Below are 69,739 nucleotides of genomic sequence, written 5' to 3'. Positions count from 1 at the left end.
GGATACTGGCTCGCCTTCCCAGCGGAACTAGCAGTTGGAGAAAAGGAGAGCAGCCATCGCCTTACGGCGATGGCCTCTCAGAGCCTGGGAAAACGTATCGTCAGGAGAAAACGTTTTCCCGAGGAGGGTTACGAACTCATACTGTAGGTAAGTGTCTGCCGCCACTGTGAACGTCGTCTGGGTGGGGCTGATCGACACCTGACAGGAGAGAGCCGATACCGCTCCGACTCATTCCAGTCCTCGTCGAGGTCGAAACCTCAGGAGGACCGAAGGGTATTTAAATACGGTGTCCGAAGACACGTAGAAACGCCTCTGTCGCAGTAGAGGAGGTGAAGTAGCTTGTTTCGACCGGCCAGAACTGAGAGAGCCTTCTTGTCCGGAGACGAGAGACTACCTGGTTCAACACAGTCGGCAAGCTCCGATCGCGGCAGACCCACCGTCGATTTGGGTTCCCTCTCGGGCCCCAAAACGACTCGAGCCGAGACGTGGCTCTGCTGGTGGAAGCGGCGATCCTTCCCCGAGGTCATTGTGCTGACGAATCAGCGCCGTAACCTCGGCAAAGTTCCTCTGGATCTCGGAAGTCACAGCATCTTGCAGAGTGGGACCGTTAAGCCCTTCGAACAAGAGCATATTCCGAGAACCTTCCTCCTAAGAAGGGGGAACAGCGACAGCCCTCTCGGTCTTCCCCATCACTTGCGCATACGTCCTGGCCGGTCCAGAACCGTGCCTGGCACGTAGGGCGTCGTGGTGGGATCATGAGGGGCGCACCCCTCACGATCACTCCTCAATACCTCGCTCCTCCCGGTGTAACCCGAGGAGGTTGAAGGTACGGAAAGGCAGACCTGACGCTCCCTCTTTGCTCGCTGGCAGAACCAGCAGGCTTGGAGGGCTGCAGGCGATCGTCACCCGCGGTGGCGATCGAGCTGCAGGCCTGGTCGAACCGTCTCGCTGTGGAGAACGGCTGGACTGAGCACAGCGGCCCCGATCTCGAGTGTCAGAAGAGCTGGTGCTGGTTGCCGTACCCGGTCGCTTTCTGTGAGAGCGACGGTCAGGCGACCTGCAGGCTCCACTGTCACAGTGAGACCGGTGCTTGTCCTCACGGCACGTCACGTCGCTGGTTCCAGCCGTGGCTGGCACCGGCGAACGTGAGGACCTCTTCCCAGCCTCAGCCCGTGGTCGGTCGTGGACCGTCACGTCCCCGGGGTAGCCAGCTGTTCGCCGCGAGAGTGAGAGCTGGTCTGGTGAGAGTCGCATGAGCGGCTGTCACCAGTCTTCCGCCCCGTGCCGTGAACCTGACGCTGAGCGACTCAGAGGTCTGGTTCCTGCTGCACGGTCGCTGGTAGACGACCGTACACTCGGTACCATCCCGCGAACGAGAGGCCGAGACGGACCCTGATGCAGTGGCAGAACCCACTGACACCAGGCGAGGAAGTACCGGTGTTAGCCGGTACCCCTCTGGTCCCCGTAGTCTTCTTCCTTGCGGAAGAAGAGACGGGCCCCGCTCCCGAAGGAGCAGGAGGACCAGCGGAAGGAACCCTCCCGTCCCACCGAGGTGAGACGGGTCCCGAGAAGCTCCCGAGGGAGACTTCTTAGGAGGGAGGAGGCAACCTTCTTCTTCCTCGGCTGTGAAGCCTTAGAAGTCGAAGGGGAAGAGGCGGCAGCCGACGACGATGAAGAAGATGAAGACGACGACGACGACCACCTTCCTCCTCTTCTTCGTCAGCTTCCTCAGGACAGACGTAAGATCTGCTATCCAGGGCGGAGCCGGGGCTGCTGTAGCCGAAGCCACAGGGCCCGGACGCACCTGTACAGACAGACCAAAGTCTGGGGTAGTACCACCACGAACAGGGACGACATCAGCAGGTATGGGCATCTCAGGAACAGCAGGACAGCAGCACAGCACGGTAGACAGCCGCAGCAACGGCAGGGACAGCCAGCGCAGCAACGGCAGGGACAGGCCACAGGCACAGCGCAGCAACTGGGCATGGACAGGTCAGCCCAGAATCGGCAGGTACGGCAGGCAGCACCGGAAAACACAGGAAGTGGAGCAGCAGCCAGCAACATCCTGGTACTGGCGGCAGGTCCAGGGGCGAGCTCTAGGGCAGCGGAAGTGTGGGTCGCTGCAGCGCGGCAACCACGAGCGGCGGCGGCTCTTCGGTACGGCGAACGGCACTTCACAGCGGCTGTAGGCAAGACTGTTACCACGTGAGGCGAGTACACCAGGTGAGGAGGGACGTCGTCACTGGTTGCGTGGTCACCACTCCATGGGTGACCGCAGTAGGCCCAGACATAGAACCGCAGCCCCTGGACACTAGCACGCCCTGCAAATGGAAGGACGCCCATACCTCACCAAGGTCCACCCTCGTGCAGTAGCACCTGCGGAAATAACAGTAGTAGCGATTAGTAGGGGGGGAAGTCCCCTCGCGCGGGGGGGCGAGCCCTCTCCGAACGAGTGGAAGACCCCTAATACAATTGTACATCGGGCACCGATAACCTCCCCCCCCCCCAAGGGGAAGGGCCATCTGTGGGAGCTGAGCGGGGGGGGGGGGGGGTGGGGGGGGGGGGGGGTCTCGTTTCCCCACCCACGCACAGTACCCATGTATCCAACAACAATATAGAGCCCGAGAGCAATCGTGCCATCGCCCGAATGCAAGGGCATAAGGATCAATTCCCTGACTGAGCGGAACTTGAACACATAAATATTGATGCAATCAAAAATAAGGAATAAAATGAAAATGCATCTTGCATACGATTCACACACAATGAATAAGGGCTCGGATCGAGCGCATTTGCTCCCTAGGTACCGAGCGCAAGGGTGAAAGGATCAATTCCTTACCTTTATGGATCAAGGTTTCTGGAAACCTTGATCCATAATGAATTGATGCAATCAAAAAATATATGAAAATGAAAAGACTACTGCGCTTGCGATTTCACTTCATACAAATAAAAAGGGAAGGATCAATTCCCGGGAATCGCGGAAAACATTGATCCCAGTAAACAATGCAAACTCAATAAAAAATGAAAATGAAAAAGAACTGCACTTGCGATTTCACTTCATTCAAAATAAAAAGGGGGAAGGAATCAATTTCCGGGTAAGCTCGGAAACTGATCCAAAATGAGTATTGCTACAATCAAAATAATATATATGAAAAATGAAAAAGAATACTGTACTTGCGATTCCACTTCCATACTAAATAAGTTTCCGTGCCGAGCGCATTCGTTCGGCAACGGGCATACAGGTCAAAAAAATATAAATGAAAAGAGCACTTACTTACGATTTTCATCTACACATTTCCAACCCAATATACGCTCGGAGCGAGTGCTCCCGCCCTCGGCACCGAGCATACACAATACGAGGATCATTTTTGGAAGGGAAAATGAATTTCCCGCACTTACGCCCTCAGTCCCGGCACTCGGGTAATCGGAGGGCGTGGTGACACCAAGATCCTTTAATTCACAATTGAATTCATGAAATGATGTACTTACAATTCAGTTTCACTAGATAATTAGAAAAGAAAAACACAATCATGCGAAAGCAAACGACGATGAAGCGGGCAGAGAGCGATGATACACGTCCACACGCCAGCAGGCCGAAAGCAAAAGTGATTTGTTTACCTCCCAGTCGCGCGCGCGCGCCTGTCGGACAAGCAGTTAACTACCGAACCCCTTGTTCGAAAGCTTACGACCTATCCAGCTGCCGCTAGTACCTTCCTATTGTAAAAGGACCGAAGGTTTGTATGCCGTGTCGGAACACTAGGAAATCTGCTATCTGAGTCAGAGGTACTGGAAGAGAAAACTTCTGGTTCCTGCACCACCGGCGAAAGACGTCCCACTTCGACTGGTAGACTTTAAGGGTCGAAGGTCTTCTAGCTGAGGCGATAGCCTTAGCAGCTTTTGTCGAAAACCCCTTTGCTCTGACAAGACTTTTGACAGTCGAAAGCCAGTCAGATTGAGAGCGGGAGGTTTCTGTGATACCTGTCGAAGTGGGGTTGTTTGAGCAAATCTTGTCTTTGTGGAAGTGCTCTTGGAAAGGTCCACCAACCATTCCAGTACCTCTGTGAACCAATCTTGGGCGGGCCAGAACGGAGCTACTAGCGTCATTCGTTGTCATCTCTGAGATAGCAAATTTCTCGAGGGTTTGTCCCGGGTACTATTTGAAGGGGGGAAAGGCGTAGACGTCTAGACCTGTCCAATCTAGGAGAAACGCATCCACTGATACTGCTCCTGGGTCTGAGATCGGGGAGCAGTAAAGTTCAATTCTTGCGTTCTTTGCTGTTGCAAAGAGATCGATGTGAGGTCTGCCCCATCTTCTCCACAGGTCTTGGCATACCTCTGAGTGGAGGGTCCACTCGGAAGGCAGGAGTTGATTCTTCCTGCTCAGGAGATCGCCCTGACGTTCCTTTCTCCCTGTACGAATCTGGTGAGAAGACTGATCTTCCTTGTTTGAGCCACCAGCAGAAGATCCCTTGCTGTTTCGTACAGGGAGAAGGAGTGCGTCCCCCCCTGTTTTTTGATGTACGCCAAGGCTGTTGTGTTGTCCGAATTGACCTGCACTACTGCATTTCGGACGTGGGGGCTCGAAGGCTTTCAATGCCATCCAGACTGCCATCAACTTTTTCTTGTTGATGTGCCAGGACACCTGATCCCCCTTCCAGGTGCTTGACACTTCTCTTGTCCCGAGCGTCGCTCCCCAACCTGCTTCCGATGCGTCGGAAAACAACACATGGCTGGGGTTCGGGCATGTAAAGAGACTTCCTTCCACAAAACGAAGTGGGTTGTTCCACCACCGAAGGTCTCTCTTGATTCCCTTGAGATCTTGAAGGAGAACTCCAGATCTAGGAGAGACGCCTCCAGTTCTGGTATAGGAAGAAACTGTAAAGGCCTGAGATGCAACCTTCCTAGAGAAACGAATTGCTCCAACGAGGAGAGTGTACCCCAGCAGACTCATCCACTCCCTCGCTGTGCATGCATCTTTCTTTAGGAAGGTCTTTATTTTCTCGTAGCAACGAGCTATCCTCTCTGGCGACGGAAAAGCCCGAAAAGCCAGAGAAGTTATCCGAATCCCCAGATAGATCCGCTCTTGACTGGGGATTAATTGAGACTTCTGGAAGTTCACCAGAAGTCCCAGAGAACTTGCCAATGTAAGGGTCTTTTGAAGGTCCTCCAGACATCTTTCTTGAGACTCCTGCTATTTTGTTAAAGAAAGTAATTCATTCTATCGCAAAGCCACTTGCAATATTATTAAGACAAAGTGTAGATACAGGCAAGATTTATGATGAGCACAAATTAGCATATATTACCCCTACTTTCAAAAGTGGATCAAGACTAGAGGCAAGTAATTATAGGCCTGTGAGTCTAACATCACATATTATGAAAGTGTATGAAAGGGTAATGAAGAAAAATATTATGAAACATTTAATAAAAATAATTTGTTTAATAAAGGACAACATGGTTTCGTACCCGGAAAAAGTACACAAACCCAACTGTTAGTCCACCGTGAGAACATATTCAAAAATATGAAAAGCGGAAATGAAACAGATGTGGTGGTTATTTAGACTTTGCAAAAGCTTTTGATAAAGTAGACCATAATATATTAGCGAAGAAAATTAGAAAACACAATATCGTGGATAAAGTAGGAAGATGGTTAAAAGAATTTTTACACAACAGAAAACAGATAGTTATTGCAAACGACGAGAAATCGGATGAAGTCAAGGTAATATCCGGTGTGCCGTAAGGTACGGTGTTAGCTGCAATACTGTTTGTTATTATGATTGAAGACATAGACAATAATGTGAAGGATTCGGTAGTGAGTAGTTTCGCAGATGACACAAGAATAAGTAGAGAAATTACTTGTGATGAAGATAGGAACGCTCTACAAAGAGACCTTAACAAAGTATATGATTGGGCAGAGGTAAATAGGATGGTATTTAACTCTGATAAATTTGAATCAATAAATTATGGAGACAGAGAAAGAAAGCTATATGCATATAAGGGACCTAATAATGAGACCATCACAAATAAGGAAGCAGTTAAAGACCTTGGTGTGATGATGAATAGGAACATGTTATGCAATGATCAAATAGCAACTCTGTTGGCAAAATGTAAAGCAAAAATGGGAATGTTGTTACGGCACTTCAAAACAAGAAAAGCTGAACACATGATTATGCTTTATAAAACATATGTTCGTAGTCCACTTGAATATTGCAATATGATATGGTACCCACACTATCAAAAGGATATTGCCACAAATAGAGAGTGTACAAGGTCCTTTACAGCTAGAATAGAAGAAGTTAAGGACCTAGACTACTGGGAAAGAATACAATTCTTAAAATTATATAGTCTAGAAAGGAGAAGAGAACGCTACATGATAATTCAGGCATGGAAACAGATAGAAGGAATAGCAGAAAATATCATGGAACTAAAATATCAGAAAGAGCAAGCAGAGTAGATTAATAGTGCCCAAAAACTATACCAGGAAAAATAAGGAAAGCACACAGGACATTAATCCACTACGCACCAGCATCGATAATGCAGCGTCTATTCAATGCGTTGCCAGCTCATCTGAGGAATATATCAGGATGAGCGTAGATGTGTTTTAAGAATAAGCTCGACAATATCTAAACTGCATCCCAGGACCATCCAAGATTGGAAGATGCAAAATATACCGGAAGATGTACTAGCAACTCTCTGGTAGACATTAGAGGTGCCTCACACTGAGGGACCTGGGGCAACCCGAACAAGATGTAAGGTCTGTAAGGTAAGCCAGTCATCGAGATAAAGCGACACCCTCACTCCCTCCAAATGTAGCCACTGCGCCACGTTTTTTCATTTAACCCCCGTGAAAACTTTGAGTGCAGTCGATAGGGCCTAAGCAAAAGCCTTGAATTGGAAGATGTTTCCTCCCATCATGAATCGTAGATACTTCGTGAAGAAGGATGGATCGGCACATGAAGTACGTCCTGAAGGTCTAGAGACACCATCCAGTCCCCTGGACGAAGAGCCGCTAACACTGAGGAAGTTGTCTCCATGGCGAACTTCCTCTTTTCCACAAAGACGTTCAGGGCGCTTACATCCAACACCGGTCTCCATCCTCCTGAGTTCTTCCGGAACTAGGAATAGTCTGTTGTAAAAGCCCTGCAGAGCGGGGATCTTTCACTAGTTCTATAGCCTCCTTCTCTAGCATGAGATCTACTGCTAGAGAAAGGGCTTGATTCATGATGGGGTCTCCTTGTACTTGGCTACCAACTCCCTCGGAGTTGTCGTCAATGGTGGTCTTGACGAGAAGGGAATGAGGTATCCTTTGCTGACAATCGATAGGGACCAATTGTCTGCCCCTTTGTGGGCCCAGACGTCGGCAAATTTTCAGTAGTCTGGCACCCACTGATGTCTGGAGTCCTTGATTGCTATTTCTTCCCTCTGACTGACCTAGAGAAGTTTTACCTCTCTTAAAAGGTCTAGTCCCTCTGGTTGCAGAACCTCTGACAGCGGGTCCTCCTCGAAAGGGCTCCTGTCTCGAGGATCTCTTTCTTGGCCTTGGGTTGGAAGACAGAGCGAGGTTTCCTGCGCCTGGGCTAACATGTTGAGTAGCCTTAGCTGAAAGGGCACTCGAGACATCTTGAATAATCTTCTTGGGGAACAGAAGAGGAGAGAGTTGAGCCATACATAAGCGAGTCCCTTTGCGCATGTGAAACTGCCTTCGTGAGAAACGAACAGTAGACAGACCGTTTCTTAATAACTCCAGCTCCAAACAGTGAGGAGACTTCACTCGATCCCCGTCTCTCACTGCTTTATCCATGCAAGTGATGACGCAGTTAAGATCTTCAGGAGACAGAGAATCTGGGGTCTGGGTCTTATTAGCCAGAACACCTAAAGACCAATCAAGGAAGTTGAAAACTTCCAGGACCTCGGAACATTCCCTCAGTAGGTGGTCAAGTTCGTTCATTCCCCACGTAGTCTTGGGGCGGACAAGAGGCAGAACGACGAGCAGAATCCACCAATGAAGAGAAGTCCGAGTCCGCAGACGAAGGGAGAGTGAGGCCTAAAAGGTTCTGCCCGATTCGTAACAGAATCCCAATTCTGCCAGTCAGTTTAGACGGAGGGAAAGAAAAAACCGTCTTCCCTTTCTCTTAGGAAAGGAGCCATTCCCCAAAACCTCTAAGCGCCTTCTTCATGGAAACAGTAGGTTTCATCCTTACACAAGACGAAACCTTCGAACGTCTTCGAAGTGGAGAATAACGAAGAGGAGAAGGAGGAGCCACAGGAGAAAGGATATCTCCAAACTCTTGCAGGAGTAACTCTGTCAGCCTCTTATAGGAGGAAAAAGAGGAGTCTTTTGGTCCTTCTTCTTGCTGAGGGGTCCTGTTCTTCCTGAGCTGAAGAGCCCTCATGATCCTTAGAGGCGCGACTATTCTTAAAAGAGTCTCTAGAGGAAGTAAGACGTATATGTCTTGGAGACAATTGCTTCAGAAATGTGTCTACTTGCAACATCCTTCTTGTCTGGAGGAGTGCGTTTCCCAGATTCTTGAGCCTAACAGGAGTAAGCGGCTGTCAGGCGCAGAGCGCCTGTTTGAAGAAGAACTTCTATCAGGCTCTTGGCGCCTATCCAAAGGAGAGCGGCTTACCAGGGCGAACAAAGCGCCTGCCATACGAGAAGCGCCTACCAGGCTCTTGGCGCCTGAACCGAGGCGAGAGGTATCTCTGGCGACGAGCGCCTACTAGGTGAGCGCCTACAAGGGGAGAAGCGCCTGCTAGGATCTCGGCGCCTGACTCGAGGAGAGTGAAAGTCAGGAGAAGAGCGCCTGCCAGGAGAAACGCGCCTAACAAGCTCTTGACGCCTGTCCAGCGAAGTGCGCCTGTCCGATTTGGAGGGCGCTTGTCAACGGAGAGTGGAGGCGAGACGAGGAGCGGCTACGAGCGAGTAGCGCCTACTAGGCTCTTGGCGCCTGTCAAGGGGAGCGATCCTGTCTCGAGAAGGGCGTCTGTAGGGTGAAGATCTCCTACGCGCAGTTTGCTCCTTGTCCGAAGGAGAAACCTGTCTGTCAGGCGAATGGCGCTTAGACGCAGATGTGATCTTGTGCGAAGCAGAAAGTCTCCTGCGAGAATCCGAACGCACAGGTGAGCGCGCCGCTACCGTCGAATAGCGAGAGTCAGGAGAGGGGTGAGCCTGGACTTCTTTACAGGAAGCGAGACGTCCTTCCTACGACGAGAAGACACGCAAAGAGAGCCAGCCAGAGCCGAAATCTGCGCCTGAAGGTTAGCCAACCCTTGCAGGAGAATTCACAAACTCGGTGAAAGGTTACGAGGCTCGATCTCCGCTCGGGAACGATACTCCTGAGATCTCTTACGCTTCTTCGCTTCCACCTCAGGCTCTTCCGAAAAAACTTCAGGGCTGGAAGGGCGGGCGCAGGGAGCGTTCCAGGCTCTCTTCGAAGGGCGCGAGGCTTGGGAAGAGCTCCATCCTCGTTTAGGAGAAGGCGAAGGCGAAGATGAGAAGCATTGGCGCAATATTTCCTCTCTTGGATCGGAGTCCAAGGGTAGCCTGGGAACGATCAACGATGGAGCTACCGAGGGGACGCCTGACCGTTGGGGATGCTCCCTAACCTTGCCTGCGGTTTCGACTTTTCCTCCCCTCCACTGGGACTGGGAGTCTGGAAGAGGTCTAGGCCTGGAAGCATTAGGGAGCCGATCAGACGCACCCTCCACTGCACCTGGGTTCCACTGCAGCAAATCACTATTGGAATCACATCTTACCATTCTAATTGTTTGACTTTTCCTCTCCATACTGCGAATGGTGGCTTTCATGGAGGCCACTTCCGAAGGCGCATCTTCGGCTTCGGTGCAGGGAGCAGGAGCTGAAACTGACAAAGGAGCTACTTCTAAATAGGATTATCTATATCCAACTCGCTAATACGAGATCTACTACTACTCCTAGAAGAAGCTTTCCTAACTTTATCCTTTTCAAGCTTCCTCAAGTAGGAAAAGGACAAAGACTTCCATTCATCCTCATTCAGGCTTTTCACATTCATTACAAGGATTATTAAATAGGGTGCATTTCAATTCCCTTCTACACTTCAAAAGACATACCGTGGTGAGGGTCTAACCGACCGCAGCTATTTCGGTAGCCTCACCTTACACTCAGTCATACAACAAACTCTAAACATAGCAGTTTTCTTAGTATCAACATCAGACATCATGAATCCAAGAAAAATCCAAAGAAAAGTCCAATAACTGTCACAGAATCGCGAATGCCAGGCCAAAAGATCGGGTACTTCACCAAAAGTCCGTAGAAACAATCCAGGGCGAAAACGAGAAAAGAATCCAACTGTCAAGAGGTACCGACAACAGGTGTGGTCGACACCGACGACAGAAAAAATCTGGCAAGAAAGGTATGTTGGTTCTTACACCGCTTCCCAGCGGCGGGTAAGGGTAGATCAACTGACCTACCTGTCGCGTTAGCCGCGAGTTTTGAATTCTGTCGGTTTAGTGACGTCAGAGACGTAAGCTAAGTATGTCTGACAGGAAAGTTCATGTACACAAAGTAGTTTTATCCTTACACAAGACGAAACCTCGACGTCTTCGAAGTGGAGAATAACGTAGAGGAGGAGGAGGAGCCACAGAGAAAGGATATCTCCAAACTCTTGCAGGAGCAACTCTGTCAGCCTCTTATAGGAGGGGAAAACAGGAGCGGAAGTCTTTTGGTCCTTCTTCTTCTGAGGGGTCCTGTTCTTCCTGAGCTGAAGAGCCCTCATGATCCTTAGAGGCGCGACTATTCTTAAAGAGTCTCTAGAGGAAGTAAGACGTATACGTCTTGGAGACAAAGCTTCAGAAATGTTTCGCCTTGCAAGACTTGCAAACATCCCTTCTTGTCTGAGGGGTGCGTTTTCCAGATTCTTGGAGCCTAACAGGAGTAAGGCGGCTGTCAGGCGCAGAGCGCCTGTTTGAAGAAGAACTTCTATCAGGCTCTTGGCGCCTATCCAAAGGAGAGCGGCTACCAGGCGAACAGCGCCTGCCATACGAGAAGCGCCTACCAGGCTCTTGGCGCCTGAACCGAGGCGAGAGGATCTCTGGCGACAAGCGCCCTATAGTGAGCGCCTACTAGGTGAGCGCCTACAAGGGGAGAAGCGCCTGCAAGGATCTTCGGCGCCTGACTCGAGGAGAGTGAAAGTCAGGAGAAGAGCGCCTGCCAGGAGAAACGCGCCTAACAAGCTCTTGACGCCTGTCCAGCGAAGAGCGCCTGTCCGATTTAGGGCGCTTGTCAACAGGAGAGTGGAGGCGAGACGAGGAGCGGCTACGAGGCGAGGAGCGGCTCCAGGCGAGTAGCCGCCTACTAGGCTCTTGACGCCTGTCAAGGGGGGGAGCGATCCTGTCCTCGAGAAGAGCGTCTGTAGGGTGAAGATCTCCTACGCGCAGTTTGCTCCTTGTCCGAAGGAGAAACCTGTCTGTCAGGCGAATGGCGCTTGGACGCAGATGGGATCTTGTCCGAAGCAGAAAGTCTCCTGCGAGAATCCGAACGCACAGGTGAGCGCTAGCGCTTCCGTCGAATAGCGAGAGTCAGGAGAGGGGAGCCTGGACTTCTTACAGGAAGCGAGACGCCCTTCCTACGACGATACGACACGGCAAAAAGAGGAGCCAGCCAGAGCCGAAATCTGCGCCTGAAGGTTAGCCAACACCCTTGCAGGAGAATTCACAAACTCGTGAACAGGTGACGAGGCTCGATCTCCGCTCGGGGAACGATACTCCTGAGATCTCTTACGCTTCTTCGCTTCCACCTCAGGCTCTTCCGAAAAAACTTCAGGGCTGGAAGGGCGGACGCAGGGAGCGTTCCAGGCTCTCTTCGAAGGGCGCGAGGCTTCCGAAGAGCTCCATCCTCGTTTAGGAGAAGGCGAAGCGAAGATGAGAAGCATTGGCGGCAATATTTCTCTCTTGGAGCGATCCAAGGTAGCCTGGGAACGATCAACAGGAGCTACCGAGGGGACGCCTGACCGTTGGGGATGCTCCCTAACCTTCCTGCGGCTTTCGACTTTCCTCCTCCACTGGGACTGGGAGTCGGAAGAGAGGTCTAGGCCTGGAAGCATTAGGGAGCCGATCAGACGCACCCTCCACTGCAATGGGTTCACTGCACAATCACTCTTGAATCACTCTTACCTTCTAATTGTCTTGATTTTCCTCTCCATACTGCGAATGTGTCTTTCATGGAGGCCACTTCCGAAGGCGCATCTTCGGCTTCGGTGCAGGGAGCAAGAGCTGAAACTGACAAAGGAGCTACTTCTAAAATAGGATTATCTATATCCAACTCGCTAATACGAGATCTACTACTGCTCCTAGAAGAAGCTTTCCTAACTTTATCCTTTTCAAGCTTCCTCAAGTAGGAAGACAAAGACTTCCATTCATCCTCATTCAGCTTTTCACATTCATTACAAGGATTATTAAACGGTGCATTCATTCCCTCTACACTTCAAACATACCGTGTGAGGGTCTACCGCAGCTTTCGGTAGCCTCACCTTACCATCAGTCATCAACAAACTCTAAACATAGCAGTTTTCTTAGTATCAATATCAGACATCATGAATCCAAGAAAAATCCAAAGAAAAGTCCAATAACTGTCCACAAATCGCGAATGCCAGGCCAAAAGATCGGGTACTTCACCAAAAGTCCGTAGAAACAATCCAGGGCGAATACGAGAAAAGAATCCAACTGTCAAGAGGTACCGACAACAGGTGTGGTCGACACCGACGACAGAAAAAATCTGGCAAGAAAGGTATGTTGGTTCTTACACCCTCCGCTTCCAGCGGCGGGGTAAGGTAGATCACCTGACCTACCTGTCGCGTTAGCCGCAAGTTTTGAATTCTGTCGTGACGTCAGAGACGTAAGCTAAGTATATGTCTGACAGGAAAGTTCATGTACAAAAATGATATTGTTATGATACAATAAAGTTTGTTCATACTTACCTGGCAGATATATATATAGTTGTATTTTCTGAAGTCCGACAGAATTTTAAAAACTTCCGACACACGCAGTGGTCGGTCAGGTGGTTAGTACCCATTCCCGCCGCTGGGGAGGCGGGTATCAGGAACCATTCCCATTTTTCTATTCATAATTTTTATTTCCACTGTCCCCTGAGGGGAGGTGGGTGGGTACTTTGATTATATATATCGCCAGGTAAGTATGAACAAACTTTATTGTATCATAACAATATCTTTTGTTCATGAAACTTACCTGTCAGATATATATATAGCTGAATCCCACCTTTGGAGGTGGGAAGGGACAGAATAGAAGGATTTTGGGAAACAAATGCATGCAGATGATTTACATCTTGGTTCCACCTGTTAGCATAGCTGACTTCGTGATTACTGTCACCCAAGTCTGCTTCTGCTTTACTAGAGTTGCCAGCGAGGTAGAGACCTATAAAGCTGGTGCACTCCAGATGATCTGTCAACGGGGACGTGACCACAATGTGACTAGACCATATGACCATACCATGAGGGCTAAGAAGTAAAATAAATATATATATATAAATATATATATCACCACCATGACCAACCTAGCAAAGTTAAGGTGTGTTAACTAAGGCTTAAGAGTTAAGCAGTCCGCCGTTGTCGGCGACTCAACAAATAAATTAAGAGCTCTTCCTAACCATTTTCTACAGGATAGGATGAGTGGTACTTCTTGCCCCAAGATTGTGTCTGCAGACACGTATGGCCCTAGCGAGCAGCAGATCTCATATGCCATCTTCACATCTCGCAGGGAGTGTGAAGTGAACACAGAGTTGCTTCGCTAAAACATGGTACTCAGGATGTTGCTGAGTGCCATGCTCTGTTGAAATGCTTCCGAGGCCCGCCCTCACCTCGTGAGCATTCAGATAAAAAGATTTCAATTCTTTGTGCAACACAACAATGAAGGAGCATTTTTGAAAAGATCTCCTTAACACTAAAGCCAGGGTGTTCTTCGATATGGGCAAGTCTGGTCTATTTCGGAACACTGCAGATTGCCCGAATGACTTCAACTTTCTTGAGTTTTATGTAGATAAAACTTAAGAGACCCGACAGAGCACAGGACTCTCTCTGGCTCCTGCCCACGAACTAGTGCCATCCCTGCTTCCAAGCTCCTGGGCCTCCCAAGGACAAGACGGGTTTCCATTCTTAGGCCACAACGGAAGGCTTAGAGAGCACACCGCCTTGTGTTCTTCTAAAGCCAAAAAACTTGTGACGATGGCTTAAAATTTCAACTAACCCTCTTTGTCGTATCTAGGGTGGTTAGAAGAAGGCCTTCCTGATCACATGCAAGAAGTTAACAGGTAGGAGAGGTTCGAATGCTTTGACATCAAGAACTTCAGACTACGTCTAAGTTCCATATTGAAAGCTTCGATCTGGACATGCACAGTCAGTACGTCTGTACTAAAGTCAGGTTGAACCTCGGACCAGTTGACCAGGTCAGACGAATCAAGGACAGCAAGGCTGTACCCTGAAGACCATAAGGCACTATTCTGCGCTGAAGGATGAGTGTCTGGACTGCCTGGGCGATTCAATCTAAGCAAACCTTGGGGTGTATCACGCAATCCCACGTCGTCAGCGAATCAACTCTGAACTCGAGCCTTCTGGTGCGTGCGGAGAAAGAGCGAGGAGCAAAAAGGCGATTCAGTCCCGAAGGAAGAATGCCTGACAGTCCAACCTGGTCTCAGTTACACGATCATCGGGGTGTATAAACGCAACCGACTTCGTCAACAAGAAACTCAGGGCTACTATATGTCGCCTGATCTCGCACGAGTGTCTGACTCCGAGAAAACAGATGAGACAAAAAGTAGATGGTGAGCGAGTTTCGAGATTCCACAGAACTCAAAAATCGTGAAGGTCTTTGTTGTTTGACAGATGCAAATCTCTGAGCCCAAAGGCCGTCAACAACATATTTGCGTATTCTTTAATAGTTGTGACTGCCAGCTTATCCCATTCTTCAGACGGAAATGGAAGACGGTAATCTTATTCCTGTCAACATCTCGATAGTCTGAACGTAGTCAGACTCAGAGCGGAGAGGTTATAGGTACCTTTCGAGTTAGAGTAGACCGACTCTCTCGGAAAAGGTCCTTGGAAAGTGAACTAGGAAGTATGTGACCTCTGTGAATCCAGGATCCTGAAAGCCAACATGGGGGGATCAGCGTCATTGTCGCTCCCTGTGACGTCATAAATCCTCTTACTACATTTCCTAAGCGATTGAAAAAGGGGAAAAAGAGACTAAACATCCATCCCCGTTCATATCATAGGATGGCGTTTAATGGTACCGATCCGGATCGAGAATAAGGGAGCAGAGAAGAAGAAGCCTCTTCGTCCTCAACATATCGAAGAGAAGAATGAAAGGGCGTCCCTAAAGTCTACACAACTCTCAACTTACTTCTAAAGAAAGATTCCACTCGGAAGATGTGAGAGAGCTGTGGAATATCAGAGTTGATCTGGACCACTGGTTCCCAAAAACTCGTTTCGAGGACTGGAGGGACTACCGAATCGCTTTTACTTCTTTCAGATTAAGATCCAGGACATCTGAAACCCTATCCAAGATGTCCGGCACCTTCTTCTATCACCGGTCAGGTATAGACGCACTGAGAGATGTTCAGAAAATCATTCCTAGATCTTGAATAATATTTCAGTTTCCCGGTAGGAAAAAACTGTGGTCTGAATTGCAGTCTATTCGGGAAACAAACTTCTTCAGGAAGGAAATGGTCCCCAGCTAGCTCATCCATTCCCTCCCCGAGTATGCTTACTTCCCTAATAAGGCTGCGCTTTGCCTAAGCAGGAGAGCATATAAAAGTGCAATGTTGCGGTAGACTCGTAGTTCCATACCGTGCGGTAACGAGCACCGAAAGGATTAAGAGATAACTCTGTTGAACATAGTAAGGCAAACGAATGCAACGTTTATTCATTTACGTAAGAAATCCCCTCAATCTTAGGCTAAAGTCCGTGATTGTAGGACAGAGATACAGTTAGTCAGTCAATCCCGCAGGAGAGACGTAACCGTCAGCACAGAGATACGGTTAGTCAGTCAATCCCGCAGGAGAGAGAGACGTAACCTACAGCGCATGACAGCGCACTATCTGTTACTGGCTCGGTTGGACTGGAGGACACACACAGCGTGACAGCAGCAGCCAGCAGCTTACGAACGCCGTCTCTTAACTTTATGTCTGGGTTGCCAGCTACCCTATTCTACGAAGAAATAGGTCCGTTATTTTTTGAGCAGAAAGACTCTCAAGCTGGTATATTTAAGCGAAACAGAAAACGCTAAATATATAGATGCGTTTGTGTTGTCAGAACACTACCATACAACGGTAAAAGATAAATCGGAAACTCCTGGAAGGCTGCAGGGAGTAACGATTAAATGTCCTTAAAATAGACAATAGACCTCCGGTTGCCATCCGAAGAGGTAACTACAGCAAGCGTATATGACTTGAACCAACCAGAAGTAAAATAACGCAAGGCAAAATATGAAATTATATCACAATAAAGTTTGTTCATACTTACCTGGCAGACATATATATAGCTGAATTCGGAAATACAGCTACATACATATCTGACAGGCAAGTTTCATGAACAAAACTTAAGAGAATCGAAGCAGTCAGCTCAAGATTCTTATGTATTGGACATAAGCGTTCATTGACGTAGTCTACAAGTCTATTTCTTGTACGAGTCTGCGAATGACGAATGAGAGCTCTTCCGAATCTTGTCAATAAGAGCTTATTCGCTTACGCAATATCAAGTTAATGAGATGTTTGTCAAAGAGAACTAACCCATTTACGGGACAAAGAGATATTTTGTCAATGAGGGGATACCCATTTACTTGACAAAACGATAGTATATTGTCAATGGGGGAAAGTCACTGAATTGACAAAACGTAATCCAGGAAGTCGAGCATTTAATTTTTCTGATTCCCGTCTCAAACGAGGAAGGGGCAAGAATCCTGTTAAGAGACTGGGCTTACGGCAGGTAGAACGACGATGTTCAATTCGGCAGCGTAGTCCCGACTAGAAACTAACAAAATCTATCATCTGAAAAACCCTTTCAGATGGGCTAAAAAGCTTGCAAAATTATCCTGGGAAGAGGAAGAAACTCTCCAACCAGCTTCCTCTCCCGTATCACAACTAATGCCTGCTAAAGCTTAAAATTTATTGGCAGTATGGCAAAGGAAGTCCTGTCTTGCGCTTTCCTGAAGAGCGTCCTTTTGATGAGTGCCTTTGCAAGAATCCTACTGAACGTTGCCGAGAGTCCTGACGTGCAGGACATCGAGCCTTTATAACCCGTAACTGCCTTATCGCAAAGTCTTGACTGCGGTAGTGGCAACTTAAATTTATTGGCAGAATGGCAAAGCTTGCGGTAGAGCAAACGAGATCTTCCCTTGAGCTTTCCTTAACTCCATCCACCTATGCGAAAAGCAATATTAATTGACAGAGACCTCTTGAATTCACGAAACCCGATGTCTTGCTGGGTTTCGAAGAAGAAGTTGTCTGTTCACTTTAAGCTTCCTCCGAAGCACCGAAGGTAGAGGTAAAAATTCTTTAGGCCCAAATCTGAAACAAGAGCTTGAAGAGTTCAACAGAAACGTTCAGCCAGGCGACACACCTGGCGTGCGCTGGTGCACGCTCGGCGTCCACTGGCGCGCGCTCGGCGTCCACTGGAGCGCGCTCGCGTCCACTGAGCGCGCTCGGCGTCCACTGGCGCGCGCGCTCGGCGTCCACGCGCGCGCGCTCGGCGTCCACTGGGGCGCGCTCGGCGTCCACTTGTGCGCGCTTGGCGTGCACCCTGCGCGCGCCTGGCTTGGGCGTCCGCTCTCAAAAGCTTCCTGCTACTACGACTTCTTTTACGTATTCTCGGTGGAAAGACGGACACGAGTTCAGGCGACGTTCGCCTTCTTACTTCTCACTGAAACGCATAACGAGAGAGAGAGAGGACGTGAAGCGTCCTCTTCTATAAAGCTTCTATTTAGAGGGCGCGAGTCCTTCCGAAAGCTCCAACCCCTGCACGGGAAGGACGCTTCGGCGGACGAGAAGCAATCTTTCAGGATTCGTGCACGCGCGCACGCACTTTGGCAGTCTGGGGATTTTCATCAGAAACTGCCGAAGGCACGCCAGATCGGTGGGGGTTCCTTGTAACCCTCCTTAGGCTTTCGACATGCTCCCTCCCCGGGTCCTGGGAGTCAAGCAGAGGTCCCGGCCTAGAGGCGAAACGAGGCCGATCTGACGCACCCTCCACTACACAAGGGGTATCACTGCACTTCTGCACTTCACTTTTACTCTCTAAAGCAAGCACTTTCGATTCTAAGTTACGAATCGAAAGAGTATCAGAGAAAGGGCAATTCCTCTACAGACACTGCTTAGGGCCCGAAGGCAACACTGCAGGGTTAGGAGTAACAATTACAGAAGTAGCACTTCACAGCAATGAAGGAGAGCGAGCACCTCTCGTAGACATATTCATAGCCCGTAGGCCATACTACAGGGTTAGGCAAAATAAAGTCTACAGGAAGGTTAGCAGGTTCACTACCCTGACTTTTGTAACTGATTAATTGCGTACATACGAATCATACGTCTTCCTTACGGAATTAGACATGTTTACTGATTAATTGCGTACATACGAATCATACGTCTTCCTTACGGAATAGACAAAGTCTCACACTCCTTACATGACAAATCTCAACAAAGAAGCAAGACCCATACCCCTCTTACATACCAAGTGCGGATCTACCGAAGCTTTCGGTAGCCACACCCTATCTTTGCAGACAACTTCGTCTGAAACTAGCCTAACTAGATTCAGATATTTTATGCAAAAATGAATCAAATTCAAATCAATTTAAGATAGCGTATGCCTAGCCACAAATCCCACAAATCCAAGTAAATAAATCAAAAGACAATTAGGATACTTAGCGGCAATGATGTTTCCAAAATCCTAAGACGGAGGTACTGAAAACAGGTGTTTTCAGCACCGGCGACAGAAAAATTATGAATAGAAAATGGGAATGGTTCCTGATACCCGCCTCCCAGCGGCGGGAATGGGTACTAACCACCTGACCGACCACTGCGTGTGTCGGAAGTTTTTAAAATTCTATCGGACTTCAGAAAATACAGCTATATATATATCTGACAGGTAAGTTTCATGAACAAAATATAAATTTTCATAATAACATTTATTATTTGGATACTTACCTACTGTTAAATTTTTTATCTACTTTAACAGTAGGTAAGATTCATCTTAAATAATATAAATTTTCATAATAAAATTTATTATTTGGATACTTACCTACTGTTAAAGTAGATACAAAATTTAACAGTAAGTAAGATTCATCTCAAATAAAATGATTTAAAGTAATAAGGATACTCCTCTCACATCCAAGGGCACCGCCTTCCGAAGTGAGAGATCCCTCAAACACCAACACAACACGCCCCCTCTTCTACCTTTGTCTGATAGTAAGTGAAAGGATGAAGGAGAAGAGAAATTACCATAAAAAACAAAACAAAGGACAAACCTCTGAAGTTCCCCTCTGTAATTCCCAAGTGTAAGCGTAAATTTCTGATGAATACATGTCTCATTACAGGATCAATATCACTATGTTAAATACATGTCTCATCCTCACGTTACATACATATCTCATCCTCACGTTAAAGGGTGAAAGAATGTAAATAATAAAGATGTTGGCATACCTTTGCTTCCGACTCTTAACACAAAGTAGAAAGGCAGCTATAAAGGTTATCACAAAAAGTGGGTTTGTATATTAATTGAACAGATTGAATTTAATATTGATATCAAACACTGTATAGACAGTATTTATTTAAAAACAAAACTAAACCAGAAAGATTCCACCGGGAAAATGATCAACGACCAGTCAGCAAGAGCTCACAAACACACGTCTTCATCGAAAGACGGCCGAAGGCAAAGTGGAGTGTTTACATCCGGGCAGGCTGGCCTACCCACCTACCACACGGCAGTTACTGCCTAACCACCTTGTTCAAGAATTTAACGGCCGTGATTCCAGCTATGCCGAAAGTAATTCCTTATGTAAAGGACCGAGGGTTTGTATATCATGTGGGAACAAATCTGTTTGTTAATCAAACTACTCAAAAAATTCATTAGAATACATTATGAAAGCAAAGGAAATGAGAGCATTAGCTTATTTCAAGACAAACAATTTTTTTGCTGGACATACAGGAGACTATGCTAAAAATTATTTACATATGACACACATTATTAATCTACATACAAATTTTATACATTTATTATGGAACCACTTTATCCACAAGGTCATCTCTTATATGTTCCTCTTAGTGCTAACTGATCAAAGTGGAAACAAAACCCTAAGCATCTCACCTCAGTGTTCAGAATATGACGTCCTCCATCCACAATGATGCCTGAGTTCTTCTCCACCTGCTTGGGATCCTTATCAAGAGCTAGCAACCCATCCCTGCCTAGCTTTGGGAAGCTCAAGCCACCCGATGCGGTGCGAGTGTGAGTCTTCTTGCGGCTGTGTTCCTCGGACAACTTCCTGGGCAGGCTGCCCGTGCTCGTGTTGAACGTCTCACTCTTACTCATCTTTGGTTTCAAGGTCTGGCTGGAAGATTCCAGAATGAAGGGATCAGAGTCCGGAGAGAGATCGTGCAGCTCCCCGTCGGCAACCTCACTGCTGCTGAAATGTCTGGACAGCTGTCCTACTTTGTCACTGACAGTCCTCACACCTGTAGCTACTAAGCTCGCTGCACTGTTAGCTGCACTCGCGACATTTTCTTTGATCAGCTCAGTTGCACTGTCTATGTGGTATTTGTTGTTCACTCTTTCATCAGCAAGGAGCTCACCCTGTTCTATGCTCGTTGCAGTCATCCAAGACAACTGCCTCGAGATGAACTGACGAGCAGCGTCGGCATTGATGAACAAACTGGAGGTCCCACTGGAACTCAGCTTCCTATCGCTCACCTCTTTCCCAATTTCCGTCTCGTCGTTACAGTCTACCACCTCAAAGTCACTGCCCTCACTCTGTTTATGAACCCGATTCATTTCCTTCAACTCGATACCCGTTCGTTGTTCCACTGGGGTGTTTAGCGTCGTCCGTCACAAGACACTTCGCCAGACGTTGGATCCAGCTCATCCGGGGCATAATCCGAGGACTCCCCATCCTCATGGAAAACACTGTTTCGAGACGACCGGCTGGGAGCAGGAGAGAGGAGGTCAGATCTCCCATCGGTAAAGGCATCTTTTCGAACGAGCAACCCCAAAGGACACTTATCAAACTCATCTATGTCTTCAAACAGGACCCGGTCGCCGGTTTCCTGCCGGCACTGTTCGCAAGAGCGCACGTAAGAGTCAAAGTCCGGTAGGTGGTCAGATTCGAGGGAAGGGTCGTGATGGACAGGCGGTAAGGCTTCTACTAAGGCTACTGTGAAATAAGCTCCAGCTTCAACCTGCATCACCCTCCTTCCTTTGAAAAAGTCGACTCTAGCCGGGTTTGTTATTTCGTTCTCGATTTTGTTTGTAAAGAGACCTGAACAAGGAAAGAAAAACACTCTCATATTGTATACTCAAATTACAAGGCTTGCCCTTAATAACAAAGCCATCATTTGGATTTTCTCACAATAAAATTATCACTGAAAGAGCATAAGAAAAATCATGTCTTAAACCAATTAGTTTACTAATCCAGCTATAGGGACATAAATCTAACCAATGACTCAATTTCCAACACCTGCTAATAAATTGTCTAGCTAATGAAACATCTGCAAAATCACAATTTTTGAAAGTAAACTGTATTTTTCCTAACTGTACAAACCTGAGGTCCTTTACATAAGGAATTACTATTCAGCGCCAGCTGGACCGGTCGTAAGATTTACTAACAAGGTAGTTCGGCAGTAACTGCTTGTCCTATGGAGGAGTTATGGAGTTCCATTTGACAACGTCTGTTGAGAGAGAGAGAGAGAGAGAGAGAGAGAGAGAGAGAGAGAGAGAGAGAGAGAGAGAGAGAGAGGGTGTAATTGCTGTATGGATAGTTAACAACTGAATTGGCTGTTGATGAGTTCTGAGTTGTCTGCTGGTGCTGTTAGAGATCAGAGTTCTGTGTTTTGAGTGAGTTTTTAGTGAGTCTTTGGTGAGACCTGGTGATGATCAGTAGTGTTAGCAGCAGTCTGTTGAAGGCATTGATAGTCAGATAAGTTGTGTGTTTTTGTTTGTTGTTTACTATGAGATTCAGGGCCTCTGTAACACGGTTTTTTCGCAATAACTTTTTATCTATGCATTTCATAAATATAACGCTTATTCAGAATACATATTATATCAACACATAAATTTTGAGTGTATTCTGCACTACGTAGGTTGAATAAATTTAGTACTTATAATGTAAAAGTGACCTTTTTTGAAGACGGGCCAACTTACTCAGAGAAAAGGTTTCGAACGCACTCGTTACGTAACTTATGACAGCATTTCTTCCCTCTTTCTCGATGGATGATTGGCTATACGTAACGAAGGCTAAACCTCTAGCAACAATGACATAAAAATCTAAATACAAGCAAAGCAGTGCACCTTTATGAACTCTGGAACCTCTCCACTGATAATTGTCATAATGAACAAACCAACAAAATATGTTAATACAAAAAACACTTCGATTATTAGTCTAACTCCCAAAATAAGTTTCCAAAGAAATTACAGTCTACTTTATAGGTCACAATCAGATTGACAAGATGTAGGGAATAGTTGGTAATTATCAAAAACATAGTAGACAAGCTTGATTTGATAACTGCTATATCCAATGTCAAGCAATTTTTATTTATTGGCTATCTACCTATTTACTGAAAAAAAATAGCCGGTACCGTATATTGGCTTTAAACCTTCACCAATAATTATCGTCAGAATGGTGACTTCATGAGGCTCCACCCACTTTCGCCTCGTTATAATTCAGGATAACACTGAAGGCTACCATGGGCATTGTTGGATTAGAAAATTTAACTTCTGGCTATAAAAACTAATTTCTCGAGTAGTTGTAAGAAGTGCTAAATGATCCTCAAGGATCCCAGCAGTTGGCCTAAACGTTTAATTCATGTATATTACTGCTATACTGTTGCGGCACTACTGCTACAGTAGTATTACTATGCTAGCACTGATACCCCACCCACATCTATGTATCGTTCCGCCATTCATAAAGTCTTTGGGTTTCAGAGCCGATGGAATTTCTGTCTGGTGGATGGGCAGGGCAACATTTAGTCAAAAGGTGTTTGTTTACCTTGCTTACGTAATGAATGTTTTTCGACTCTTGGCTCGCAATCATTGGCCATGGCGTCGGCTAGATCATTTTTACTCTATAAAAATCAAAACTATCAGGTTTAGGTTATTGATAATGCTGACAAAATTTGTGTGTGGTTGTAAAATATACATATGTCAACTTTCAGCTAAATCTGATGCTTTGACAAGGAGCAAAGTCCAAAAAACCGTGTTACAGAGACCCTGAATCTCATAGTAGTTGTTTTGTTAAGTTTGATGTTGTTTGCTTTGGAGTTGTTGTGCCTGTGCTATTGGATTTGTTGTGCTTTTGGGTTCCTGAGAGTTGTATGTGAGTTGTTATGGTTGAGGTTTGTTGTTGGTGTTGTTAGTGGGTGTGTGGGTTGCCTTTTAGTGTTATTGTTTTTTGTGTTGGGGATTGTTTGTGCAGTGGTCTTGTGCTGTGTTGTTGAGTTGTGGGGTTGTGGTCCTTGGGTGTTGTGTTGTTGAGTTGTGTTCCCTGGTTGTTGTTGTTGTTGTGTTGTGGTTCTTGGTTTTTGTCGTGTAGTTGGTGGTCTCAGTGACCTTGACCAGCGGACAGCACAGGATAGCCTGGAGTATCTGGAGTTGGGTAAGCACATGTGTTTTGAGAGTTTCTTGTTTTTGGGTTTGTGTTTTTTTTCTGTGTTGGTATAGGTCAATTGTCCTGCGTGAATTGACTGTAGGTGGGTTTGGCAGCTGGAGTGATTAGGTTTATGTGGGGGGGGGGGATTTGCCACTTGCTTTTAAGCTTATCCTGCCACAGTCTGATGGTCAGGAGTCCCCCCCGACTGGAGGTAAACACACCACTTTGCTTTAGGCCCAGGAACAGAGTGAGGGGTGGTAAGAGGTGGGACTATATGTAAAGGACCTCAGGTTTGTATAGTTAGAAAAAACACAACTTACTTTCAGAAATTGTGATTTGTTCTAAGATGTTATACAAACTATCGGTCCTTTACATAAGGAAGACTCACCTATTAATGGGAGGAATCCGAGTCTTCTGAACAGACTGGTGTTCACCCAACCTGGGTTCCGTCCCTGGTCGTAAAAGCAGAGGGAGGGAACCTAGCCTCTATCCAACTGATCGGAGTGTGCACTGCAAGATCAGTGGTCAGACCTCTGGACCAATTCTAAGAGGGAGGCAAGCGTACCTCTTATGAATAGCAAGCATGAACTAGGTCCTGAGTAAGAAGCCAAATAAGTATTGGGTTTGTTTCTTACTGGTGTCCGCTTCCCCCCTTGCTAGGGAAGGGATGGATAAACGCTTCTATCCCTCGGTTAGGTAGCTTACCTGCATCGTCGTCCTGTCCAGCATTGTGACGACCGCTACCCTCTACCCGCAGGGATAGGGAAGAAAAGAGGAGGAAGAGGAGCCAGTCACTCTCTCATTCACTTTCTATTCATGTGGTATCACAAGGACGAGATGCTACCTTGTCCTGTAAAGGAGCTGGGTAAGCTACAAAACTTGTTGAGCAGCCACCACAGGTCCCAAGGAAAGGTGTCAAAGGACCTGTGGGCAATATCCCAAAGGCAGGAGGTGAAGGTGGTCTGGTTGGACCACACCCCTGCCTTCAGCAGTGCAACAGACAAGTTCTTGCGGAATGCATGGGTTGGACCAATAAATCTGACTTCGTGGGCTCTTAGACAAAAGGTACGGGTGTTGGCACTCCTGTCTGAGTCGTACGCTTTCCTGATTACCTCACGAAGCCAGAAAGAAACAGTGTTCTTGGACATTTCTTCTTGGTCACCCCAGTGCTAGCGAAGAGGTTTTGACACTCAGGCCTGAGGTGTCGAGTTTTCTTCAGGTAGCGCCGTAGCACCTTCACAGGACAAGCAGCATCATATCAGTGAAGTCTTCTAGGGAGGGGATCGTGAAGGACTTGAACCTGGCATCAGGGACAGAAGGGTTCTGAGTCTTCGCAATGAAATCCGGGACGACATCGAGCGTAACCGATCCCCATCCCCTCGAGTGTTTAACATCGAAGGAAGACCGTGAATTTCTCCTACTCTCTTCACTGATGCCAGGGCCAGCAGAAAGACGGTCTTGAGGGTCAGAACCCTGTCTGACGACTCCCGGAGAGGTTCGCAGAGACAGAGGAGCTTCTCTTGGCGAAGAAAGATGAGGAGATCCACTACCTGCTGAAGAGTGGCTCTGAGCGTGTAGAGACCCCGTCTACGACACCAACCACAGAAGACGGACCACTTTCCCTGGTATACTGCTGCAGAGGTCTGTCTGAGGTATCCAGCCACCTCTGTTGCTGCTCGGCGAGAAAACCTCTCGCTCGCAGAGATGGTGGATAAACCCCAGCCATGAAGACACAGGGAATGAACTGCCTGGTGGCTCCGTTCTACATGCGGTTGACACAGCAGGTTGTGTCATGGGGGAATCTCTCGCGGTGCTTCCGAGAGAAGAGCCAGCCGGTCCAGAAACCAAATGGCCTGAGCCACCAGAATCATCCAAAAATTGCTGGTGACAATCACCTTGTGAATCAGGCAGAACGGGGGAAAGGCGTAGAGTACGAGGTTGTCCCACGGGTATTGGAACATGTCCTCTGCAGCTGCCCATGGGTCCGGCAAAACTGAGGAGAAAACCTGAAGTTTTCTGTTGTGACGGGTGGCGCACAGATCCACTACTGGACGCCCCCACAAGTCAAAGAGCCTTTCTGCCTCGTCTGGGTGAAGAGACTTTTCAGTCCCAATCACCTGATTCTGGCAGCTGAGCTTCTCTGCCACTACATTCTTCTTGCCTGGAATGTGTCTGGCTGACAGCTCTACCGAGTGAGCTACGGCCCACTCGTGTACCTGCATCGTCAACTGGTGTAACGGGAGGGACACTAGGCCCCCACTGTCTGTTGACGTATGCCACTACTGTGGTGTTGACGCTCATCAATACCACTGAGTGTCCCATCAGTCATTCCTAGAACTCTTGGAGCGCAAGAAATGCAGCCTTGAGTTCCAGGAAGTTGATACGAAGGTGCCTGTTGTGATGGTTCCACACTCCTGCAACCAGCAACTCTTCCAGGTGTGCCCCGCAACCCTCGGTCGACACGTCTGAGAACAGAAGCATCTACAGAGGGAGAGTGCGCAGGGGCACTCCTATTAAGAGGTTCCTGTCATCTAGGCACCAGGCCAGGTCTGCCCTTACTTACTCCACAAGAGGAACCAGGAAGGATGTGGATCCCATGCCTGTGGACAGCACTCCTTTAGTCTCCACTGAAGAGACCGCAGCCGAAGACGCCCATGAAGGACTATCTTCTCTGTGACGACAGGTGACCGATCACGACTTGCCATTGCTGCGCTGACTGTTCCTGTCGTGACAGGAACATTCTGGCTGCCTCCCTAAACCTGCTGATTCGCAAGTCTGCAGGGAAGACTCATGCCCAGGTACTCTATCCTCTGCTTGGGTTCGAGATCTGACTTCTCGACATTTACCACGATCCCCAGATCGCGGCTTAAGTCGAGGAGTCGATGGGATCTCTGTTCTGTAGCAACTGCGAGCAGGAGCTCACCAGGACCAGCCAATCATCGAGATACCTCTTCAGATGTATCTCAACTGAATGGGCCAAGGCCCAAGCTGACACCAGAGTGAACACTCGCGTGAACACCTGTGGGCGGTTGAGAGACCAAAACAAAGGGCCCTGAATTGGTACACAGTCCCGTTGAGGATAAAGCGGAGGTACTTCCTGGACAACTGGTGGACGGGTATTTGAAATACGCATCCTTCAGGTCCACCGAAAGCAGGAAATCGTTCTCCCTGATGGAATCTAGCACTGAGCGTGCTGCTTCCATCGTGAACTGAGTCTGGCAAATGAAACGGTTCAAGGGAGAGAGATCTATCACCAGTCTCCAGCTCCCCTTAGACTTCTCCACCAGGAAAAGTTGGCTGTAGAAACCTGGTGACTGATCTCACGCGATCTCCACAGCTCCTTGCTCAGCATGGTCTTAATTCTTGTGTCAGTGTTACGTCCCTAGCAGAAACGGGGTAGTACGTCTGAAGGTGGACTGGGCAGCAGGTGAGGGGGAACGCTGTCCCTAGCGTTTCCCTCTCTTCCCCTTCCACTTAACTCCAATCCCATGAGAGAAGGAGGCTTGAGAGGAGGGCTGACGCTCACTTCTCGAGCGAAAGAGGAAGGCTGGGTCTTACCTCGCGCTACCCTCAATGGTGCTGACGTCTTAGGAGCGGAGGAAGCGCTAGCCAACTCCAAGGCTTGGCCACAGTTGAACAAGTGTCCAGAAGTCTTCGTAACTGCCTGATGTACTAAGCGGTCACTGTTCTCAGCTTTCCGTTTTTCCACTGCAGCGCCCACCATCTCTCTGGGGAAGAGAGAGGAGGAACCCAGCAACGGTCCATTGTGTAGACCCAGCGTCACCTCTCGACCGGCCGCTCTAGTTATGCGAGTCAGGACTGAGTCTCGTCTCCTCAGAGCCAGTTTGGCCCACAGGTTGGCCATCTGGTGGGCGAGGTAGGAGATGGCCCTACCTCCAGACTGGCAGAGTCTCCTGAATACCGAGTCTTCCTCAGGAACGATAGGTCCCGAGGATGCTGAGACTCTGGACACTGTGAGGGACCACTGATCCAGCCAGGAGACGGCCTGGAAAGCTGCCATGGCAGTGGATTCCAAGGCCAATGCCTCTTGCTCTGAGAACCAGAGGTTCTCAAACAGCAGGGGAAGAAGAGGCACTCCCGGAGTTAGATGAGCTATCTCTGGATCAACCTGCTTGGTCGGCAACGGGTCTACCGAAGGCACTAGCAATGCCGCTGCCGAGGCAGAGGAGGGGGAAGCCGCATGTCCAACCTGCTGGACCTGAGTGAGTCCTCCTGTCCGGAGACGAGGGCGTTCACCTGGTGCAACACACCGTCGGCCAAGGAAGACCGGGGTAGTCCCACTGTCGCTCTGGGTTCCTTCTTAGGACCCCAGAACGACTCCAACCTCGATGGAGGGTCAGAGGGAGCAACCACAGATCCTTCCCTGAGGTTGTTGTGCTGACAAATCAGCGCAATGAAATCTGCAAGGACCTCTGTATCTTGGGGGTGATTGCATCCCGATACAATGAACCGTAAGGTCCATCCAGGCCAATCATCTCCCAAGACACTCTTCCTTCAGGAGGAAAAACCTCGCCAGACCCCTTGTGGTCTCCTCTAACCATTTGAGTGTACAATCTGCTTGGTCCAAGAACCGAGCCAGGCTTGTAGACTATCATGGCCGGACCGTAAGGACCGCACTCCTTACGGTCACTCCTGTTCACCTCGCTCCTCCCAGTGTAGCCCGAGGAGGTTGAAGGAACAGGTGAGGGAGACTTGATGCTCCTGCCCTGCCTACCAGCAGAACTGGCAGGCTGGGAGGACTGCAGGCGATCGTCAACCCACGGTGGCGATTGAGCTGCAGGTCTGGACCAGCGGACTCCATGTGGAGAAGTGCTGGACCGAGGATGGTAACGTTGGTCTCTTGCGTCAGGGGAGCTACTAGTAGTCATGCAAGCCGTCCGGTCCCAGTGGGAGCTACGGTCATGTGACTGGTAGTGTCCACTAACGTGGTGAGAGCAAGCACTATCCTCACAACGCGCCACAGTACCAGAAGCAGCCGATGCTGGTCCTGGTGACCAGGGGGACCTCTTCCCAGCCTTGACACGTGAAAGGTCTGGTGGGACTGTCACGTCAACCCTCGGAACCAGGGGATCACTGCGAGAGCGATCGCCCATCTGGCGAGTCACCTGAGCGACTCTTACCAACCTTCTGCTCCATGCCTGGATCCTGACGGTGAGCATGCCCAGTCATCTGGTTCCTGGCTGCACGATCACCAGTAGGTGACCGTACACTCAGTGATGCTCATGAGCGAGTGACCGAGACGGATCCCGGTCCGGATGTGGAACCTCTGGAGCCGGGAGCAGAGGTACCAGCCGTCACCAAGCGTACGGCCACCTACCGGTGATCGTGCAGGTGCTGTGGTGAATCAGCCCCTGAATACTCGGAGTGCCCGTAAGACTCAGAGATCGCCACACCTGCTGAAGACCTCCACCCGTGCAGGCAGACATACCTGAGGAAGCAACGGTTGGCTAAGGGGGGGGGGGGGGGGGGGGGGGGTTCCGGGGGGGGGGGGGGGATTCCTGTTCACTTAAGAGGGGGAATGATCCCACCCTGAGCGGACCGAAGCCCCGAGAACAACTCCAAGTCGGGGTGTCGCCCTCCTTCCTCTGCACTCGACAAATCTAGCGAAGAGGCGGAGAGGGACACATCCCCCGAAGGGGAGAGGGCCATACGCGGGAGCTGACAAGGAGGGAGAAAAGAAGATGGCGTGTTGGTCACCAGAGGTGTCAAGGGAGAGCTTTCCGACGACACCTTGGAGGCTCTTCTGTACAACTCCCACTGCTTCTCTAACCAAGAGACACAAACATCACAAGTTAATGACCGAGAGCATTCACGCCCTTGGCATCAAGTACATAAAGGATGAGGTCCACGGCATCGCTAGACCTGAAAGCTCCACACTTACCGCCTCCCACTCCAGGGCACATTCTCCAGTTAGATGGGGGGCGAGGGGGCTTCTCCGATTCTTGGAACTGCATGTTACAATCAGCGATGCACTTCCACAAATAACAAACAAAAATAATAAGAGAGTACTTACAATCTCTTCCACACTAAGTATTCTAAGAGAAACAGGTTGAAAGGTAATCCTAAGCTTTGATAATGTCACGACAGAGGCAGGCAGAGGGGCAAGCCCACGTCTTCACCCGACAGCAGTCGAAAGCAAAGCAATAAGTTTACCTCCAGTCGGGCGGGACTCCCGACCATCGGCCAACAGTTACTGCCGAACTACCTTGTTAGAAAATCTTACGACCAGTCCAGCTGGCGCTGAATAGTAATTCCTTATGTGAAGGACCGATGGCTTGTATAACGTGTCGGAACAAATTAGCAACAATAACAGATTGAAAATACTTTAAAAATATAAAATGGAAGAAGAAAGTTATCAGCACTGTACAATGCTTATAATATAAGTAAAGGACTATGGAGAATATCTAAAAAAATATCTAAATTTCAGTCTAACAAGATACACATACGAACTTCTCCAAACTGTAATCAGAAGAAATATCTTAATATGTACTGCATCTACAACCATATGAAAAAACAAAACAATGCAGATATATAGTACTTTATGCTGGATCACATCAAGTACAGAGAAAAGTATCTAAAAAAATATCTCAATTTCAGTCTAGGAAGATACATATACAAACTTCTCCAACTTGTAATCAAAAGTATTTTATGCTGGATTACATCAACTACAGTATATTGTTTTCATATGCAAGAATTAAACGAAATTACCCACCCAAGGCGGGTCCCCTTCCTTGAACCCAGATCTCATCCTGGTTGCTCAAGAACAGAACGTGGTCCGAACCAGCTGCCACAGAACGCACTCTCACTCTGCGCCCCTTTTCCTCCTGGCCGTGTGTACATGTCTTCTTAGGTTCTACAACTGGGAGTGGATGGACTTCTTTCTTCTCTAAATCTTGTGTAAACACTTCTCCTGCATCAGTGACAAACACAACTTGTCCTTTGTAAACTGCCGCATCACGAACACATCTGCTTCCCAATTCAACCTAAACCATATCAATATACTGATTACGAACACTCCCGCGAAATGATTTCTAATTTCTAAAGAATTAATTTTACTTGTGTATCCAAAATTCAAGATAACATCAGACTAATTACTGGCAAAAATGAAACCATTCCACAAAGAATGCAGCACTTAAATATAAACTACATCTAATATCTGGGAAAGAAAATGAACTACTCTTCTACTAGTACACAGCTCTTCCTGACGAATACCTGTTGCAAAGTGCCTCGGTCCTGGCCATTGTACTGCCCTACATATAACCTTCCCCCAGCTGTGACGAAAACAGTTAAATCGTCGGCCGCTGCGACTCTGATTACCGTCTCGGTGGGGACAATCAGCATGTTCTTGGGGTCACCTCCCCTCCACCCATGGGTTGCTACCATCATAAACTGTGAGAGATGAGAGACAATTTATGATAGAATGTAAAAACTAAAATAAATTACTATATTAATAAGCCCGTGTACATTTCGCAATCATAGTGGTGTCCTGAAACAAAGACTGTGCTCCGTACAAATTGGAAAAATGCAAACCTAGATATGAGAGAGAGAGAGAGAGAGAGAGAGAGAGAGAGAGAGAGAGAGAGAGAGAGAGAGAGAGAGAGAGAGAGAGAGAGAGAGAGAGTTTATTGCTAGATCTGGATAACATTTAATTGTTATCATCTGAAATTTCAAAGAAAAGGTATGATATTTATCCGTGTCAGAAACTGTAAATTTCATCCTCCAGTAGGTTACAGTGTCTCTTGCAGGATTTTTTGTCCTGTAACAAGCTGTTATATATGTTTAATACAGCATGTAAGTCTCCCCAGTACCTAATAAGGGAAGCCCTTCCCAATTTTAGACAACAGCTTTAATAGAAAGGCCTTATGAGTTTCATCAATAAACTGTTTAGAACTTTAATATAAACTCTTCTTGTGATTATCCCTTTCCATATTATAACTGGTTATATTATGTAACCATAAACCTTGAATGACAGACTTCAGATTTGCTTATTGATAAAAACAGTGGTGCACAGTTAGCCTAGGTTATTTTGCATCTGATCCCTAACTTTTCAGTCAGAAGTTAAAGTTTAGAATTTCGACATTACTTTGGGCATGATAGTATGCAAGTCTAAAGCTAGAGTTTGCTGATATAAGGCTATAGATATAATGGGTATAGCTTTGCAACTAAACCTAACCTACCCTAATGTTAAGTCATTAGGGGTTTTACTCGGCACTCTTATCTGTGTGCATTGCCTACCTGAAAATTTTGCCCAACACAACAACACTGAATTCAATAAAGAATTGAATTGAATATAGAATTTAAACCAAAGACCAAATACTGGGACCTACTATGAGGTCAATCAGCTCTGAAACAGAAATAGACAGTTAAAAGGTTTGAAAGGTGCAACAGGAGGAAAGCCTCGGAGCAGTTGCAGGAAATACGGTGAAAAAAGGCTCGAAAATACAGCTCGGATCAGATGAGTCCTCACAGACGTTCGGTTCGATAGTAGCATAAATAGCCTGCGCTGCAAGATGCTGCTGAAGAGATCGTAGCCTAACCTAGGTTAAATATTAAGATTATATTGACCGAAATACAGTGAAAAAATGATTAGAAAATACAGCTCAGGCCAGAAGAGCATTCTCAGCTATAAGGTTCGATGATACTAGCATGATAGCATGCACTGCAAGATGCCACTGAAAAGAGCGTAGCCTAGCCTAGATTAAATATAAGGATCTTATTGACTGAAAAGTTAAAAATGATCAAATATAAAAGGGCCAGACAGCTCAATGCCATAGCCCAGCCCTAAATCATATGACTGTGACCTTGGTTTAAGGTCACCCCCCGAATTCAGGCCAGCAGAGACAACCCTTCCATGAACAGCATTAAAATTAAATCCAGAATTAAAATTACGGTATTTTGTCGTTTGCTGAACCTGAAATAAATTCACAGGCATAAATAAAATAATAATAAAAAACATATATATCTTTTTCGAAACGTGTCCCCGTCGAAAACAATTCAGGGTCACTAGTAGGTACTAGCTACTACTATTCAAGCCCTTCCTTGACTGATAGGTATCAGCCCTGATATTAAACATTAAAACGAACTAAATTTAATTATTTTCTTCGATTTAAAATGAATTAATATTAAAATAAGAATATATCCTTAAATACACGAACATCCCAACGACGTGATCTGTCAAGACCCAAATGTAAACAATGGCTGGGGATGGACCAAGCTCGACCCTGGAACGTAAACAATGGCGTATTTCGTTACATATCTCTTCGTTTATCGTCTTGTTTCGACTAAATTTCGTTAAAACATGGTCGTCTCGAGTCGCTGGATCGTTATACGAGGCGAAATGGCGAATAATTACCCGATTTTCGCAGTCATGGAAGAGACGGAGCAATTGTCACTCGCTTTTTCCCTTCCCGTCTTCTTCTTCTTCAATGACGTTTCTTCTTCTTGGTTCTGGTGATGTGACTCTCTCTCTCTCTCTCTCTCCTCTCTTAGTTCCTTCACTCTCTCTCCTCTCGTCTCTCTCTTCTCCTCTCTCTCTCTCTCTCTCTCTCTCAATCTCGTTCGTCAGGTCGGTCTCGCTCTCTTCTCCTCTCTCTCTCTCTCTCTCTCTCTCATCGTCTCTCTCTCTCTCTCTCTCCTCTCTCTCTCTCTCTCTCTCTCTCTCTCTCTCGTTGCGTTTTGAACGACAGAGGTACGATCAACTTGTTACCAGTAAAGGTTTTCATCTTTCTGAAGAGAGAGAGAGAGAGAGAGAATGCGATTAGTAAGGGTTTTATCCCTCTGAATGTGCGTGTATATGGAGAGAGAGACGAGGGGGGGGAGGGATTTTTTTCTAAATGGTACAATATAAATACGATCGGTAAAGATTTTATGCATGACAGAGAGAGAGAATTAAAATTACCATTTTGTTTGGGGAAAAGTCTCTCTACTGCTCCAGCTTCCAGTTCTCACTTAAATCCAAAAAAATAAGTCCCTCTCGAACTGTATTCCACAGGATTCGTTATTAGACAGGAAATAGGACTCCTGTGAGGTGTTAATATATTATATAATAAAAATCTGAATCACTCTTTGATTCAAAGGAACCACAAACTACCAAAACACTCTATTGTTTTAAATTAAGTTGGCTTTAAGCCAGCACGAATCCTTACCTAAGGCAGCTCGTAAGTGGTATAAGGTGCCAAAAGGTAGTATATGGACCTATAGACACTTACGAACCAACAAAGTCCGAACTTTCTCAGTGACAGAGACCGTTGATATATTTGTCATATCAAAACAAATAGAACATTTTTACCTACTTAAAGGAGACAGTTAAGGAGATATGGTATTACTCACTAATAAATTTAAATTAGCAGAGCTAATCAAGATGAAATTTTCAAAATACAGTACCTCATTTCCAAAAACTTGGTTCAGGTCAACCACAGGGTGGCGAGACCTTCTTTATTCCAACAATGTAAACAAAACTAAGTCTCACTTTTGTCTGCCCTGCCAATGAATAGTCTATCCTAGTGGAAGTTACTGTGATATTCGTGATTCTCCTGACAGAAATGTTGCTAAATCGAAAAAGTTATTGGCAACGTTGACTAAAAAATTGTACCAACTAGACAAAAAACACAGCCTTAACCTAAACTAACCTCACCACCCAAGAGCCTCAAAGTCCTAAGATGAGCTTCAAATATGGCAGTTTTTTTTTTTTTTTTTTTTTTTAGCTTGTTATAATGAAGACAGACTTTGCAGTATACAGTATTTAAGAAGAAAAGCATGATTATCTGTGAAGAGCCTAACAAAGGCTCTTCTCAGGCTGGTTTTAAGAGAGAGAGAGAGAGAGAGAGAGAGAGAGAGAGAGAGAGAGAGAGAGAGAGAGAGAGAAGCCAAGACAGTAGTGTCTATCAACAATCTGCATATGCTGCACAGATAAATCTTGTACTAAACGAGGAACCTTCTTAACAGCAAGATCTGTATAAAGGGCCTCGTGTGCTAACTATATATATTATATATATATATCATATCTATATATATATATATATATACACGAGACATATATAAAACTTGAAACATCTTGGGACACTGCTTACAAATATAAAACGTTAAAGATAGGCATAACCAAGAACTTTATAAACAAAGTTATAGATACCAGGGATATAGGTCCATGATAAAAATAATTCCTATAACCTAGCACTTCGTAAACTGTAGCAGAGATTTGATCAATTTTAATTAAAATGTTATACACCAGTATCTTTTTTTGTAGAATTCTTTTAAGATTCTGATGGAGCCACCAGGTTAATCTATATGTACATCAAACTAATTCCAACGTGCAATGAAATATTAAGTTTACCGAGAAGTGTGTTGTGAAATTGGTAAATATAGTTTACTCTCTGAAAATAAACAAATCAGCAAAGATAGCACACTTAATAAAAGGCTTATAGCCAATGTTTTAGTGAAATCTCCAAAATGAAAATTTTATGGACCAATTTAAATTGAAAGAACACAAGGACACACGTTACTTACAAGATATTTTGCTGCCAAAAGAGAGCATTGTAGCCTTTCATTAGCATGAAACCACCAGCACAAGACTAAAATGGCGATACACCCTCAGAATAAAGTGTTATAGGTCTTCTAAGCAAGGATTGTATATTAAAATGACTTCTGTTGTATGCTTCAGTTCGTTAACAAGAGTGAATTTGTTATATCGGCTCATCTTGATCACTCTCCGTTTATTTTACTTTATGATGATGTTTTGTTAGACGTTATTTAATAAATCATATATTGATTACGTCTAGATTAAACTTATAATGTTCTAATCTAGTCTTGCCTCGTGGTTGTTGCAAAATTTAATCTCTTCAACCTCGTAAAGATATTATTATTATTATTATTATTATTATTATTATTATTATTATTATTATTATTATTAGCATTATTGATTATTATTATTATATTATTATTATTATTATTATTATTATTATTATTATTATTATATGGTGATCGTGTCGCTTTCATTCTGCACGAAATCAGTCGAAAAAGCTTTTGAATTTCCAAGTTAAGGATATGATGTCAGTTGAACTATTTCTATGGAAAAGGAGAAATGGTGAGTCACTGAAGTATAAAAACAATATATGTGTGTCTGATAAAACTTTTAACAAACTGAAACGAAGTTAAGCCAAGTTTCTGAGTGATTGCAACTTGAATCTGTAGTGTGAAAACTACTGATGGCATATTTAAACGCTTTTTTTCGAGCAAACTCGCATGAGATTAACCATAACGGAGTTAGGGATAATAAGGAACGCCTTATTTCGTTCGAAATATGAGGCAAAATACTCGGAAAAGATTCCAGCTGGGTTAAGCAAAAGGTCAGAAGAGTATTTCCTCCCCTAAAATAGGCACTCGTTCATTGTAACCTTCTTCTTCCACCCACTATCTGGCTTGACAGGTAATGACTCATGGGGCGTCTGAGAGGGACCGTTGTCTTTATACGGCACCTTCATAAATGTAAGTATTCGAGTTTTATAGATTAATCATTGGTAATTTTATTAGATAACTGGTTAAATTTGGTATGATTTCACGGAAGATTTATGGGTCAATTGACTATAATACGGATAGGAAAATGGAAAAGTTTCCACGTATCTAGTCACTTTTCACGCATCTGTGGCCCGTGTTTACGTTATCGAATTTTTTGCGAAATACGGGCGATTAGAATTGCCTTCAAATGAATGAAATAAAATCTACGTTTAATGATACTAATGAATGAGACGGGTGGTTTAAATTCTTATAATATTTTTTCGGCGTTGTTTATTTTTAGCCCCGGAAAGGAACCAGCGTCCAAGTCCCCCGTAAGTTAGTCAGTCAGTCCACCTGGTCGAATCATGAGGACCTGGTGACCGTCGCCCTCGCCTCTTCTTTTTCATGGTAAATGAATCTTCCCGTCGCGCCCCCCGCGACCCACCGCCCCAGATCCCAAGGGCGGGCATTGAGCTTCCTTCCCGGGGGAAAAGACCCCGAATTAGGAACCGGCGGGGTCCCAAATGGGGCGAGAAGTGAGACCAACTTCGTTTGTTTACAATTTCTTCGTCCCCCTTGGACGACCCAACCCATCGTAGACAGACTGTCTCTCTCTCTCTCTCTCTCTCTGTTACGGACACACGCACGGACACCGTCTTGACAGTTAGTCACTCAAGGGGGACGAGGGTGTTTGTTCGCGTGGCTGGGTAAGGATCCGCCTCTTCCCATGGGTTTTTTTTTGAACGGGTGCTCCTCTTGAAGAAGGTTGTAGCTAGCTAGGTATCGGATATTCCTGAGGGTATCTTACGATGCCCCTCCCCCCCCCCGGTTCTTGTTCGTGTTTTGGGCATCACCCATTTAATATAATAATCCCAAATACCCTTAGTTTTACCATAATTTTAACTAGATTTAACCAAACATATAAATTCCCGAGAATAACAGTTTATTTAATTAGATTAATAGCCTATACGTAAAGGGCTTAAGGGGGATTCCCCAAGGGAGAGATGCTGTACCTCACTGTAATCATAAAGCGGGTACTAGGCTTGTACCCTTGTACTGTATATGGCTAGATATCACTCACAGATGTGCCTTAGGCATGATTGCTTCGCTGCCTGCCACTAAGCTGTACATTCGTCCCTCGGCACTTGGTTGGTTTATGTTTACTATTTTCTGTATTTTCTTTATTTTCTGCAACATATATAGCTGGTGTTTCTGTTGTGATGTTATTTACATCACTGCCTACTAAACATGCTCGTTGAGTCGTAGGCTAGGTATAGCTACCTACTACACTCGTCCCTCATCATTTGTTTTTTTTATGTTTATTTCTGTATTTTCTTTATTTTCCGCAACATGGGGCTATATGGCTGCTGTTTCTGTTGTGATGTTACTGTATACAATAGCCTAGAATGTTGACGGCTTTTTCCTTGTTTTTGTTATTTGAGATTGTTGCAACTTTATTTTTTTTTTATTTTGTAGGGTAAAAAACCGCAGGGTACAGAGTGGACCATGTAAGATCAGCGTGAACAATCCTAAAAAAAGTACATTATAACGCGTCCTGACATCGGAGATGGGCATCAGTCGCGACTTGTTGTTGGTGAGAAACGGAGCTAAAGACCTCTACTCTCCTTTTGAAGTAAGTATTTTCTCCAAAGTTAGAAACTAAGGCCAAATTTAAAGCATTAAACAGATGGTAGTGAAAAGGGTGTCCAGCACGGTGCAAATGTCACCAAAACTTAGGCTTGAATATTTTAGAAGCTTGACGCCATCTTGATGTTTGCGGAGTCGCTTGTGTCAATAAACTAACCGTTTCCTGTGATAAATCCACACACCACTTGTACCCACAGACGCTGGGGCACTTTCATCCCAGTAATCGGAAAACGGTCCCTCACCGGCTTGTTTGTTAGTAAACAACTGTTTTGGTAGAAGCCGACGACGAAGAGTGCACTTCGATAATTTTTTAAATAGGGTAAAAAACTGCATGGCTCAGGAGTGGACTATGTACGATCAATGTGTACAACCCAAAAAAAAGTACATTATAACGCGTCCTGACATCAGAGATGGGCATCAGACGCGACTTGTTGTTGGTGAGAAACGGCTAAAGACCTGTACTCCGGTGTCAGGACGCGTTATAATGTACTTTTCTTGGGGTTGTACACATTGATCGTACATGGTCCACCCCTGTACCATGCGTTTTTTTACCCTGAATAGTAAAACATAAATATTTTACCTATTTATGATGATTAATTTGAAAATATTCGTTATTGAAAAAGTAACTCGATTCCGACTCAAATTTAAGTAATTTTTTTTTGGAATTAGAACGTTCTTTTAAGTCCTGTATTATGACGTCACGTCATCTTGACTTTCATACCTATTGTAAATAATTGCTTTACCCAACTTTCTTGCAGAACAGTTTACCAGTTATTCATGCAGATTATCAGCTCTTCATGTAATTGTTATAATCGTAATGCGCATATATATCTTTATTATTTACTGTTTGGATATATGAAGATGTTTTACTGCCGGATTATCGCCGTAGTGTGACGCAATCGTTTTCGGTCCCTGCGCCTCTGTTTTCACACCATAAGAAATTATGGGGCCGAATTTGCAATGACCAGAAAGTTGTTAAAAGAGGAAAGTTAGCATTGAGGGGCATATGTTTTGATTGAGAAAAATACAAATTTATTCAATAGCTAGCTTGTAAAAAATACTTTATTACAAAAAACTTGATTGACAACTAAGCAGCATACCTACTATGGGTTTCAGCGACAGTGCAAGCACATTTCTGGGCAATACCTATTTCTGTAACGAACACTCGTATCAGAGCAAGATTTTGCTATAGTGCATTACACCCAGTGCTGTAATTTATAAAGGTATTGTGAACTACTAATCGTAAAGAATAACGACACTTGTCCTTGTACCAAGAGACAAAAACTCCATTATGCAGAAATGGATAACAACACACGTAAAAAGCTCCACCTACCCTCTCCCCCCCCTCCACCGCCACCCCTTTCCTTCTTCTTTCCTTTGCCTTCCTTTTCTCTCTCTCTCTCTCTCTCTCTCTTTCTCTCTCTCTCTCTCTCTGTTGCCATTTGGTATGTGTTGACCCTCCAACCTGGGTATAAGGCTACACACAAAACGTTGAAATTGGTGAAATTAGGCTATGTATTGGAAGTATATAGTATACATAAATATTAAAGCAATTTTATCATTGCATTACTATGACAACTAGAATTCATGGAAACCGTTTATAATAATGAATTGGCGTATGCGTGAAGCCTCCACTAATGTGGCAACGATGATTTTGCCATTCTTTGCATGCAAACATTAAAGGTTACATTTATTTCTGGCATACGGTTATTAAAGAAATTCAAAATACTAATATAGACTGAAATCAATGAAAAGTGCTAGCAAAAACAATAAAGCAAAAATAAAAAAAAAACATGTATATAATCCACTTATCCGTAGTCGTTCCTCTATGGTTTTTGGCAGCCAGATGTACGAAAACGTTAGAAACATTTGATTGTATCTACTTTGAAAATATCTGTAATTTTTCGGGGTAATTTGGTTGCAAAAAAGAGATAATATACATGAATTAAATTAAAATTTTTAAATAACAAAGTAAATTTGAACTAAATAACGAGTAAAGTAAACAATTTAGGGAATAAAACTTTGCAGTTTTGTCGTCTGCTGTTCGTAACTGTGTTTGTGGCGCGCATGCTTAGGAACCAGGAACAGCAACTTGTTTAAAGTGCAATGTGGAGTGAATTGAGACCAAAATGTGTATAATAACAATCAAATAAGCACTGTGGAGTTTCAGTTGTGATGGCAGTAAGGATAAAAACCACCGATTACAAGGTAAGAATGAATTCAGTTCAAACCATGACCCCGGGAATAAAAAGTTTCATACTTTCAGTAATATAGGCAACAAAATGTTGTTTTAGTGTGCTGATTACAACTGCAATCTTGAGTAAGATCAATAAACGTTACATACATACGCTAACATTGTTCAAATGATTGCTGGGAAGGCTGGGAAAGATGATTGTCGTCACTGATCAGAACCTGTACATCCCACGGTAGCCGCCATATTGGATTTCAAAACTGCCTTGAAAACATATTTTACGAAGAGCGTCACATGCTTATTTTAGTTCGTATGGGGCTTTCATATATCACATTATGTTGACCGGGTCTTTTTCACTCTATACATGCAGTCCCCAGGTTACGACGGGGGTTCCGTTCTTGAGACGTGTCGTAAGCCGGAACATCGTCAAAAATCCTAAGAAAACCTTACTTTTAATGCTTTGGGTCCATTGAAAACTATGTAAACTGCATTCTTATGGCATTTTTCATCAAAAAAAACCTTCAAATATTGATTATTTTGCATTTTTGGTGTCATATTTCAACTGCCAGATAAGCGTTGTAGGCGTCGTAACCCTGGAAATAATGTCCAATGAATATAATTGAAAAGCGTCGTAACCTCGGAACGTCGTAAGCCGAGACCATCGTAACCCGGGGGCTGCCTGTATTTAATTGGTGAAACAAGAATACAATTACAACTCTAAGCATACCATTCAAAAGATTGAAGTTTCGTCAACATAATGTGATATATGAAATCCCATACGAACTGAAATAAGCATGTGATGCTCTTCGTAATATATGTTTTCAAGGCAGTTTTGAAATCCAATATGGCGGCTTTCGTCAGGCTGGCCGGTCTAATCATGGACAATCCACAGTCTTTCCCAGCCTTCCCAGCACTCATTTGAACAGTGTTAGCGTATATATGTAACATTTATTGATCTTATTCAAGATTGCAGTTGTAATCAGCACAATGAAACAACATTTTGTCTATATTAGTGAAGTATGAAACTTTTTATTCCCGGGGTCATGGTTTGAACTGAATTCATTTTTATCTTGTAATTGGTGGTTTTATCCTTAATGCCATCACAACTGAAACTCCACAGTGCTTATTTGATTGTAATTATACACATTTTGGTCTTTATTCACTCCACATTGCACTTGAACCACGTTGCTGTTCCTGGTTCCTAAGTACTCACTCTGCAAACACAGTTACGAGCAGCAGACGACAACACTGAGTATGAGGTGCAAAGCTTTATTCCTTTAATTGTTTACTTTACTCATTATTTAGTTTAACGTTACTTCAAAATGTTTATTTAATTCATGTCTATTATCCCCTTTTTGCAATGAAATTAACCCCGAAAAATTGCAAATATTTCGGATGTATACTTATGAGCAGACGACGCAAGGAAAAATAACTCATCATTGCCAATCTAGTGGAGCGTCACACATACGCCAATGCATTTACAAACTGTTTCCATGAATTCTAGTTGTCAGAGTAATGCAGTAATGATAAAATTGCTGTAATATGTATATATTCTACAAATAGATACGCTAATTTCACTTATTTCCCCGGTTTTGTGTAAGTCTTATACCTAGTTTGGAGGGTAAGCACATTACCAATTGACAACACTGATAAACAGTTGAAGAGTGCAAAGAATGCTGTAGTCCCCTTGAATAAGTACAAAGAAGTGCTGGTAAGAGTTCAGGTGTACAATTGTTGTGATGAAAGTGCCCCAGCGTCTATGGGTACATGTGGTGTGCGGATTTAGCACAGGAAGTGGAAAGTTTATTGACACAAGCGACTCCGCAAACATCGAGATAGCGTCAATCTTCTAAATATTTCGAGTTGTAAGTAAAAATTTCGAAACCGTTTTGGTGAAAGTTTGCACTGCATTGGCCACCCTTTTCATTACCCTCTGTTTAAATCTTAAAATATGGCCTAAATTTCTAACTTTGGAGAAAATACTTACTTCGAAAGGAAAATAGAGGTCTTTAGCTCCTTCTCTCACCAACAACTCGTGACTGTAGACCATCTCCGGTGTGAGGACGCGTTAAATGTACTTTTTTGGAGGGTGGCCAGCCGTGATAGTCGGTGAGTTGGGCCAGTCCACGCGGCGTTTTACCCTGTATGAGTTACACAGGTAGTGTAGTCTGATGTACATACTGGTATTTAACCACTAGGGTTGGCAGTTTGTCTTTACGCTAAGTTCTACATCCTGTAGGATAATAGAATTTGACTCATTGGCATAGGTGTGGATATTTTTTCCCCAGTTTTTTAACATTTGGCTACATTTTTCAGTGTGCAAGCTTTTGTTTGCTTTTTGTATACTTTATTCTGTGAATTTTATGTAGTATTTATCCAATACTTTCTTTTATTGGCCAGTTTCCAATATATTTTGCTTCGTTCATTGCTTCCTTCCCCCAGTGATTTATAATTACAGGCAGTCCCCGGGTTACGACGGGGGTTCCGTTCTTGAGACGCGTCGTAAGCCGAAAATCGTCGTAAGCCGGAACGACGCTTGGAAATATGTCTTAAACTAATAAAAAGTTATAAAAACCTTACTTGTAATCCTTTGGTTACACTACATGTTGTTTCCTGTAGTTTTATGTACAACCTGGAGTTATTTTCATAAAAGAATGCTGGTTCTTGAAGGTAAAAACTATTGTAATCCTCTGGTGACACTACATTCTTGAAGTTTTATGTACAACCTGGAGTGATTTTGCAAAATCTTGAGGGCTACAAGAACAGCTGATTACTATTTACGTATCATATAGACTAATTAAAGTAAATGTATCTTTAAATAGGCTTATATATTAGTATCAACAAAACATTTCCTGCCATGAGTCAGAGGCCGTTTAATGAAACGAACACTTCTCTGTCCTATCTGTTCAGAAAATAAACGTTACGTCAATCCCCGAGACCATTGTTGCCAAAGCGTCTCTCTCTTCTCTCTCTCTCTCTCTCTCTCTCGTCTCTCTCTCTCATCTCCGTACTCTCTCTCTCTCTCCTCTCTCTCTCTCTGATCAAATTACAATGGAAACTTGACATACGATTGCCCTAATATACGAATGTTTTGAGATATAACAGAAAATTTGCGAAAATACAAGCTTTGATATACAACGAAATATTTGAGATACGATTTTGCGATGAGTGTTAGTTGTATAGGCGACCGATAAATGGCGTTCAGTCTGTTTGTTTGTTGGTGCTGCATGTTAACACGTCGTTGTTTAGTTCGTTGTATTTGCGCCTATTTTTCGTGTTATTTTGTCTATTTTATTATTAACCATGGGTCTCAAAGCTAAAGACAAAGCAGGTGATAAGAAAAAACCCAAGAAAATGATTTCGATGGAAGCAAAACATGAAATTATAGCAAAGCATGAACGTGGCGTTCGTATCGTCGATTTGGCAAACGAGTATGGTCGAAATCCTTCTACAATATCCACGATCATCAAGCAGAAGGAAGCTATAAAAACCCCCGAGACCATTGTTGCCAAAGCGTCTCTCTCTCTCTCTCTCTCTCTCTCTCGTCTCTCTCTCTCTCTCTCTCTCTCTTCTCTCTCTCTCTCTCTCTCTGATCAAATTACGTACATACTGGATAATGTCTCTCTTTGGATACTTCGATTTTGCCAAATATTGAGGGCTACAAGAACAGTTTGATTACTATTTACGTATCATATAGACTAATTAAAGTAAACGTATCTTTAAATAGGCTTATATTATTAGTATCAACAAAACATTTACTGGCATGAGTCAGAGGCCAGTTTAACGAAACGAACACTTCTCTGTCCCTTAAAACTCGGAGCGGGGGGGGTTTTCGGAAGACGCCTCTTCCTCTCCTCTCTCCTCTCTCTCTCTCTCTTCTCTTCCTCTCTCTCTATCTCTCTCTCTCTCTCTCTCTTCTCTCTCTTGATCAAAGTTACTGGATAATGTCTTCTCTTTGGTTTACTTGGAATTTGCGTTGTGTAATCTAACCAGAAACTTCGTTTTGTTAATTCATTACTGGAAACAAAGCAATTGATTTTTTTTCAATTATTTGCGGCTTTCTTTGGGACCTGTTCTATGTAAACTAGTATGTATTCATTCGGCTCGGAAAACTAGTTCAGCATATGAAACGCGGCGGTCACTAAAAAAAACATAGAAAAAATACAACATAAAAAGTGTCGAAAAATCATTCAAATCTCTAAAATTTTCAAAATTTTTGTTGTAATCTAATCCAGAAAACTTATTTTTATTAAATACTACGGTGCTAAACTAAATAAAGATTTTTGTTATCCATAGTATCGCGTTTTTTTTTAAAATAGCGGTCGTTAACTCGGAGCGTACCTCGGAAGGACGCCTTTCCTCTCTCTCTCTCTCTACCTCTCCTCTCTCTCTCTCTCTCCTGATCAAAATTACTGGATAATGTCTCTCTTTGGATACTTGGAAATTTGTTGCCGTTGTAATCTAACCAAGAAACTTCGTTTTTTTGTTATTACTTAGGAAACAAAAAGCAAATGGATTTTTTGCCGTTATTTGCTTCTTTTGGACTGTTATATGTAAACTAGTATGTATTCATTCGCTCGGAAAACTAGTTACCGCATCTAGAGGCGTCCCCCCACAGTAAAAAACATAGAAAAAAATGACAACATAAAAAGTGTCGAAAAATCAATCATAATCTCAAAATTTTTGATTGTAATCTAAACCAGAAACTTATTTTTGTATAATATTTACTGGTGCTAAACTATAAAAGGATTTTTTTTTATCATAGTATGCGTTTTTTAAAAATTAAAAGCGTCGTTAACTCGGGAGCGTCGGAAGACGACCTCTCTCTCTTCTCTCTTCTCTCTCTCTCTTCTCTCTCTCGCTCTCTCTCTCTCTCTCTCTCTCTCTCTGATCAAATTACTGGATAATGTCTCTGGTACTTGGAATTTGCGTTGTAATCTAACCAGAAACTTCGTTTTGTTATTATTACTGGAAACAAGCAATTGATTTTTTATCGCTTTTGGATGTTTATGTAAACTATATGTATTCTTCGCTCGAAACTAGTTCCGCATATGGGCGTCTAAAAAACATAGAAAAATACAACTAAAAAGTGTCGAAAATCATCATAATCTCAAATTTTTTGTTTTTGTTAATCTACCAGAAACTTATTTTTGTATATCTTGCTAAACTATAAAGGATTTTTATCATAGTATGCGTTAAAAAGCGTCGTTAACTCGGAGCGTCGGAAGACGCCTCTCTCTCTCTCTCTCTCGTCATCTATCCCTGATCTCTCTCTCTCCTCATCTCTCTTCTCTCTCTCTCTCTCTATCAAATACTGGATAATGCTCTCTTTTGGATACTTGGAATTTGCTGTAATCTAACCAGAAACTCGTTTTGTTATTATTCTGAAACAAAGCAATATTTTTTCATTATTTGCGCTTTTGGACTGTTATATGTAAACTATATGTATTCATTCGCTCGGAAACTAGTTCCGCATATGAGGCGTCACTAAAAAACTAGAAAAATACAACATAGTGGAAAATCTCATAATCTCAAAAAATTTTTGTTGTAATCTAACCAGAAACTTATTTTTTAATTAATACTGTGCAAACTATAAGATTTTTATCATAGTATGCGTTTTTTAAAAGCGTCGTTAACTCGGAGCGTCGGAAGCGTCAGCGTCGTAACCTCGGAACAAGCGTCGTAACCCAGGACGGATTTTTCCATTGAATATTTAAGAAAGAGCGTCGTAACCTCGGAACGTCGTAAGCCGGAACCGTCGTAACCCGGGGACCGCCTGTATTGTCCATTTTAGTCTACTGTGTGCAGCATGTGTTGGGACTCCTAGATGTCTCCACACACTAAGGTGTGCTTTTAATTCCCAGCATGATACAGAAATCCATATAGTATCTCAGTCATGGTGTTTTAGCAGAATGACTAATCTTCATTCGAGAGCTGCGTATTGTTGAATTTAAAATTAATGGATTGCAAAGAGAACTTGCTGACTGGTGTTACAGTTCCTACAGCAATACAGCCCTTAATGTTTGTCCAGATAGTGTTCTTGGCCGACCACAGTAGACACAAGAGATAGTGCTCTTAGCCTACTGCTGCACTGTACAAAGTGTGATCATAAAGTATCAGACTGGTGATATAAAAAGAAAACTACCCTATAACATGTACCATTTTAGAGCTTCATTTCTTTTGGAGTCGTTCAGCACTGTTTTCACCGGTGGAAGCATTCCTGGAACTCGTTTTCTGGGATAATTAGCAGCTGCTGCTGCTTTGTCGCATTCACTTGGATCTCGACATCCTGAAATCTTCCTTCCAAATGGGATGTGATTTTTGAAAAGAGGAAAAGTTGCAATGGGCAAAATCTGGGGAATACAGTGGCTTGGACCTGGGAGATGTTGTGCTTGGCCAAAAACTGCTGCACAAGTGGCGTTAAATGGGCAAGTGTGTGATGGTGCAATTGCCACTCACTACTAGACGCATGTAATTTTGGTCTTTTCCAACAAATAGCATCCTGCAAATGCCGTAACATATCGCAGTGCTACTCCTTGTTTACTGTATGACTAGGTCAAACATTCTCATGATGAACAATTTCCTTGTAGTCGAAGAAAACAGCGTCTTCACGTTGTTTTGACTCACTCTTGCGTCCTTTGGTCTGGGAAAGGTTGGGGTCTTCCACTACGAAGACTAAACCTTGGTCTTGGGGTCGTAGCCATAGACTTCAGATTCATCGCACATTACAACTGTTTTCAAGTTTTCAACTTTCTTCACACAATCAAGTCTCAAATAAGGGAAGTTAAGGAAAACCATTCCTTCTAATGTAAGGATACGGTACAGACTGTAGCAGGTTTAACTTGAAAGGATAACAAGAGCCAGACCTCTGTGGATGTAAGTGGGAGAAGGTTAATGCGATGTTGATGTTTGTGGGGATTTGTTCATGCTGTAAAAATGCAGCAAGGCGCAGCTTAAAAAACTTAACCACCAGGTGGCATTTTAACTGTTCTGAAAACAAATGGAATATATTAAGGTAAAAAATTAAAAAGGAAAGAAGTACTACAAAAAACTTGATTGATTGAGGATCCGGTTGGATTCAAAATAAATATAGAATGGCTTAAGGTAGTGAACATGATGTTATAACCCTAGTTCAGTTGAGCAAAAGCCCGTGCTGGCATAAAGCCAATTCAATCAAAAGCAACAACGTGCTTCAGATTAGAAAGGGAAAGATCCCTCATTGGCCACAGTGAAGAAAGATTTGTCCTTTCATGGAATATAATGTAACTTTCAAACACTCGTACGTACCTTGTAAACCCGATGTGCGTCGCCAATCACTCAAAACTATCTTAAAACTGTGACATACTGTATTATGGTATTTTAAGTTAATACTAGTCCTTGCGACAATTGACATAGAGTAGACTTGTGTTTCTTATGTTTTTCAACGAGGCCCTCTTGGTTTGCAGGTGTGCTAGAGATAATCCAAGATGTCGTCTGGCCGTCCCATCAAGTGTGTGGTGGTAGGGGATGGAACCGTGGGAAAGACCTGCATGCTCATCTCGTACACTACAGATTCCTTCCCTAAAGAATACGTCCCCACAGTGTGAGTTTCGGGATACTTCGTTTTATTGTAATTGCTGTACTAGTTGCATTGATGTGTACTTGAAATAATGAAAATACGCAGTACCTTACAGAATGGTGCTTGCTTGCAGTATTCATGGCCACAAAGGTCACTAAGCTAATAAATTCGGGATTTCGTGACTTGATACTAATATGAATTAAGACTTCATCACCCATTTCATAAGCTAAATTTGTGATTTCATGTACTATTGATATGACTTGGATCACTAAATTGACAGAAAACAGGAAGATGTGTAGAAACATTATATAGTATCGTGTTTAAACGAACTGTCTTTTCAGGTTCGACAATTATTCAGCACCAATGGTGGTAGATAGTATCCCAGTCAGTTTAGGTCTATGGGATACGGCAGGTCAAGAAGATTATGATAGATTACGGCCCTTGTCGTATCCACAGGTACGTAATTCTGACTGACAGTCATTTTTTGTAAGCATTATCATCTGAAATTTTAAAAACTGCACAATTGTATTGTACGTATAATTGTTTGGCATTAGTTTTGTTGATATAATACTTTTTACATGAGATTGACCGTTCACTTTTAACAGTGTAACATAAGCAATGAAATTTTATTTGATTGTTTCAGACGGATGTCTTTCTTATATGCTTTAGTGTAGTCAGCCCTTCCTCTTTTGAGAATGTTACATCTAAGTGGTATCCCGAAATTAAACACCATTGTCCAGATGCACCTATAATACTTGTTGGTAAGTACTACTCGGTGTAGACTTGTTCATGCAATGTAAACTGTAAGTTGAAGGCACATCATAGGTTCTTTTATAGTTTCCTTAAATATTCAATTTCGTGATTATGAGCCTAGAGGTTTTTCTTTCCCATAGCATGAGAATTTGTTAAAATTATTGTAATTTTGTTGAATCTCACACTTGCACAAAGAACTGGGGCCACTAGGAAAGGTTTCTTGGCAGCACCACCTTCTGCCTTTTATTCATCTAGTGACTTCTGGTGAAACTTTCTATCATCTTTGATTATATGGCGCTTGAGTTGCCATCCCACATTCATGACCAAATTCTTTGAGTAAGTCTGGTTGTTTTACCTGTTATGTAATCAGACATTGACAGTTATTTATAGATAAATTTCAGTTAAGGTACGTTTAAGTCTTATCAACGTATTTTAGTAAATCCGCGTTGAAACCGACTTAAGAGGCACTCGTTACTTCGCAGGCACAAAAATGGATTTACGAGAAGATAAGGAAACGCTGGCGCTACTCTCCGACCAGGGTCAGTCGCCGGTCAAGAGAGAAGCGGGCCAAAAGCTCTCTAATAAAATACGGGCAGTGAAATACATGGAGTGCTCCGCTCTAACACAGAGAGGTTTAAAACAGGTGAGATTTTCCAGAAATTTCAGGTTTCACAAAGGGCAGCATGAACAAGACTTGAAAACTATTTTTTGGTACAGTATTAGTAGATTTAATCTGGATCCAACCTTTGTTCAGAAATGCGCCAAATAAATTTTCATACAATCAACTTACCTGTCAGATATATACATAGCTAAGACTCCGTCGTCCCCGACAGAAATTCAAATTTCGCGGCACACGCTGCAGGTAGGTCAGGTGATCTACCGTCCTGCCCTGGGTGGCAGGATTAGGAACCATTCCTGTTTTCTATCATATTTTTTCTGTCGCTTGGAATGTAAACAACGTTTGCAGTTCCTCCTGACTTGATTTTTGGATTTCATCGCCATCGATCTTCTGGGCTATCTTTTGCAGGGAAGTACTGGATCTTTGGTTCGGCATACGCATATTAATTTGTTTTGATAACTTTGGCTTCGAAAATTTCGAAGAATTGTTTACGTGTAACTACCGAACTTTTCGGTAGACAATCACATAGTTTGCAAGAAGGAAAATTTTAATATTTATTCATAATAACGTGTAGTAAATGTTAGAATTGATTGAGCTAACTTCCTTCTTGACGATGTAAGGAAAGAATAGTTACGCTTCCTTTAGAAGTTTATATAGCTCTCGTACTAACGAGCAGTTAGAGCATTAACATTACTAGTAGTGTGGTATCCTCATCTCCTTCTTACTTCACAGAATCTTCAAATTCATATTGCAATTTGAAGACAAAGGAAGGTAGCTCTAAATACGAGCTATTGAAAGGTAAGAAGTGATTTTACTGTTAGTGCAGTGGAGGGTGCGTTCTGTTCGGCTCTGTTTCGCTCCCAGGCCTAGACCTCTTCCAAGCTCACATACCCAGAGGAGAAGGAAAGTCGAAAGCCTTACGGAGGTTATGGAGAATCCCCACCGATCAGGCGTCCCCTCGGCAGGATCTGTAGATCGTCCCAGACTGCCAAGTTCGCCATTGGAAAGGCGTCCTAATTAGTAGAGGGTGCGTTCGATCGGCTCTGTCTCGCTCTCAGGCCTAGACCTCTTCCAAACTCACAAGCCCAGAGGAGAAGGAAAGTCGAAAGCCTTACGGAGGTTATGGAGAATCCCCACCGATCGGGCGTTCCCTCGGCGGGATCTGTAATACGTCCCAGACTGCCAGGGATAGCCATTGCAAAGGCAGCCTTTAAAAAGTGTGTCTGTTCTTCCGTTTCTTCATCTTACATCCGAAAAGACGAAGAATGTACATGTTAGAAGTTCGGACGATCTGGCTCGTTCTCTGAATAAGAGAACACTGACTCACTGAGCGAGAGGCTGAGAGCCAGCCAGCAAGCTAGCGCGAGCCACGTTCCAACAGCCAGCAGCGAGCCGCGTTCCAACAGACTAGCGCGAGCCGCGTTCCATCAGACTAGCGCGAGCCTCGTTCATACAGATAAACGCGAGCCGCGTTCCAGCAACTGAGTGAGAGCCGCGTTCCAGAACTTTTTCTTGGCGCAAGGCGCCTTCAGAGAAAACAGGCGGCTTAACTAAGGAGCCTTATAGTAGAATGGCAATCAGAAGGATGCTTCCATTGAACGTTTTCTGGCAAGAGGCTCGTATAACAAGACTAGAGGCGCTCGGATCTATTAGGGCGCACGGGACCTTCCACGCAAGCGGAACGTTCCAGGAGCGAGTCTCCTTTCTAGCGTGCGGAACATTCCAGGCGCGCGGAACTATCCAGACGCTAGGCGCTAGGAGCAAGGATCCAGACGCCAGGCGTCAGAAGATTTCAAAAATCTTCATTAGAGAGAGAGGTCAGTCGCGAGACTCCTCTTTGAATTTTTAACTTGAACAACTTTCCCCTGGCAAATGTGCAAGATGTCGCACAGGCGGCCGTTGCTTTTGTCAGAAGGATTCTGATACTAAGAGAAGCCCCTTTTCATTATTCAGAAGACTCCTTTGTTAGGCAGTTCCTCTCAATGCGGACTCTCTCCTTCATCCATGCTCTTCCCTCGTTTTGATGAGGAGGCAAGAGCTTTGGGAGTTTTTCTTAATAAGATCTCATCGATGTTTGGGTATGATGGCGGATAGAAAATATCTACTTCCTTCCGTAAACCCTAGTGATGAACAGGAATTCTGTCTCTTCCGCGATTTATGAAGAAATCACGAAGATTTAAAGAGTTCCTTGATTAACTTCGTTCCTTAAGGATATATATGTATATATATGTGTATGTATGTGTATATATATATATATATATATATATATATATATATATATATATATGTATATGTATATATATATACTCTTTCTATCGTTCTATTAACGAAAAGAACGAAGATAGTAGAAGGTAGTAGAGTTTCTGCTGTATGAGAATACGATACGGTCAATTCATAAACACATACCGTAGTTACTTCTTTCTGTGCAACTCAATTACAAGTATCCTTCTACGTCTTTCCTAGGAAGGACTACGCTTAAAGGGATTGTTAAGACTACACCTACTTAGCTTCTAGATTTATCGAAGTCTTGTTTCGCTTAAATATGCTTAATAAGAACTTCCTGAAGTTCGATAATAATTTTATTAAATTCCTTTATTAATTGGAGTAGCTGGCAACTCTGAAGAGTAAGCGGGGACTGCTTTCGCTGAGAGCCTGAGACCAACGCAGTACGCCTATGCCAGTTACTGTCAGTACCATGTAGGTGTCAGTCATGAGCGGTCGGGCGAATCTCTCTCTCTCCTGCGGGAGGGAATAACTTTCCGTATCTCTCCCCTACAATCGCGGTCTTAACCTCGGATTGAGGGGATAATTAAGCTAACATAAATAAATATTGTATGCCTTTTGCTAAGAAGCTTTCAATAAGAGAGATAGTACAACCTTTCAATGCGGTTTACCGTAGGTAACATTATTAAAGGATTCTATCGCAGCAGAACATTATATTATGTAATGCTCTCAGGCTTACGAAAGCATAGCTTATTAGAGTACCTGCTCAGAAGAAGATGGATGAGTCGGATGGGAAACATTCTCTTTGGGACAGAACTTGTTTCCCTGAATGGACTATACTACGTATATAAAGTTTTTTCCTACTAAGAACGGAATTAACATGTGAAAGGATGTCGGGTTACCATAAAGGCACAGCTGTTCTGGCACATAACATAAAAAGAATTAGAAGAAAGCGCCAGTCTGGCGCAACGCGCCAGAAGTACCAACCTGGCGCAGTGCTCCAGAAGCGCCAGCCTGGCGCAAAATTTGCGCCAGAAGCGCCAGCCTGGCGCAGTGAGCCAAGAGCACCATCCAAGATTTTCTCGTTTTAGCGAGTTATTAACCTAGGAGTCCAGTAGACTCTCGGACACCAAGCTCGGTAACGGCAAGATTCGTTCCTGATTTCGTTACCCATTTAATCACTTAGGCCATTTCCACGACACTCTCATATCGCATAGAGCATCGAGAATCTCTTTTTTCGCTCTATTCGCGTTAACAAAGAGATCCTTCTCGATCGACGATAATAACTGTTAACATGTTTAACATTTATTGGGAAGAGTTGTGAGAAGACGAACAGGCTTCCTATAGACTGCTTCCTTTTCCTACTTCTCCCCCGATTGAAGATGACGTGGGAAAAGCTTCAAGGAAGATTATCTTGCCAGTACAAGAGCAACTGGCCTCTTTGGTGGGAGTGTTAGCGCCTCGTAGGAAGGACGTTGCGCTTCCAATCAAGAAGTCTCGTCCTCTCTCCCCTGCGAAGCGAGAGGCGTCATGCAGACGTGAAGCTTCCAAACATATCGCAGAGGCTTTGGTTTCGAGAGCGAGATCGGGAGAATCTTACGGAAGACACGTAACGCCAGAGAGACGTGAGACGTCGTCAAGACATGAATAGTCATTTAAAGCTGCTTTTAGACGCGAGGCTCCAACCAAAATTTTGGCGCCAGTTAGGACGCCTTTTGAGAGCGAAGCGTCTTCCAGGCGCGAGGCGTCATCCAGACGTCAGCAGCCACACAAACGGGAGGCGTCAGCCAGGACGCTTGGCTGACTAGAGCGTCATCCAAGCGGGAAGCGTCATCCATTTATGGAGAGAAGCCTGGGCTGTTGGCGCCTTCCAGGACTATTAAAGCGGGGAAGAGGAAGGAATATCATTCCCTTAGCCCCTCTCCTTTTAGGAGTTTGTCTCCTCCAGAGGAAAGACGTACTGAATTAGCAACGGAGACTCATCTAGACCCCGAGTTAGAAGTAAACTCGGAGGAGGAGTTTCAAGGAAGAGAAGGACTGTCGAACTATAATGTTTTGACAGCCTTGCTTCTAGAGGAGTATGGAGACGACTTGACTCCTGCCTCTCCTCCTTCTCCGCGCGCTCTTTTCTCGAGTGCAAAGACGAAGAAATCTTCGTTTTTTCTTAGAATGAAGCCCGCCATTTGAAGAAGGTGTTAGTTAGAACGGTCTTCTGCATGCCTCCAGCGAGACTAGCTGGTAAAAGAGGCATTTGATATCAGACGGGAGAGAATAGGGGTATTTCTCTTCCGTCTACGTCAGAAGCGGACTTTTCGACCTTAGTTGACGCTTCACGTAGACAAGGTTTGAACTCTGCCCGTATAACTTGGGGCATTTCAGAACTGGACCATCTCCTCAAGGGACTCTTTCATGTATTGGAAGTTTTGTCAACTTCTTAGATTGGTCCCTTGGGGTGATGTCCAAGAAAGCCCATGATTCTGAAGGACTCGAACCAGAAGTCCTTCTGTGTATTTTGTCTTGTATAGACAAAGCGGATCAGGATGGCTCGGTTGAGATCTCCTCTTTGTTTGGAGCAGGTCTTCTTAAAAAGAGGACAGTATATAGTGTCTTTTTAACCAAAGCGGTCTCCCACGCTCAGAGGGCAGCGCTTCTGTACTCGCCTTTGTCTGACTTTTTGTTCCCTTCTCAGTAGTGAAGGACATTTCTCGTTCATTAACTGAGAAGGCGACTCAAGACCTTCGACACAGTCAGTAAGGAAGAAGAAACCTGCAGACAGCCCCAAGAACACTGTCATTGTCTGATGAGGAGAAAGACTGGGGCCTACAACCTGACACAGATGCGCTAGATGCGAACATATAGGACAGATAAGAGTGTCCGATGTGGACATTGCCAGACATCCTCGAGACTCTACCAAGCTCGAAGCTCCGGCAAGTGGGGAGGAGCCACCCAGGCGCGAGGCGCCAGGCAGGCGCGAGGTACCAGCCAGCGGCGAAGCTCCAGGCAGGGCAGCGCCAAGGCGCCACTCCAACCGGGCGCGAGACGCCAGCCAGGCGCGAAGCTCCAGGCAGGCACAAAGCGCCAACCTGGCGCGAAACGCCAGCCAGGCGCGAGGCGCCAGGCAGGCACAAAGCGCCAACCTGGCGCGAGACGCCAGCCAGGCGCGAGGTGCCAGCCAGCCGCGAGGTGCCAGCCAGCCGCGAAGCTCCAGGCAGGCGCAAGGGCCGCCACTCCAACCAGGAGCTAGACGCCAGCCAGGCGCAAGGCGCCAGGGCAGGCGCGAGGCGCCAGGCAGACACAAAGCGCCAGCCAGGCGCGAGGCGCCAGCCAGGCGCGAGCAAGCCAGCCAGGCGCAAGCCAGGCTCTAGGCGCGAATCTCCAGCTAAGACGCGAAGCGTCATCCAGATGCGAGGCGCCAGTCAAGCGAAAGGTACCAGACAAGCGCTAGGCGCCAACCAAGAGCGAAGCACCAGCCAGGCGCGAGGTTCCTGCCAGGCTTCAGGCTTCAGTCGGGTGAGATCCATTTCAAGAAAGCCCTGGTCTTCTTTGAAACATGGAGATCTCCTAAGCACTTCATTAGTGACTTGATTCCTTCCAAACAGCTGAGAATTAAAAGCGCAGGAAGTGCGCGCTTTTGCAAATTCTTGTTCTTTACATAACAATATGTCATATAAGACATATTAGCTGTGTTGTACGGTAGAGGCAACTCTGTGTTGACTTCTCATTACACAAAGGATGTCAAGTTAACCTACGAGAGATCCTTCTCTTTTGGTTTATACGTTTCTGCGGATACGTTACTGGGATAAGGAGCCGACACTGATCCTTAACTTTGAGTTAAAGTTTTTTAACTTAGTGAAATTATTGGGGTTTTTGAAAGGAGTGTGGGGATAACTCTTTCCAATTTGAGCGCGAACCCTCGTGTTAGGATCAGGTGATCGGGATCGGTGTTGCGCTCCTTCATAAGGTGTATTGTCATATAAGTGGATCAGCACCCATTGACAAAGTCCTTTCAGGCTCTGCCGAGTAAGTGGATAAGACCCCTTCGGCAGACCCACAAGAACTCTTGGCCATAGATCACATATCTCGCTAAAGTTTCTTGAGGTGATGCAGACTACTGGGCAAACACCCACGAAGTCTACCACCTATCAGGTAGGAACCAAGGTTTTATTTATACCTACAACATATGTTGTTTACCTGTCTATTCCATATAGTAGCTGTCTCTTACCCTCCACCGAAGGGTGCCAATCAGCTATGTATATATCTGACAGGTAAGTTGATTGTATGAAAATGATATTGTTATGATACAATAAAGTTTCATACATACTTACCTGGCAGATATATACGATTAGGGCCCACCCAGCCTCCCCGCAAGGAGACAGGTGGAAGAGAAAAAATATGATAGAAAACAGGAATGGTTCCTAATCCTGCCACCCAGGGCAGGACGGTAGATCACCTGACCTACCTGCAGCGTGTGCCGCGAAATTTGAATTTCTGTCGGGGACGACGGAGTCTTAGCTATGTATATATCTGCCAGGTAAGTATGTATGAAACTTTATTGTATCATAACAATATCATTTTCCATGAATTTACTTAACCAAACTTGTTTCATAAACGTTGCTTAAATTTTTTGAAGAATTGATTCACAAAAGATTAGTCAATCTTTGACTCGGTAATCAAAAGTATACAGGTATTAAGGACAAAATATTTTGAATTTTAATAGGGGTTACCTACCAATTTTAGGTTGAAAGATCATAATCCATCTGCTGGGGTCTCCTGATTTCCCAATGGTTTATGACCCGAGGAACTCGTAGGGCGAGTGGATGCATCAAACCCCATGTTCCTTTCCAGGTATTCCCCATAGGGAGGGTAGTACTGTTAGTGCACCTCCCACAGTGCACTGTAGAGTTATGTAAGGTTCCTTGCAGTATCCCTCCCGCCCCTGGCAGTAACCCCTTTTATTTCTCTTACTGTACCTCTGTTCATATTCTCTTCCTTCTATCTTACTTTCCACTCTCTCCCAACAATCATTTCCTATTGCAGGATTTTCCTCCTGTTGCACCTTTAAGAACCTCTCACTCTCAATTTCCCTTTCAGTGCTGGATGACCTTGGAAGTCCAAGTGCTTGGCATCTGGCCCAAATTTTACATTGCGTTCAATTCCTTTGCAGGTATTTGATGAAGCAGTAAGAGCAGTTCTCCGGCCAGAACCAATGAAGAGAAGACAGAGAAAGTGCTCAGTACTCTAAAGTAATATAGACACACTAGGTTTTTCTCTTTCAACTGTCTTATCTACCTCTGTCTCCTCCTTCTCCTCCTCTACCTTCACCTTCTGACTCCTCCTTCTACTTGTTACAAATAAGGGTCTCATTCTTCAGCGCAGCAATATTTTCTGACATAATTTTAACATTGAATGATATTTCAAAGCTTTCATGTTATTTGCAATTAATTTACTTAATTCCACGTTTCATTTATTGTTGGCATAATGTATGGATGTATTTTATAAACAAATAATACAGTCATTACACATTTACATGTGATGTAATAAACATATAGCTTAAATTTTAAAAAGTGGGAATCTGTACAAATCATCATATAGTTTACAGCCAGACGTTAAGTTTGGCAGGTAGGCCTCTCCTGTGTCTTTTATTTTATTGTCATCTTTATTGTTATCCTCATCATTACGTAGGATTTATCCTTTGAAATCTGTTAACAGTTTCATATTGTAAAGGTGTACTTGAATCTAGGAAAAAAAATTCTAATCAAATATTTTTTATGTCTTGGACAATGTTCTAGAAGTGTCACACTTTTTATGATTATGTGGGAAACTTCATCCAGATACCTTATTGTAATAGCAACACAAATTTTCTACTACTGAATGCTAACAGATTTAGTGGTTGGGTTGGTTCATACAAAGACGTTTGTCCCTCCCTCCCTCCTCCCTCCCCCCGTGTAGATGGCATGACATCTTAGGGAGGTTATAGCTCGCGGAATTTTCCCAGGCTGAACTTGCGCTCTCCATGGCAGTTTTAAGCATCTTTTGTAGCAAGCATTGCAATTCTCTCTCTAAAAAACCTCAAGGAATTTGAGTAGATTCTCAGATATGGCAGTTAAGTACTATAGTCAACATGTGATTCTCCTTAAGCGAGGTACAGTAGTGGCAGCAGTTTTTAACGTTGTGACTCTTTCGTAAGACTTGGTCATTTTCTTTTTTTTTATAGAGTACTGTACTTAAAACTCGTTGTTACAGGTTTCCCTTGTTTTTATGACTTATGGTTAGTATTGTGTGCTTTTCACATGCAATGGTTTTTTCAAAATGTTTATCTCCACCTCCACCCCCCCTGTTTTCCTTCCCTGGATTTGATGTCTTTTATAAAAGTGTGCATCCTACCTTTTTTTTTTTTTTGTGCTAAAGTTTAATTTGCTCAAGAAACCTTGCAGAATTATTTTCCATTTTATGTTAAACTTATTGGTGAAATGCCATGTGATAGAAATCACATTGTCCAATACTTTCAGCATCCTAAGACTGTCATATTTTTGTCGTGAAAATTGTGGCATTTTTGTAGGAAGTCGCGCAAAGATTTCATAGCTCTGTTTTTTCTGTGCTCCTTTATGGACACTCTGTGAAGAGAAGAGGGCGTTTGCCAAGTGAGATTTCAAGTTTGGTTTCTGTCAGGTTCACTTCCTTTTGAAAAGAATCTCTTGTACAATTATTTGGCATAACAATTATTGCAGAGGTAGGACAGACTGACATTTACCTTGAATGTGTACAGTTAAGAGTGAAAAAAGTATAGATACCCGAGCCCAGTGTAGCACTATTGATTTTAATTTATTTTTGTAATACGGACAGCTCATTTCGGTATACTTTGTAACCGTTAGACAGTAATTCTAGATTTAGGAAAATGCTAGGATGTAGTCAAGCTTTTTTAGGGCTGAACGCTCGAGGCAAAGTACGAAATTCAAACTGTTGAGGATGATAATGTGATGTTATTGTAATCAAATGACCCTACACTTCTACAAAAGATGCTTATGATGATCTTTAGTTGCAGTGAAAGAATGGAAGAAAAACCTTTGCCATTGCAGGTGGTGTAGTGACAACCCGTTTCTTTTGGAAGCATGAGTGACCTATGTGATAGTAGGATCTGGTGGGGGTTTTCAGTAAGGCATTGCACTTTTTGTTTGTTACTTCTATTAGCGAACCTTATGCAGGAATTTATTGATATAATATATATATATATATATATATATATATTATATATATATATATATATATATATATATATATATATATATATATATATATTATAGATTGGGAATTAGAGGCTTGAATGATCAGCATTCCTTGTTTCGGTGTTTAGGTTTTGATTTGCAGAAAGGGATGACTCAGATACATACAGAAAATGCTGACAAGCTTTTGTCTTATCAAGAAAGGCCTCAACATTAGTTTCCACAAGGAAAATGAGCTTATTAATTTTCCAGGGAAGGTTTTTGAGACATTTGCTGTACCGTGGCCAAAATTTGCATTGCCTTTTACTAAACACTCCTGCGGAAGTATCGACAGAAGTATCTCGCACCTCTCTCTAACGAGGGGTGTGACCGTTGCTGGCTATGTCTCTATTTGCCTTATTATGGTGAGATATTTGTTAAGCCCTACAGAAATAACTTTGAGAAGAGGGACATGTAGTGGCTCCCCTGTCTGTACGTAGATTCCAACTTGGGTTTTCATACAAGTTATAAATGTTTTAATGCTTCAGATTCTCTATGGTATGCATTACTCCTTGAGTGGAATTTCGGCCTGTATTGTGTGGCTGTTGGTGCCTCCGAGGGCATCAGCGTGCAAACTTGGTTTTGCAAAATACGTGGGTTTGAATTTTGATGCATTCTCTCAAGGTCATCTGAACGACAGATCGTGCCGTGATGTTAATGCATGAAATGTTTAGACTCGTAGCTAGTTGAATCTATTAGATTATTTTGGCAGTTATAGACACTTATTTATCCCTTATGGAGTGGCTTTTTTTAAAATCCTGGCATGAGTGTCAGGTTGCGAGTTTATTTTCTCCTTTCCTTTTTAACCCTTTTTTTTTATTCAAAAAGAAAAGTCCTAAATGTTTTCTGATACTCTAATGTATTGTAAATATCTGATTTATAAAATAAAAAATGAAAAAATATTTTTCCCTTATTTATCACCTCTGCACTCTAGTTCCAGTTCAGGTTGTATGCAAATTTTTCATCTTGTCAGTCAGAATGTACTTAATCCATGGTTTCATTACAATCCTGCTGATGTTACGTCCACATCACCTAAATACACGAGTATAAGCACTTGCTGAATAGTAGAGGTAAACAATACTAAGGACAGCCCAGAAACACAAGTGTTTGTTTAACCTAACCCTTGCCACTACCAAAGCAGACATCACTGGCAACATATAGTACTGTAATTGGGAAGGTGGGCCAAAGGGTAAAGCAGACAAATGGTTGGCCTCTTTGCAAACACCGGCTGTGAAGGACTGAGACACTCCAAGGGCATTCTTTGCATGCTTTGCTACCCATTGCTGTCTACAGAAGGGATCACCAAGTAGGCTCCAATATCCTTCCTGATTTCTGAGGCGGTCACCACCATAAATTTTCTCGTGACCTCTTTGTAAAGAGTTCTTGGACTTGGCAGTTCACTGCTGACAGAGAAGGGGGTCAAGGTATAAAAGTTCAGCCATCAGAGGACAGGATCCATAGACATCTCGCCGCGATTTGACAGCTTTGTCGCTATTTGGGTCCTATGGCTAGGTTATGGTCGTCCCTGACTGTTCAACCTGCATTCTTTAAGTTGGTTCTGCACAGTTGCTTCCAGATGTCCTCTCTTAAACCTCACATCATCAGAATGTCCATTCTGTGCCCGTACTCTTTTGAAGTCTCAATTCTAAAGGTTCTTGTTTCTAGTCCAGTCTTCATCATATGCACATCACAGACCCTGTAACGAGTCCATATTCTCTACCACATTGTGATGAGCTTTGATTCCAGAAGTCTAACAGTATGACACAACTACTGTTAGCCATACAAAGTATCATACACACATGACAAACTACCTATTGTAATGGAGTCACTGAAATCAAATGCATTCACAAAGCCAAAATCTGTACAGTTCCTCAAGGACACAAAAGACTTTGCACAAGAAAAATTCAATAAATCTGTTTATTTAAAATATATACTATATATCTTTAGCTCTTTGAAGTAGCACCGGTTACAGTCTGTACAATTTTTATAGACTGTTCATTTTTGTGAACCGTTCATACAGATGACATCTCGAGCATCTACCCGTTGTGTGGCCAAAACACTTAACTAGTCAAACCAGCAACTAAAATGAACAAGTTTACATTTCTATGACATGAGATTATTACAAGTAGCATCAACTACCTGCATCCATCACTTGTAATTAATCACTTGAAATGCTTCAAAAATACATTATACAAAAAATAACCCTTGATATTTAATGAGCATAATTAACAGGATTAAAATAAATTCCATAAATAACTGTCCATAGAAAATGGCTGAAAGAAGGCTTACAAAAGGCATCAGGAGGACAGAAAATGATATAATAATATGTATATAGGAATAGGATTTACGCCAAAGGCCAAGCACTGGGACCTATGAGGTCATTCAGTGTTGAAATGGAAACTGACAGTCAAAAGGTTTGAAAGGTGTAACAGGAGGAAAGCATCAAAGCAACTGCACTATGAATGAATAGGAGAGGGTAGAAAGGAAGAAAGAAGGAAGCAAATATGAACAGAAGTACAGTAATAGGAATGAAAATGGTTGCAGCTAGGGGCTGAAGAGATGCTGCAAAGAACCTTAATGCCTACAGTGCACCACACAAGTTGCACCGACGGCACTAACCCCCCCTGGGGGAAGAGGAAGAGGAATGCTACAAGGAAAAGGCTGAGAAGAAGGGTCAGGAGGAATGGAACTGACATATTTTACATCAGAATGTAAAAGATTAAATCTAAGGTTAGCAAAGTAGCTAAGGGGCAAAAGAATATAAGAGATGTTTTCGAAAACAGAAATTAAAAGAGTAAAACGATCATGGAATGACATCAAGCAGCATCCTGAAGACCTGAATAGAGAAAATAAATATGAACTGGAGGATGCTGCCATGACAAAAGGGACTAATGGTTGATATAAAAAGCAGAAGTTGGAAAAACCTTCAGAAATATCTGCAATATCAAACTCCCACAAATTAATCAGTCGACAGAGATGGTTACGGAAGTAGCAAGAGGGCCTGGGAAATCATTTGATCGAGTGGAGACCCAGACCTGATGTGGGTTCTGGCAATACGTAGTGGTTAATACACAGGTATAAAATATAAAGAAAATGCAATTTTTTTCATTGCAAGACAAAATACTAAAAACAAAATTGGCATAAGAGACTACAAAATGTCTATAATTCTGACATTTGAAGTGTGATGATAGGTGTACTAACTTCTAAATGAATGGACAAAAATGTTAAAAATCTAACCTCACAAAAATGTTAAAAGGAAATGAACACAAAAAGAATTAGCAGATAGAAATTACAAAATTAATAAATGTGTACATTTATACTGTGCCAATGTACCAACTGGTAAAAAATCATCAATAAACTATAAAATATTTTATAAAAGCAATTCTCTAAAGAAAACGACACAAGACTGATTATAAAGTTTACAACTAGGTAAAAAGGATAGCCTTTCACATCCAACTTTAGCTTGGTCCAATTTAAAACCAAGAAAAGGAAGGGTAAGGAAAACTAAGAAGCAGCCTGGGGGTTAACCTGATGCAACCTTGTGATAAGGAAAAATAAGCAGGACAGGAGCAACACAAAGCCTATTGGCATGGGAATCAAAATGTACATAAAAATGTGTAAAACAAGGATTACAGATTTCAACATAAAGTAAACAAAGAAGTGACCTCATAGATGTTGTGACTGTCTTCCCTACAATGGACGAGATTCAAGTGGGACTGATATCATTCAATCATGGATTACTGCAACCTGTAGAGTTTGCAATAAGAATAGTATCAGTCCTCTCCATAAAACATATGTTTTTTAGTATAATTTTCTGGCACAGAAAACAGTGGACTGAGATTTAATCAACCACAGGTGAATCGCCCCAACACCAAGACTGGGCACTGATCAGTAGGAAGGTTAGAAGCTACCCACAAATGGAAGAAGCTTGTGACCATTACTGAAGCTTGCGATGGGCCTTCAGAGTATGGCAGGTGTGGCAAAAGGTCACCCAGAGGCCCAAACTGCCAAATGAAAGTAAATTTAACAGACCACAACATATAATAAACAAAATATGAGATACAGAACTGAGTGTGACTAGAAGAAAGTAATATAAGATTTAATTTTTCCTATACAATGTTAAATTGCAACATGCTATTATTAAACTACAAAGACCACAACATTTGGCATGTCAGTCAGTGTGAGTTGTAGCACTGATAGGATCATGGCCTAAAACTAAGTCTAGATAAATTATAGGGGATATACTTGCAAAAAAATTGTCTGTTGGCTTTAAATAAAATGCATAACTATTTAAAATCAACAAGAAGCTACTTGATCCTGCAAGAGCAGGGGTTCAAAATAAAGCCAAAATGTTTATTGGAATCACTGACAAGTGAGAATCAGTTGGCTTTTCCTGTTGGTGATGGGGGGTCTTATTTAGAATGGAAATTCCATTTTCCTTTTGGAGTCGAACAGAATCAATTCTCTGCTGGCAGACATTCTTTTCAATATGAAAAAATACAATGAACACATACTACTGACTACTGGTAATGTGCTATGACCCAGGGGTCAGAAATGGTCCCCAAGTGGTAAGCTCAACAAGAAGCAGACTGCTGCTCTTTATTTAAAAGGTCTAGTAAGCGTCAACAATGTTCTAGACTTTGCATGAACTTTACTTTGGAAAGCCACTGGGAAAAGTCATAATAATAATTCGGTTAGATCAACGTTTGTTGTAGCTCTTCACAAATGTTACTTAGCTGCATCCCCAGTTACATCTGGGACTGTTAAGGCTGTGATGAAATCGCCGAAGTTGAAGCGAGGACCTCTTCGGCGAGTACAATTTGCTCTGCATGAAGAGCTGGATTGAACACTGACGTCTCTTGTGGCACTGATTCCACGCATGTGTCGTGTGTACTGGAGGATACGGGCATTATGGAGGAAAGAGAAAGATGGGGTGTGGAGGAAGTTGCATGATGAGTTGATCCTGTGTATAATGTGTTAGATGATGAGGGTGCTAAAGGAACAACACTATTATTGCAGTATGTTAAAGTTGTAACTGAAGACAGGTTTGACAGAGAAGTTGAAGGAGGGCTTATTGGGAAATCATTCATATTGGAATGTATATTACCAAGGGAGACACTGCTCAAAGCAGGCTGTGAATGTGAAAGCATGTGACTGTTGGAAACAGCCGACCCTGAAAACACCACCACGGGTAACGTGGATGACGAGGGTTTGCTGGACAAGACAATACACGCTGACGATGGCGAACTGTTTGAGTACACGACGGTATTCGAGAGAGAACTAGATATGCTGGATGGCAGAGAGATGGAGGGTAGAGGGACAGCAGAGAAGGTGATGCTGCTTGAAACCAGTGACGTAACCGAATCCATAACGTTGGAAGGTGTGCTGACAGACTGGAGGTTGCTAGAAGCACTGACTGAACTGGAAGATGGACCGTCGGGCGATAAGCCCAACAACTCTAGTGATTCTTGTGGACTAGATTGCGGTGCATCTTTAGCTGCCTCAATAGAGCCCTCAGCACTTGGCAGCTGTTCCTGCACACTCTCTCTCGAGTGAGTGCGAAGGTGAGAGGTCATGTTGTCCTTACGTGAAAAGCAGCGGCGACAGACTGGACAAACATGGTTTTTCTCGCCGGTGTGGACCTTGAAAAAATCATCAAAATATAATTACATATAATTCAATGCATTTACAAATAGTCCTCATGAACTGCGTCTTGATACTGCAAGTCTGCTCTGCCAGAAACCATCTGAGAAACTTGAACACTTTAAAAATTACACACTACAAGAGAATTTACTGGGCTAAAATATACAGGACTGTTGCAAGGATTAAGACAGTAACATATACTATACAAATTACAATAAAATTTCATATAAATACAAAAGTGCTCCTTCTACATGTATGAACTTTTTCTCATTACTACAGAAAAAAGACAAATTAGAATATGAGTACTACAGTACCTAAAATTTTTTAAAAACTATCTTGTAACTTTGTAAGTATAATTCAGCCTAACCTTATTTCTGGGTGAAACTTCAAGATACATATCCAGTTAATTTTGAAGAACATTTCAATTTTACTTTTGACATTACATGTACATTTAAAGATCCAGTTGCTGAACTGTCACACTAAGATTAAAATAAAAAAGAAAATATTTTGTGCAATACTGTACCTTGTTGTGGCGGGCGAGATCTTTTGGTGCGAAGAAGGTCTTTTTGCACACCTGGCAAGCATACTTGCCACTTGTAGTATTGTGAACTAACTTAATGTGGCTCTTCAAGATGGCCTCTGTTTTGAAATCGTGCCCACAAGTCCTGAAAATGTTTGAGAAACTTACTCGTATCATAAGTCACTTCTGTTACCGTGGCTAAATTTACTTAAAAGAAACTCTGAACACTGCATTTCATAATGTTCACTATATGGATGAAGTCTATGTTAAAATATCCATATGTTTTCCATACCTGGAGATTATGTAGCAGGTATGTAGTGTTTTAAACTAGTGGCGATCATAGTCCCATAAAATTGCCTAGGCCTAAGTTGAACTGTCAGAAGAACCACCTCCCTCTCTTTCAGGAGTGGAAGCTTTGTCCTTGCAGATACTATGTTAACATTTTTTGTAAAAGCTATAGATTTTATTTATGTAAATTTAATATGCTGTGCAGTTCTAGTTTTGATAAAATTCTTGGCTTATTTCCTTACTAAATCATCAATGTGACAAAACCATAACGAGAGTTAAGTTTTACAAATTAGAACTCTACAAACATGTGTGAACAAATTATAAAGATGAGGACCCACTTACTGACACTTGACCCTCTCTTTGGTCGTATGTACTTGCAGTAAATGCTGATCCAAATACGACTTCGCTTTGAAGAGGGCGCCACACTGTGGACACATGTGTTCACGCAGTTCCTGGTGCACAGTTTTGGCATGTTTATCTCTGATGTTTCCAGACTGAAACCATTTGCCTGGAAGGGATATAACCGAGATACTTAAGAAGCAAGAGTGCCGAAGAGCCAGAGGCTAGCGTAATTACCATAGAAAACAGTCCAGGATATTTTTCAGAGTTAAATTATTTCATACACTGGAAACTTGAACAGATCATATGATACCTCTATCTTTTCTTTCTTTTACTGAGTCAAATATATTTAGGTCATATCCAAAACCATGATTATAAAAATGAAAACAAAAAAAAGTCAAAATTTCTTCCAAGACAGGTGAGGTTACTTAATTTATTTCCCTTCATAAATTCTACACAACTATTATTTAGTAACCAAAAGGAATGATTTAGTAGCTGCAAAGAACAGAAGACACAAGAGCCATATGATGGCAGTGAGAACAAGTGGACGAGGTGAAAGGAGAGGTATGTTGGATTGATTGATGGTCTATTAAACCTGGCGGCACAACATCTAGGTTATTGACACCAATATGTTGGATGGCATAGCTTGTGCAAACACTAAGAGCACAAACACTAAGCAGAGCTGGTTGTACTATCCATTCCCACTTTCAGTAATATAAACACTATTTTCAACTTAAAAGTATAAGTATCCAAAAAGAAATCTACCAAATAAAATGTTTGAAGCCATAGATTTCCTCAAAACACAATAAAAACAAAAACATTCAAATGACATACCACAGATGTCGCAGGAATACTTCTTCACCTGACTGTGCTTGTACTCATGGGCCTTACGGAAGGCCACACCGCTCGTGAATTTTACAGTGCCATCTGCAATGAAAATATCCATAGATACATCTTCATTGTAAAGAGATGGGCTTTATGTAAATACGCTTCAATACAAGACGTCCAGGTATCAAGACTAGAATCAATAACATTCACTCACCAGAATTCTCGTTATGAATGACCATGTGCTTGTGGTAACTCTGCTTCCACTCGAAAGAACGATGACACACCTTACACTTGTATTTCAGTCCCTCGTGCTTATTGGTCATGTGTAACTGTAGGTAATAGGGTGTTTTGCAGTCCTTACCACAGTACCCACAAACATTCCCACTCCCTGAAAAAAATACTACCTTATCAAGAAATTAATTCGTAAGATTTTTTTCTTTGTGGACAAATAATGACCCGATGCTTCTGTTTGAATTGGGTAACCTTCATATTTTAGAAAACCTGCTCTTTCAAGTTGAGAAGAATCCAACACCTCTCTTGCAAAAGCCGAAACCATTAGAGTTCCAAAATCACGAACATAATATTGGACTTTACACTAATGAAACAGGAATAAAAAAATTTAGGCCAAAGGCCAAGCAATGGGACCTATGAGGTCATTCAGCACTGAAAGGGAAACAGAGCAAAACAGGTTTTAAAGTAAACAGGAAAACACGCAGTTGCACTACGAAACTACAAAAGAGAATATGAATGGGGTACAGCTAAAAAGAATGAGAAGTTGTAGCTGAGGGTTAAAAGGATGCTGCAAAGAACCTCAAGTCATGTCTACAGTGCACAATGTGTGGCACACTGATGGCACTAGCCCCATTCAGAGTACCTCAACCTAGCATAGTTTCATTTTTGTAATCGTATAAAAAATTATGCAAATGTCTCACCTCCCTCTTGGTGAATCTTCTTATGAACTCTGAGTGACTCTTCGTGTCGAAACTCCTTGGGGCACAGGGCACATTTGTACAACATGTTCAAATGAGTGCGGAGATGTCGCGTCAATGTTCGATGAGTTTTGAAAATCTTTCCGCATTGTGGGCAAGGCTCGTTGACCGGCCTGTGCGTCATGATGTGTGCTTTCAATCCACTCTTCTCCACAAAACATTTCTCACAGAATTTACACTGCAAATATAAAAACAATTGAGTTGCCCAGCGGAGCAAGGGTGCAAGCAAAGTTTTCTACAAACTGAGAAAAATGCATTTAAAGTTTTCAAACATCAATATCTTGGAAACCAACCATACGACTTTAATCTAGTCTTGACCATTTTAAAGGAAATTTATCTGAGTATTATATATCCAAAAATCATGCCATATTTAAGCTATAGTATAAAATATAAGGTTAAGTAGTGTGCCGGCTTGTTATTTTACCTGATTACATATAATGATTTTTGCAGTTGAATATACTTATTTTGGCCATTTATTAATTATTAGCATCACAACATATATGAATAAATGTTATATATAGTAAAAAAAAAAAGTCATGTTAAACACCAAAAAACATAAACACTTTCAATATAAAAAAATAAGGTAAAAATGCAATTAAAGTTTTCAAACATAAATATTGATTAAACCAACCATATGTTTTTAATCTAGTTTTCACCATTTTAAAGGAAATTTATCCCTATAGCATATATCCAAACATTATGGCATTATTATATGTTATGCTTAAGCTATAGCATAAATTGTAAGGTAAAAAGTAGTGTACAGGCTTGCTATTTTTCTTGATTATTACGATATAGTTGCGGTTTAATTTAATTTCTTTGACCATATCTTAGTTATTGACACTACAGCACAGTTGTCAGAAAAAAGAACAGTCTTTTTCCACTTGTCAACTTGATTATCCTCAATGTCATGGTTAACGCAACTCATTATCTCGGAAAGTTGTGTATCCACGGTTTTCTTATATAATAAGCAACACTAGTGCTCCGCTTGGGAGTTGGCAATGTTTGTTACAGATTGAAACAACATCCTAAGATCATTCATCACTATCTGAACTACTAAAAAGCTATCAAGTGCAGCTCTAGCTTGTGTTGCAAGCACTTTATTATGCCTTTTCCCAACTTATTTATATTTTTCAATATTTGTTGTCAATAAATCAAAGGTATTGCATGTATCAACAACTGAAGGCATGAAACCGACATTAAACTCGGTCCTAAAAATGTTACTATAATAATTGAAAGAAAATGTTTACATTTGGATGTTCATCTTTAATAAACTTCACATACATATACAGCTTCACAACCCTAAGATTTGATTCCATGTAGTACACGAGGCCTCATGATTTTGTGGCAGCTTCTTAATGTGTTCACGCACTAAATATGAATAAAAAAAGTAAAGTTAATATAAACATGGGAAAGAGAAATAAAATTAAGAAATGAGTAAGTAAAATAGAACTTTCTTAATCAGTAATTTGTTTGTGTACTTGAACTTTCCTCAGCAGGTATCCTGCGACGTTTTATTGGCACCGACACCATTCATTTCTGCAAATATGACGTCTGGCCATTGTCTCCCATGCCCCAATATGTAGTAGTCTTTAAACAATGCCTATATCATGGGCATAGTAGCTTTCTCAAAACACCCAACAGCACAAGCAGGTCCAATTTTAAATGCTTATACTTCTTAAAGTTAAGAGTCTCAGAAGTATAAGCCTCACCTTCATTACGTTATTTTTTAGCGATAATTATTTTCCCAGCTCAACAATAACTTCACTGGTATCGCTATTTATAGACTCACCTTCACTCATAACGATCTTTTATTGATCATTATTAACACTATCAGCCCTGGTAAATAAAATATTTAATTGCTCCAAAAATACTCGTAAAAAGTGAAAACAATAACAAAGCAGGATAAAATAGAGAAGTTGGGACGAATAGAAAGAACGAGATGAAGTTGTCTCTGTATCCTGTCATACAAGATAAGAGTGGCATCAAACCAAATTAGCTAATAGACACACGAGCCTAGTCTAAGAGCGTTTTCATTGGTCGCTGAGACTGAGCGGGAGATAGGTAGAGAGAGATGAAGAATGCTCACTCCCCCTTTCCCCCGGAACGCACCACCCCTGGTTTAAAGTGACGGTGGAGAAGTGCCCTTGTGCAAGCGAGTTTCTCGGCAGAAGTTTCTACGTCGCATAAAGTGGAAGAGTACTTGTGTTCAATGGCATATTAGACCATAATGTTTCAAGCCTAAGGTCACATATGAACTACTGATGGGTAAAGGAAAGCTTGGGGAAAAACGTCGTACTGCTAACTCTATTTTGTTGCGCCCTTGCTCCACTGGGTGCCTCAATTATATAATCTCCAAATGTCTGTTACTGCAAATCTAATAATCTCTCCAATACCCGACAGTGCTACTGATCCACCTTTTCTGCCTGAATATTACGTACTAAGTACATATAAACAAAACAAATTTATACATACATGCTGTATAGTGCAAATATGTATATAGTATGTACATACGTACGTATATATATACTATATAAATACAGAGATATTAT

General features: G+C 43.2%; 3 protein-coding genes across 5 annotated transcripts in view; 1 reads left to right on the top strand and 2 right to left on the bottom strand.

The window, feature by feature from the left end:
• Positions 1 to 20,313: 20,313 nt before the first annotated feature.
• LOC135203727 (uncharacterized) lies at positions 20,314 to 33,324 on the bottom strand. The gene is made up of 4 exons (XM_064233645.1): positions 33,197 to 33,324; positions 31,057 to 31,233; positions 30,557 to 30,827; positions 20,314 to 21,498 (listed from the first exon to the last, which is right to left on the bottom strand). Exons 2-4 carry the CDS (start codon positions 31,228 to 31,230, stop codon positions 21,056 to 21,058), a joined length of 888 nt encoding a protein of 295 aa, XP_064089715.1. The 5' UTR covers positions 31,231 to 31,233; positions 33,197 to 33,324; the 3' UTR covers positions 20,314 to 21,055.
• A 3,334-nt stretch (positions 33,325 to 36,658) lies between these two features.
• Positions 36,659 to 57,252, top strand: LOC135203725 (ras-related C3 botulinum toxin substrate 1-like). Of its 3 annotated transcripts, none has more exons than XM_064233642.1 (6): positions 36,659 to 36,741; positions 47,617 to 47,753; positions 48,071 to 48,185; positions 48,373 to 48,490; positions 48,965 to 49,125; positions 56,489 to 57,252. In XM_064233642.1, the coding sequence occupies exons 2-6, from the start codon at positions 47,638 to 47,640 to the stop codon at positions 56,564 to 56,566; spliced, it is 588 nt and encodes a 195-aa protein (XP_064089712.1). In that variant the 5' UTR covers positions 36,659 to 36,741; positions 47,617 to 47,637; the 3' UTR covers positions 56,567 to 57,252. The 3 variants fall into 3 exon arrangements, with proteins under 3 accessions (XP_064089712.1, XP_064089713.1, XP_064089714.1); XM_064233643.1 differs by lacking the exon at positions 36,659 to 36,741 and adding an exon at positions 36,763 to 36,869; XM_064233644.1 differs by lacking the exon at positions 36,659 to 36,741 and adding an exon at positions 36,935 to 37,040.
• A 3,227-nt stretch (positions 57,253 to 60,479) lies between these two features.
• LOC135203724 (zinc finger protein 91-like) overlaps positions 60,480 to 69,739 on the bottom strand; it is a 14,775-nt gene continuing 5,515 nt past the window's right edge. The window contains exons 7-12 of the mRNA XM_064233641.1: positions 67,134 to 67,368; positions 66,416 to 66,589; positions 66,208 to 66,300; positions 65,377 to 65,542; positions 64,750 to 64,891; positions 60,480 to 64,225 (exon numbers count right to left, since the gene is read on the bottom strand). Of these exons, the coding sequence (XP_064089711.1) occupies positions 63,347 to 64,225; positions 64,750 to 64,891; positions 65,377 to 65,542; positions 66,208 to 66,300; positions 66,416 to 66,589; positions 67,134 to 67,368 (1,689 nt within the window). The 3' untranslated portion in view covers positions 60,480 to 63,346. The remainder of the gene's footprint in view (positions 64,226 to 64,749; positions 64,892 to 65,376; positions 65,543 to 66,207; positions 66,301 to 66,415; positions 66,590 to 67,133; positions 67,369 to 69,739) is intronic.

This window comes from Macrobrachium nipponense, chromosome 36 (genome assembly GCF_015104395.2).
Source record: "Macrobrachium nipponense isolate FS-2020 chromosome 36, ASM1510439v2, whole genome shotgun sequence".
In the NCBI taxonomy this organism is placed as follows: Eukaryota; Metazoa; Arthropoda; class Malacostraca; order Decapoda; family Palaemonidae; genus Macrobrachium; species Macrobrachium nipponense.
The sequence above is the reverse complement of the archived record's forward strand: the minus strand, read 5'-3'. Positions and strand labels throughout refer to the sequence as shown.

Excerpts from the sequence above, each read along its gene's own strand:
- LOC135203725 (XM_064233642.1), top strand. The coding sequence starts at position 47,638 with ATGTCGTCTGGCCGTCCCATCAAGTGTGTGGTGGTAGGGGATGGAACC. Across the intron at positions 48,491-48,964 it reads TGCACCTATAATACTTGTTG|GCACAAAAATGGATTTACGA; the intron begins GTAAGTACTACT and ends GTTACTTCGCAG. Across the intron at positions 49,126-56,488 it reads CACAGAGAGGTTTAAAACAG|GTATTTGATGAAGCAGTAAG; the intron begins GTGAGATTTTCC and ends ATTCCTTTGCAG.
- LOC135203727 (XM_064233645.1), bottom strand. The coding sequence starts at position 31,230 with ATGATGGTAGCAACCCATGGGTGGAGGGGAGGTGACCCCAAGAACATG. Across the intron at positions 30,828-31,056 it reads ACCGAGGCACTTTGCAACAG|GTTGAATTGGGAAGCAGATG; the intron begins GTATTCGTCAGG and ends GATATGGTTTAG. Across the intron at positions 21,499-30,556 it reads AGGAAGGGGACCCGCCTTGG|GTCTCTTTACAAACAAAATC; the intron begins GTGGGTAATTTC and ends TTCCTTGTTCAG.